Here is a 72,089-nt window from a genome sequence, read left to right as displayed (position 1 = left end):
GGTCAGTCTCACAACAGACTAGTAGGGGTGCAAAAGACAAGAAAGAGCAAAAGCTGCAATAAATAAGATAAACGCTAGCTAAAGCAGGAACAAGCAAGACTAGCAGATCTAACCAAATGTGTTGTAGGGTAAGCAAGGCTCTAGTAAGGCAACCAGCTACGTACAAGAGCAAGAAGGATTATAGTGCTAAATAAGCAACTATAGCAATCTCATAGATATAATAGGTGAAGAGTAACTAACTCTATTCACCAGTCAAGCAAAGCAGTTGCATAAGACAGGTATTCATAACAACACTCGTAATACATATACAAGTACCATAGGATGGCTCAATCCATTGACAAGTGATTTCATTAATCGAGAGGCACAAGCTATTGCATCACAAGCAATTCATAAGCTAAACAGGATAAGCAATCAACTAGTATGAGAAGCTAGTTATTACTAAGCAAAGAACTGCGTAAGCAGTTTAACCAATAAGGGTAACGCCTCGACAGGCGTACCTAGTTCAACGACTAGCATACCGAACTACCGAGCTAGCAAACAAGAAATGCACGTCACAACATGTGTATCTCATGATTATGTGTATAAGTTATATTTTGTCTCATTACTGAGCAGACCATTGTGGGTACGCACAAGGCAAAACGTAGAAACAACCGAGATCGATTCGGGGGTCCATTATGCTATGTATTTTATTATACCCCGAATGACTGTCTGAGTCCGCTTCCTAAGGGGACGGTCTGTGACCAAGAGAGTAAATCCCCAAAGGCAAACAAAGGCCCAATGGATGCGCATCCGTACTTCTGCAGAAGTGGCCCAAAGGATTTCTCCTAACCTCCGATGACTGGGGAAGGTCGGATCTTTGCCCGAGATTGCCACATATGACTGTCCATCAGAGTTTTGTACCATCCATCCTCTCTCTTGATGAACCGTCCCGAATGAGCACGACGGAGGGTTTCTTAACCGCCTTCCCATTCTCATGCTCTGGTCTTTCAACCCAATTGAGCATCTTGCCTGTGAAGGCGCATGATTATTATTTAGGTGAGTTATACGCGCCATTGCGAGTTCGAGGCAAGCACACAATTCACATTTTACTCACCGCAGTACGCATCGTAACTATTCACATATACAATCACGATGAAAGGGGGTCAATCCCCAGTGAGGGTAGAAACATCACTCTTGTGATCTCAAACACATGCCATTGCATGTTTGAGGCAGACATAGACCTCTCATTCTACTCATCGTAGTACGCAACGTACCTGTTCAAAAGTACAACCACGATGAGAGGAGTACGGATCTCTCGCAGGAAATCCCAATGCTTCTACTTTATAGAAGCCCGTAGTGAACTCATTCCAGTTCCAACTGATCGTGCTCGGGTCCTTTAGACAATCGCGAGCAATCTGCCTATTAGGCGAAAACAACATAACAGGATTAGCTCAATGTGTCAATACATGTTTAGAGGTTCTTATAGACCTCTCGTTCTGCTCTCGTAGTCCAAACATATCGTACGTGACTAAGGGTATAACTACAAGAGGAGGAACATAGATCCCTTGTAGTAGATCCAACAATACCTTCCCGAAGGAAGGCGCTGCAAACATGGTTGAACCAGAAAGCCTAGAAACTAGGTGAGGTAACACCGATCTAGAGATGGCGCAAGTACCTCACTAGTATCCCCGCCCCTATTCGTGCACAGGATCCTATATAAGGTTATCTAAGTCGTATCGAATAGGCAAACTAAGGTTGTAACACATCTATCCCAAATACATCAATTTGGGAGGTCCGGCCGCTACCTCTGCTTTACAAGCTATACATCTTGAAAATAGGTTTGCGCCTAAGACGATGTCTTTTGAGAACTGAAGTGCATAAGTGTGTGTCGTGGCTTGTAAGACAAGTGAGACGATATACACTATGCACTCGGAGTTGTACTCAGGGAGTGCAAGCTGACAAGAGGCAAACTCGTGCACATACTAATACAAAGGCAAAACGAGGGACAAGACTCGGTGGGCGGGGCCGCACCGCGAGGGTAGAACGCTAAAGCTCCACACGAGGTATGAGATCATACCTCGATCATCGTAACGCACAAGCAGGCAACTACGCAAGCGACTCGTGAGGTAGGAGACCCTATATTGACCACGCAAGTGTAAAGGCCGACTCACGAGGCATAGGGTTGCACCTCGATAGATCGATAAGCGTAAGCAAGAAAGAAAGCATGCCACAGAGATAAGAATACATGCATGAGCAAGACAACTGCAAGGTAAGGACAAACACAAGAAAAAGGCAAGTGCAAGAGCAAGCACGACAGTACAAGAAAGTAAAGCGAGAAGCAAAGGCCATGGCGCATAAAGCGCGGGGCAAAAAGTAAATGCAAGAAGGTAAAGTGCATGAACATAAAGGAGGACCAAGCATCCTGGAGAATAAGGCAAACATAAGTAAATGCAAGGGCGCAAAGCGCGGGCAACAGAAAAGTAAAGTGCGAAAAAGTAAAGAGGACAAGGATCGCGAAATCGCGTCCTTGAGTTAAAAGACATGGAATGTAAAGGCAGAAATAGAAAGCCTAGGCACATATAGCGCGGCGGCGACAAAAAGGAAAGTGCAGGAAAGTAAAGAGGACAAGGATCGCGAAACCGCGTCCTTGAAGGTAAAGACATACATTAATATATTATACGTATACATATATCGTCCTCTTTTAGTTATCTTTCTTATTTTAGCATTTATCAGTTCATTGTCCTTTCACGCAAGAATCCCCTACCTTAAGGGGTTGCGGGTCCTCGTACGCATGCAGCGTAGGCAAAGAAGAGCTCAATTCACAGAGGGCGAGCTGGATCCACCGTTCAACCTGGAGATCTTAGAACGTTAGTATATACCATATAAGAAAAGAGAAGTAAACACAACAAGGTCTCATGCCTGCAGAAGGCAGAGGCAGGAGCTCTACATCCTGCAGACAAGGGTGCTAGAGGCAGGGGCCTCAACCCTGCTTGGCAACAATAGCAGAGGCAGAGAGCAAGAGCTCCCTGTCTGCTAGCACAAGGAAAGGCAGGGGAGGGAGCAGGGGCTCCCTGCCACACCTGCTACAACAAGGCACGGGGGAAACACCCCCGTCAGAGCATGAGATAGGGGCGCAGCCCCCTGCCGGCAGCAATAACAAGGCAAGGGGGCAAGGCCCCTTGCCAGAGAACAAACACAGAGATGCAGGGGTCAAGCCCTTGCTCGAAAACATAAAAGCAGGGGGGGGGCTTTACACCCTGCTGGCTCAACAAAGAGTGCAGGGGGGGGCTCCGCCCCCTGCCGGCAAACAAAAGAAGGCAGGGGGACGAAGCCCCCTGCCGAGAAGCAACACAAAGGCAGGGGGACCCCGCCCCCTACCGAAAAACAACAGGCGAGCATGGGGGTTCAGCCCCCTGCCGGAATCAACAACATAAGGCAGGGTGCGAAGCCCCCTGCCGACCACAAGAGCAACGACAGGGGGGGCTCGCCCCCTGTCGGGAAAAGAAAGAAGGTAGGGGGGCTTGTCCCCTACCGAAAATGAAACAAAGGCAGATGGAAGGGGACACAGCCCCCTGCCGGCAAGGCAAAATGGCAGGGGGGGCCGAGCCCCCTGCCCGCAAGCAACGACGACAGGGGCAAAGTCCCTCTGTCGACCCATACAAAGAGGAAGGCAGGGGGGGTTAACCCCTACCGACAGGGGCTCAGCCCCCTGTCGAACAGCTCCTCAAAAGGAAAAAGAGGAGGGTCACAGGGCTCGATCGAGCCCTGCCGAAAAACCTGCTAGAGGTAGGGGAGCGGAGCCCCCCTACCAAAAAGCTAAGCCGACACAGGGAGCGAAGCTCCCTGCCGGCGCTAGGAAAGAAAAAAGAGAACGGGAGAAGGGGTTTTACCTCTGAGGACCGAAGCCACGAGACCGTCGGAGGGGTTGCTCGCACGGGGCAACTCCGATGCTAGGTGGAAGAGAGCTCGCGTCGTCAGGGCCGGAAGGACGAGGCCACTGTCGACTGAGGCCACCCAGACGGAGGGTGGTGGCGATGCTCGAAAGTCGCCGGACTGAGAGGGGAGGCCGATGGCCAGGAACCCTCGCTCGAAGGGTGAGAGGCGAAGAGGAGACGACAATGGTGGGGGGGGGGGGGAGGCGACGATCGCCGACGGCTGCAACACCTAGGACAACGGCCGTGGCTGACGGTGAGTCGTCAGCGTCGAGAATGTCGTCGGAGGTTACCACCCTCACAGCAAAAAGAGGGGGAAGAACGTGGTCGTCGGCGGGGGATCGCTGGAGCTTTCGTCGCCAGGAAGCCAGCCGGACAGAGAGGTGGCCGCAGAGAGGATCGCCGATCAGAATCTCTCGCCGACGTCTTCGATCGCCGGTGGGAGCGTGATGGGGGTGGTGTAGATGAGAGAGAAGGGGCGAGGGTTTTGCCCCTCGCCCGAGACGTTGTGTCCTTTTTAGGAGACCGGCTTCTCGAGAATTTGAGATGCCAAAGCACGGGTCGGCTCAAGCTCGGATCCAACCTGGATCCGGGCTCGACACAGGGGTCAGACCCTGACTCGCGTCCGACACGTGTCTGACGCGAGTTGGACACGGTTTTTTTTTTCACGGTCTTTACATCCTACCTCCCTTAAAAAAAAATTCGTCCTCGAAATTTCATAGGAAGGTGATCTGCCTAGACTGCAGCCTAAGGAAACTAGGTAGATTAGGATGCACGAGCGCACATGAACCCCCAAACACATAAGCTTCTGAAGAGATCAGGACAACACATAATGAGTCCCAAGGAGAGGTTCGAAGCCAACAACTTGATCGAACAAAACGTATGTGTGAATTCATTTTAAACTTGTCTTCGAAAGAGTTCACAAGAGTTCATATGGAGAGCCACAAAAGGAGGAGTTTAGCAGAAGGTTATAAGAATGCTCATTCGCTATCTTCAAGGATGAAGAGACACGACGAGTCATCAAAGAAAATGAGTCTAGTAGAAGACCATAGGAAAGGTTAAATCATTAACTTCTACTTGATGCGATAAGGGATGAAGAGACAAAACGAGACATTGCTCTAGTTTACGTTCCTTGAACGGGGTCTCTAAATCATCATCAAGACGTCGTGTGTTACACTTGCAACTTCTAACAAACTCTGCGTCATGAATAAACACAATCTATATTCTCTCAAGGCCTAATGCGGCCAACTGCCACCTATCAAGACTCACTTAAGGCGACATACTTTCTCATAAAAGCTCACCCTTCCAATAGAAGGTCGAAAACAAGATCAAAATCTAAAAATCAATACAGATCTAATTCTCACATCTGAGCTGGGCATATAATCATGCTAAAACAGAAAGCCAAATCTATAGATTCACAACTGGCTATACTCATCAATATCAGAAGATCAATACAGCTCACCATAGCCTTTCATGGAAATCAAAGTCACACAAGTTCCTCGTCGGACCTCCTGATCTGGGAAACATACGACCTCACAAGGGATTACCGCTCTAGATGGTATACCTGATCTTGGACAGTGTATATCCTCACAGAGATTCTACCACTCTAGCCGGGTTACCAGATCTTGGTCATACGAACCCTTACAGAAAACCCTTGGGAACCAAATCCTCAACAAATGCCATAATCAAATAAAATCACTATGATACACGCATCAACACAAATGACCGCTCACTGGGTCGATAACCATTAATATGATTAACAAGATCCACGCCGAATCACCTGGTCTGGGACAATGTACGACCTCACAAGGAATTACCGCCCTAGATGGTATACTTGGTCTTGGACCATACACTTCCTCACAGTTCACCGTCTTTGCGGCTACCCGGTCTTGGACAGTGCACGTCCTCACAGAATTCTACCACTCTAGTGGGTCACCTGATCTTGGTCATACACCCCCCCTCGCAGATAATCCATTGGAGATCAGATCCTCAACAGGCGCCATACACAGTGATGCATGCATCAAAACAATCGACTGATCAAAATAATTGACCACACACAAGGTCAGAAGCCACCAAGATGGGAATAAGCATATATACCAACAATATGCATCGTATCACTTCACATGGCAGAACAAAACACTGAATCACACATTCTTCCAACAAGGTTCCACGAACCATAATCAAATATCGAATATAATTATTCATCGCATGCTCTCAACAATTCTTATCACGTGGCATATCAATCACATCACATAGAAGATTTAAACTACGCAACTCATCAATGCCACAAGAAACATTATATCCTCAAATAGGACCTCCAAGCATGCACAATCAAAGCAAAAATTCTATACACAGAAATACGTAAATAACGTATTATGAATCATCCTAACTTCAACTTACGTAACTCCTACGCAGTTCAATAAATTCACAGGATTCAAGTTGCATGTGCAAATAAGACAATTCAAATCTTTGCACCATCATATGCATCCACAATTCTTACCTCAAAGCACATCACATCCGACCACTTCAGCGTGAAACACACGCACATACCTGCAAGACATCTCTAGTCCAATACCCATGATATTCATCAATCATGCTATACAAGGATGATGTAATCACACAACCAATCATAATGCGAAACCCTGCAACACAGTTACGTAGGCGTAATATATTATAAAAAAAACTAATCATTTATAGTCGTGAGGTGTCATACGCCTAAATGATCTAAACTAATGATTTTGTAGGCGTATAAGTCAAACACCTAAAAGTCAATCATTCATAGGCGTAATGAGTCAACTACCCAAAAACAAATCGGTTGTAGGCGTGACACGTCATTCACCTAATCAGCATCACAATCATTAAAATCACAAAGACACCAAAGTCACACAAAAATTCATTGATAAGCTTTTACTTGACAAAAATGCATAACAAAACACACAAAAACCTTAAACTAAGACTATCAAAGGTGTCTATTTGACGATTACTATGTGTTTTGTTGCTATTGCTGAGGAGGTTTGGGCGTACTGTCCACTTGCCGAAGGTCATCCACCTTCTTTACGCGACAATTACGGATAAAGTGGCCCACTCTGCCACAATAAAAGCAACCACCAGAGAATCGGGGACATGCCTGTCCACGGTGAACATGATCGCATCTCAAACACTTTGGGTTTAACGATCATTGAGGCTCATTTCCTTCACTTAGTTTCTGTCTTTTAGCAGGTCGACGCTTGTTGTCAGCACTATCTTCGGCAAAATTTATAGCGCGACGTTGCTTAAAGTGGCATTCTTCAGCAGAATGCCCCACCTATTCGCAAAAATAACAACCATCGAGGTTTCGAAGGCACATAGGGCCAGACAAAACATGAGGGCTGACATCTCGCTCTAGATTGGTGCTCGTGCAAACCAACCTATCAACCCTATGATCCAGGTTTTGGACCATCGCTTGGAGCTCCTCAACTGCTCCGGTTAATGCGTCTATAGATTTGATCAGTTTATTGAACGACATCTAAGCAAAAACACATTCTTTAATTAAAATAACTACAAAATAATTTAAGAGAAATAGATAATCACAGTGCGATGTAGATGGCAGATGATCAAGGATTACCACTTTCCCAGTTGCTCTGATACCAAAAGCTGTAACGCCCCAAAATCGTGGACTTGAAACCTTTTATGAAAAAGGTAGAAAGCTTTGAAATCAATCATTTATCAGAGTTTAAAACAGAAGTTCAGCGGAAGATCAGGTTCAAAACAACAAGTCCCTAGACCTTGGGCACATTACAACCAAAAGCAGATTTCCCCTTACAAACCGATTTGCAATTCAAATATATATTTTATTGAAATGAAAAGAAGAACCACATTTTGGTAATACAGTTTTAGAAATCCAGAGTTCTAATCAAAAGAGATGATTTCAAAGAAACCTTGTACCAGATCTATCAAAAGAGTCCCCAGAAGTGCAACGTCAGGAAAGGGCATTGCCTTGAGTGCATCGCGTTATCGTACCATCGCAAACTGTCCCAACCTGTTCACCACCTGCCCATGAAAATAGGCCAGTCTCACAACAGACTAGTAGGGGTGCAAAAGACAACAAAGAGCAAAAGCTGCAATAAGTAAGATAAACGCTAGCTAAAGCAGGAACAAGCAAGACTAGCAGATCTAACCAAATGTGTTGTAGAGTAAGCAAGGCTCTAGTAAGGCAACCAGCTACGTACAAGAGCAAGGAGGATTATAGTGATAAATAAGCAACTATAGCAATCTCATAGATATAATAGGTGAAGAGTAACTAACTCTATTCACCAGTCAAGCAAAGCAATTGCATAAGACAAGTATTCATAACAACACTCGTAATACATATACAATTACCATAGGATGACTCAATCCATTGACAAGTGATTTCATTAATCGAGAGGCACAAGCTATTGCATCACAAGCAATTCATAAGCTACATAGGATAAGCAATCAACTAGTATGAGAAGCTAGTTATTACTAAGCAAAGAACTGCGTAAGCAATTTAACCAATAAGGGTAACGCCTCGACAGGCGTACCTAGTTCAACGACTAGCATACCAAACTACCGAGCTAGCAAACAAGTAATGCACGTCACAACATGCATATCTCATGATCATGTGTATAAGTTATATCTTGTCTCATTACTAAGCAGGCCATTGTGGGTACGCACAAAGCAAAACGTAGAAACAACCGAGATCGATTCGGGGGTCCATTATGCTATGTATTTTATTATACCCCGAATGACTGTCTGAGTCCGCTTCCTAAGGGGACGGTCTGTGACCAAGAGAGTAAATCCCCAAAGGCAAACAAAGGCCCAATGGATGCGCATCCGTACTTCTGCAGAAGTGGCCCAAAGGATTTCTCCTAACCTCCGATGACTGGGGAAGGTCAAATCTTTGCCCGAGATTGCCACATATGACTGTCCATCGGAGTTTTGTACCATCCATCCTCTCTCTTGATGAACCGTCCCGAATGAGCACGATAGAGGGTTTCTTAACCGCCGTCCCATTCTCATGCTGTGGTCTTTCAACCCAATCGAGCATCTTGCCTGTGAAGGCGCATGATTATTATTTAGGTGAGTTATACGCGCCATTGCGAGTTCGAGGCAAGCACACAATTCACATCTTACTCACCGCAGTATGCATCATAACTATTCACATATACAATCACGATGAAAGGGGGTCAATCCCCAGTGAGGGTAGAAACATCACTCTTGTGATCTCAAACACATGCCATTGCATGTTCGAGGCAGACATAGACCTCTCATCCTACTCATCGTAGTATGCAACGTACCTATTCAAAAGTACAACCACGATGAGAGGGGTACAAATCTCTCGCAGGAAATCCCAATGCTTCTACTTTATAGAAGCCCGCAGTGAACTCATTCCAGTTCCAACTGATCGTGCTCGGGTCCTTTAGACAATCGTGAGCAATCTGCCTATTAGGCGAAAACAACATAACAGGATTAACTCAATGTGTCAATACATGTTTAGAGGTTCTTATAGACCTCTCATTCTGCTCTCGTAGTCCAAACATATCGTACGTGACTAAGGGTATAACTACAAGAGGAGGAACATGGATCCCTTGTAGTAGATCCAACAATACCTTCCCGAAGGAAGGCGCTGCAAACATGGTTGAACCAGAAAGCCTAGAAACTAGGCGAGGTAACACCGATCTAGAGATGGCGCAAGTACCACGCTAGGATCCCCGCCCCTATTCGTGCACAGGATCCTATATAAGGTTATCTAAGTCGTATCGAATAGGCAAACTAAGGTTGTAACACATCTATCCCAAATACATCAATTTGGGAGGTCCGGCCGCTACCTCTGCTTTACAAGCTTATACATCTTGAAAATAGGTTTGCACCTAAGACGATGTCTTTTGAGAACTGAAGTGCATAAGTGTGTGTCGTGGCTTGTAAGCCAAGTGAGACGATATACACTATGCACTCGGAGTTGTACTCAAGGAGTGCAAGCTGACAAGAGGCAAACTTGTGCACATACTAATACAAAGGCAAAACGAGGGACAAGACTCGGTGGGCGAGGCCGCACTGCGAGGGTAGAACGCTAAAGCTCCACACGAGGTATGAGATCATACCTCGATCATCGTAATGCACAAGCAGGCAACTACGCAAGCGACTCGTGAGGTAGGAGACCCTATATTGACCACGCAAGTGTAAAGGATGACTCACGAGGCATAGGGTTGCACCTCGATAGATCGATAAGCGTAAGCAAGAAAGAAAGCATACGACAGAGATACGAATACATGCATGAGCAAGACAACTGCAAGGTAAGGACAAACACAAGAAAAAGGCAAGTGCAAGAGCAAGCACGACAGTACAAGAAAGTAAAGCGAGAAGCAAAGGCCATGGCACATAAAGCGCGGGGCAACAAGTAAATGCAAGAAGGTAAAGTGCATGAACATAAAGGAGGACCATGCATCCTGGAGAATAAGGCAAACATAAGTAAATGCCAGGGCGCAAAGCGTGGGGCAATAGAAAAGTAAAGTCCGAAAAAGTAAAGAGGACAAGGATCGCGAAACCGCGTCTTTGAGTTAAAAGACATGGAATGTAAAGGCAGAAATAGAAAGCCTAGGCACATATAGCGCGGCGACGACAGAAAAGAAAGTGCAGGAAAGTAAAGAGGACAAGGATCGCGAAACCGCGTCCTTGAAGGTAAAGACATACGTATATATATTATACGTATACATATATCGTCCTCTTTTAGTTATCTTTCTTATTTTAGCATTTATAAGTTCATTGTCCTTTCACGCAAGAATCCCCTACCTTAAGGGGTTGCGGGTCCTCGTACGCATGCAGTGTAGGCAAAGAAGAGCTCGAGCCACAGAGGGCGAGCTGGATCCACCGTTCAACCTGGAGATCTTAGAACGTTAGTATATGCCATATAAAAAAAGAGAAGTAAACACAGCAAGGTCTCATGCCTGCAGAAGGCAGAGGCAGGAGCTCTGCATCCTGCAGACAAGAGTGCCAGAGGCAGGGGCCTCAACCCTGCTTGGCAACAGTAGCAGAGGCAGGGAGCAGGAGCTCCCTGTCTGCTATCACAAGGAAAGGCAGGGGAGGGAGCAGGGGCTCCGTGCCACACTTGCTACAACAAGGCAGGGGGGAAACACCCCCTGTCAGAGCATGAGACAGGGGCGCAGCCCCCTGCTGGCAGCAAGAACAAGGCAAGGGGGCAAGGCCCCTTGCCGGAGAACAAACACAGAGATGCAGGGGGCAAGCCCCTGCTCGAAAACAGAAAAGCAAGGGGGCTTCGCCCGCTGCTGGCACAACGCAGGAGGCAGGGGGCCTCGCCCCCTGCCGGCACAACAAAGAGTGCAGGGGGGGGCTCCGCCCCCTACCAGCAAACAAAATAAGGCAGAGGGACGAAGCCCCCTGCCGAGAAGCAACACAAAGGCAGGGGGACCCCGCCCCCTACCGAAAAACAACAGGCGAGCAGGGGGGTTCATCCCCCTGCCGGAATCAACAAGATAAGGCAGGGTGTGAAGCCCCCTGCCGAACACAAGAGCAACGACAGGGGAGGCTCGCCCCCTGTCGGGAAAAGAAAGAAGGTAGGGGGGCTTGTCTCTTACCGAAAATGAAACAAAGGCAGATGGCAGAGGACAGAGCCCCTTGTCGGCAAGGCGAAATGGCAGGGGGGCCGAGCCCCCTGCCGGCAAGCAACGACGACAGGGGCAAAGTCCCCCTGTCGACCCATACAAAGAGGAAGGCAGGGGGGGTTAACCCCCTTGCCGACAGGGGCTCAGCCCCCTATCGAACAACTCCTCAAAAGGAAAAAGAGGAGGGTCACAGGGCTCGATCGAGCCTTGCCGAAAAACCTGCTAGAGGTAGGGGAGCAGAGCCCCCCTACTGAAAAGCTAAGTCGACACAGGGAGCGAAGCTCCTTGCCGGTGCTAGGAAAGAAAAAAGAGAACGGAAGAAGGGGTTTTACCTCTGAGGACCGAAGCCATGAGACCGTCGGAGGGGTTGCTCGCACGGGGCTACTCCGATGCTGGGTGGAAGAGAGCTCGCGTCGTCAGGGATGGAAGGATGAGGCCACTGTCGGCTGAGGCCACCCGGACGGAGGGTGGTGGCGATGCTCGAAAGTCGCCAGACTGAGAGGGGAGGCCGATGGCCAGAAACCCTCGCTCGAAGGGTGAGAGGCGAAGAGGAGACAGCAAGGGGGGGGGGGGGGGAGGCGACGATCGCCGGCGGCTGCAACACCTAGGACAACGGCCGTGGCTGACGGCGAGTCGTCGGCGTCGAGAAGGTCGTCGGAGGTTACCACCCTCACAGCAAAAAGAGGGGGAAGAACGTGGTCGTCGGCGGGGGATCGCTGGAGCTTTCGTTGCCGGGAAGCCAGACGGACAGAGAGGTGGCCGCAGAGAGGATCGCCGATCGGAATTGCTCGCCGGCGTCTCCGATCGCCGGCGGGAGCGTGATGGGGGCAGTGCAGATGAGAGAGAAGGGGTGAGGGTTTTGCCCTTCGCCCGAGACGTTGTGTCCTTTTAAGGACACCGACTTCTCGAGAATTTGAGAAGCCGGGGCACAGGTCGGCTCAAGCTCGGATCCAGCCTGGATCCGGGCCCGACACAGGGGTCAGACCCTGACTCACATCCGACACGTGTCAGGCATGTGTCTGACGTGAGTCGGACACGTTTTTATTTTTTCACGGTCTTTACAATGTGGGTACACCATAGAGTTTCAGGTGTGCAAGCCCTTCTTACACAACTCAGTTGAGCCCAAAATGAGCACACAAGATCTTAATACAAACCACGAGAATATATCAAAATTTGAGCCAAAACGCACATAGGAATCGTTGAGTTCCTTTATAAAATCAATCCTCTATCCATGTGATCTAGGTCTGTGAACCATGCTTGTGCGTAGATTTATTGTGCTTGCTACTACACTGCTGAGGGTGGTCAAGCGCACGAGGTTGCACTCCTACTATAATGGTGACATGATGTGTCATGATTGACGTGTGCGCCTATGTGTGTTGCATGTGCTGCGGTGAGCAAGGATGCATAGGGTTTGCACTGCAGGGTGTGGCATCTGCTAAGATGTTGTCACGTGCTGCACACAAGGACTATGAGCACACAAGGGTGGTCTCTAACACTCAATGACATTGAAAAAGATTCCATCGGTAGAACCTCGTCCAAAAGGACATATGTTACACACTCTAGATAATCCGATATAGAAGGTTCAGAGTTTGGACTGGCAACAACAAACACATATTGTTGTTGGAGTCTGATGAAAGCGAGCGAGTAGATCGTACTTGCGGTTTCTAGGCCTTATACATGCGGTTGATGTGTCTAAAGTATTGTACCTTGGTTGACACAATATGATAAGGGTATGAGGTCTCTAATGATGATGTATTAAACGATACACAAATCTACAGGATCAGAACCACTAAATCTGGATGGTCAAAACTAGACCTGATACGTGAATCATAAAGGGATTCTAGTCTAGATTTTAAAGGCCATGGTCTATGGTTTTCTAGAGAATCCTATAGAAGATATAATTCTATATTTTGTAGAACTCTATCTTCTATGGGACTCTAGAAGGGATGTCACCCTCTCTCTAGAAGACAAAAAAAATTAAAAGGGTCTAACTCACCCCTCTCTCTAGATTTTGTTTGAGAGAGAGAGAGAGAGAAAAAAAAGGAAGAAAGAAAGGAGAAGGAGAAGGAGAAGGAGAAGGAGAAGGAGAAGGAGAAGGAGAAGGAAAGGAAGATCATTTCCGATCGTCGATATAGTCTTTTTTTTATCTCTTTCGTCTCCAATCGAATGTATGGGTTCCTCTATTGATTCGAACATGGAGAGACTATTTATGTGAGGATTCATATGCAAATTCTTTGATTAGGTTTAATAGGCCTTAAATCTAAATCTTTATTAGTGATGAATGTAAATTAAACCAGATTTTTTTTTTGATTGGGTTTATCAGGCTTTAACTTAATCTACATTTTTTTCCTGATTGTAGTTCAGTTGATTTTATAACTGCATTTTTGGTTTGACATTCAGTTATTTGAATCTGCGTTTTTCTTGGTTGAATGTTCAGTTTAATAAAGATCAGTATGTATGCTTGGTTTTGGAAATCACAAATCTGGGAGTTTAAAAATCTGTATGTATAATAATGTTTATTGTTAAGTGCATGTACAAATTTGATATAGCCTGATGATTCAGATCTTGATTTTTATGTATTCATGCACTGAGTTTTTTCGTTAAGGGTATGTACAAATTTGACTTAGTAGGTTTTATTAATTGCATGATGAACATAATAACATGCTTAGATTGATAAGCTTGTTCAGAGTTTCAATTTTTTTGTGCATTGATTCTTTTATGGATGGTGTATATGTAGTTTGGATTGATTATACATCGATTTTGCTAGTGGTTCAAGTACCGAGTTTTGATCCAATATGCCCTGCGGTTGAGGGTCCGCGTTTGGTTTTCTTGGACTGAAATTCAAATCAGTTTTGAGGGTTCATGACCCACTAAACCTAAGAATCAGATTGGACTGATTTTATTGAGGGGTATGATTTGAACTCTAGGATCTGTCCAAAACCCAGACTCACGTTGGGTTTGGACTGACCCATAACAGAAAGATGTCTTATTTTGGTAGGCTTGGAAAATATATATATATAAAGAACTGTTTCCACCTTGTGTTTAGGAGATTCTTTACTATGGTTAATATTTAAAAATCTCATTTTTTCTTGATTGTTAAATCTGGTTTTAGAGTTAATAAAAAACTAAGTTTTTATTTGATTGTTAAATTTGGCTTTAGAAAAAAAACTTTGAGTTCTACTTAACTGGCCAAATCTGAAATTTGGTTGATATATAAAATCCGTTTTTTTGTCACCATTATGAAACCGATTTTATGGGTTGCCTTAAAAGTGAATGCCTGCTTTTAGGTTTATATTGAACAAGCTTCAAATCGGTAATTTAAAAGTGGGCTTAAATCTGGACAGAATTAATTAAATGTGAGTTTGATCAAGTGAGTTAAGCTTAGTTTAAACATGTGTCTAAGCCTAGAATTTATGTTACTTAGTTCTGGTTTTTTGTTAAATGATTTGTAATCCGGAATGTTAAAGCTAAATTCTTATTAATTATCTAAATTTGGGACCTTGTTTATAAATCTGATTCGATTTTAGTAAACTGTTAAATTTGACTGCCTTTACTATGTTAAGGATATGATTCTTTTGGTTATGTATGAACCTGGGTTTATTCAGAAAGATAGCTTTGTGATTTATCTCATGTAGTCTCATGGGAATATATATATATATATATATATATATATATATATATATATATATATATATATATATATATATATATATATTCATGAATTTTGCTCATGCGAATGGTAACAATGTCTAGTGGTTATGTATGCCCATGCATTTAGATATTATGTTGGCATAGTTGCGCATATCATGAGCACGAAAATTTTGAAGTTATTTTAAGGTTGCATTAACATGATCATGTGCATGTTTGGGCATTATGCATGAGATGAATCATGAAAGAAAAATGCATGTTGCAAGCAATTGTTCATATGTATATACAGTATGGTTTATATGTATATTATTGATTATGTGTAAATGAATATGCATTGTGGACATGTTTTAATAGTTGTGTGTGTGCATGTTCATTGAGGATTTTGCATAAGATGCATCAGTCATATGTGAACCATTGTAGGCCAGGAGCATGTGTAACTCCAAGATTAGTATTATGCATTGCAAAATTCACTTTTGAAGTTATTAGCTTTCTAAATTAATTGCACTGTTAAATTTGTAACGGGCAAGGTTCTATGTTGTGTTTTGCATGTTGATTTGCAAAATAATTTTTTTGTAAAGAATTTGACTTTTGTTAAAAAGATAAAAGAGATAAATAATGTAATTAATACTTTTTTTTCTTAATGTCCCTTTCACAGTGTAAGAATCCTGGATGATAGTTTTGGAAAAACTATGAGGATACTAAAAGTTCATATGCAATTATGCTCCTAAACCCGATATGGTGATTCACCTCCCACCACAGTTTTAGAGAGTTTTAGCCACTTTGCCTGGGGGTGGTGTTGCGACACAACTGTTATTTTTAATATATCAAAAAAGTGACATCAATGAATATTGATTTCCCTGGTGTTTCGGCATTAGATGTTGATTTTTAATGTTTTGATGGATGTTGATTTTTGATATCGGTCGAGAGTTAAGTGTGAAACCCAATAATAAAATATAAATTATGTGTTAAGCTACCACTGAAAACCTAACTTAGACTTCGAGAACTGTTGTGCTCGTTTGAGTATCCACAAGTTTAATGAAAAATGAAACTAAACTTGTGTGCATTTAATAAGGACATGCATGTAAAAGAAAACTTTGATAATAACTTAATAATTTATTCATGCATGTGTATTGAAATCATGCATACTTACTGTTCTGTATTAGTTCATGCATTCTTACTTGTTTTGTTTCATGTGAGATATTGTTATTGCATGATAATTGCTTTTAAATGCTTGAATGATAATTGAATTGTGAAATTGTTGTAGTTATGTTCCTCTCAAAACTTGCATGAATTTGATTTATACTTTTTTCTGTCTGTTTCATGTGAGATATTGTTGTAGTTATGTTCCTCTAAAAACTTGTAGTCAATTCATACAAAGAATATTTGATTCTTACCCAGTACTTCGTATGTTTTTCATAAGACTTGGAGATCAGTGATGAAGATGACTGCATCAGAGAGCCTACGAGATCGTGTGACTTGCTTCTATTATTTTTGGACAGTGTGGCTTTGTGATTTCATACTTTATATTAATAATGTTTTCAGACATTGATTTATGCGCAAGATTCAAAAGAAAGAAATTGCAGAGGCTTTGAAGAAAATGAAATCAAGAAGGGCAGTTGGCCCATATGGTATACCTATCGAGGCTTGGAAATGCTTGGGAGATAAAGGTTTAGAATGGTTGACAAATCTTTTTAACTTGATTTGGTGAACAAATAAGATACCTAATGAGTGGAGAAAGAGTACTTTGGTGCCTTTATATAAGAATAAGGGTGATATACAAGATTGCACAAACTATCGTGGTATAAAACTCATGAGTCATACTATGAAACTTTGGGAGAGGGTGATTGAGTCTAGGTTGAGGAAGGTTGTCATGATATCGGAGAATCAATTTGGTTTTATGCCTGGAAGATCAACTATGGAAGCTATACATCTTCTTAGACAACTTATTCAAAGATATAGAGAGAGGAACAAAGATTTGCATATGGTTTTTATTGATTTAGAGAAGGCATACGATAGAGTACCTAGGAACGTTCACTGGTGGACAATGATGAAGAAAGGTGTTTCTCTCAAGTACATTAGTATAATTAAAGATATGTATGAAGGAGTAGTAACCAATGTCCGCACTTGTGGAGGGGTGACAACCAATTTTCCGATAACGGTTGGGTTACATCAAGGATCTGCTTTCAGCCCTTTCCTATTTGCGATAGTGATGGATGAGCTTACGAGATCAATTCAAGAAAATGTACCGTGGTGTATGTTGTTTGCTGATGATATTGTTTTGATTGATGAGTCTAGAGCTGGGGTTAATGCTAAGTTAGAATTATGGAGACAGACATTGGAAGCTAGAGGTTTTAAGTTGAGTAAGAGTAAGACTGAATATATGGAATGTCGGTTTAGTAAGCAACGAAGTAGTGATGGGAGTGTAGTGAAGCTTGGTGAGCAAGAAATACCGGTGAATGATTATTTCAAATATTTGGGATCCATCATTCAAAAATATAAAGAAATTGATGGAGATGTAAATCATAGGATAAAGGTTGGGTGGATGAAATGGAAAAGTGCAACTGGAGTGCTGTGCGATCGTAGAATGCCATTGCGGTTGAAGGAAAAGTTTTATAGGACGACTATTAGACCCGCTTTACTATATGGTACGGAATGTTGGGCTGCCAAGAGACATCATATTCAAAAAATGAGTGTAGCTGAGATGCGGATGCTTAGATGGATGTGTGGAAATACAATAAAAGATAAGATTCAGAACGAGGAGATACGTAAGAAGGTAGGTGTTGCACCCATTGAAAATAAGATGCGAGAGAATCGTTTACGGTGGTTTGGACATATTCGGTGAAGGCCTAATGATGCTCCAGTTAGAAGGTTGGAGAAATGTGAAAATATATTAGTTAAAAGAGGTCGGGGTAGGCCTAGGAAGACTTGGATGGAGATGATAGGAAAGGATATGAATGCTTTGAACCTCACCGAGGACATGGCATTGGATAGAAATGATTGGAGGAAAAGGATTCATGTGGAAGACCCAAAATGAATTTCTTTTTTGGTTCATATCGCTGACCCCAATTGTTTTGGGATGAAGGCGTAGTTGTTGTTGTTGTTGTTGTTGGTGTAGACATTGATTTATTGATTAATAAAGTTAGCTATTTGATTTGTTGGTTCAATGTAGAGATCTCTTGTGGTTTGGAATGTTGTTAAGTTTGTGAGGCCTCAAATCCTTGGGTTTTGATTTTCGTAATTGTTTAAAAAAAATACACTTTTCATCAGAGATGAGTTGAGGTCGTTCTACAAAGAGATCAGGTTGGGTCATTGGAGAGGCTGATGATGTTAAAAGGGCAAAATTACACGTTATGTAAAATTAGTAGGGTGCAATTTCAAGTCCCAGAGATAGGTAGGGTCTTGGTTAAGGTTGAGATTCGTTTCAAGTGTTAGGTGACAATGCTAGAAAATTCTGAAAGGGATATGCACAATCAAGTAGGGTCAAGTAAGGTGTGGAGGGTTAGAGAAGGCTAAACAACCCACAAAACGGGACTACAATGATTTTACGAATGTGGTCTTAGTCTAGACAGTTTAGACGACTTTAAGAAAGATTAAGGACTGATCTTAAGGTATGATAAATGTATAGATAGTGGTATAAATACCTGAGACACGTTTGTAAGAAAGGCGAACAACAGAACCACGACTGAGAGTGCTTCTACATTGATTTTCAAGGTAGGGATCACTCCACAATGAAGATACAGGTATTAGAAGGCCTTGAACCCTTGAAAGAGATGAAGGACCAGCCTAGACATGCCCAGGTCTCCACGCGGAATAAAGAAGAGAGAGAGAGATATGATAAAAGAGAGAGAGTAGAGAGAGAAGAAGAAGTATAGAGAGAACATCAGAGGAATGTGATGCTTGAGAGAGAGATGGCTAGAGAGAGAGAGCCTTGAAAATCAAATCTTCATTCATTCAATAATTAAAAGAAGTTCTCCAGACCTCTATTTATAACATAAAGGTTTAGAGTAAAGTCCTAATCCAACAATGAATTCAACTAATCTATAAGCAACAAAAGAGTCATATTGTGAAATAAGAACTAGACTAAAGAGATGATTCTAGAGTCCTACCATTGTCACGACTCCTAATCTAATTAAAAGTCTTAATAAATTAATAAAAAAACCTAATTGCTTAAATTGATTATAAGTTACATGCTCAGGCATTTAAAAGTAAGTGTCAATAAGAAAGATAAAAGTTACCTCATACATTATGCATTGGTTTATGTATCTTATGTGATAGCAAACATTTTTGAATTATTTTATATACCTTAACATTTTTTAAATTTTATGTTTGTTAGATTTATGCTTTATGCCATATTGTTGGATTATGTAAAATTTTGTACAAGAACCATGGTTCTCACCTATTGTTTTATATTTTTAGGTAGTGAAACTCAGACATAGCTGAACAACGTGATGGCAGAACTAGTGTTGAAGAGGACAAATCTATGGATTATTGGGTGTGTTTTTTCTAAACAGGATGAGTTGGATGAAAATTGTGAACTTAAGTTGAAGTTTGTTAAATTTTCTTTATTAGTTTGAACTATTTCATTTCATTAATGGTTTGGAATAAATGGTTGGTTTGATGGTAAAACGTGGGTTTCAAATCTGTGATGTGCCTCAAAGCCGTGGGATGTATTTATGTTTTTATATAATTTTTTTTTCTAAATTTTGTAAAAGAATTAAAAAAAAATCATGATATTTAGGGTGTTTTGGGACTGTTACAACTGAAAACAATAAAAGTCCATAAAAAGGAGTGTCACTATCACTATTTAGCGATAATAACATTGTGCCCCTACATATCGATTTTGCACAAAAAAAGAGAAATAGCGATGGTCATGACTGTCGCTAGTTCTTTAGGCGAACAAATGGCAATTAGTGACGGTCGTGACTGCTCATGTTTAAATAAAAAAGGTCTGTCTGCATGTGAGCAACAACAAACCTTTGTCTAATAACAATGAACAATTTGCTCACACACACACACACACACACACACACACATATATATATATATATATATATATATATATATATATATATATATATATATATATATATATATATATATATATTCGTGCCTCGTACGTCATGTACATTTGTGGCATAGCTTCCAAAAGAGTTGTATTTTTGATATATGGTGTCATTGCTGAAAAAAAAACATTGCTTAAATAATCTGTCGTTGATGGTGTCATTGCCTCATAAACAAGAGTTTTCAAGGCTTTAAAATCAATGGACCATAATCTTTATAAATATACTCAACCATCTGAAAATTGTTTTTTTCATAAAAAATATACAACCCAACAGTTGATTCCTAGCAAATTCATCATGTCGAACACAACTACATGGTTGGATTTGCAAAAAATGTGTTGGAAATGCCCATTTCACCCCGTAATTATCATATTCTAGTAAGTATATATATATATATATATATATATATATATATATATATATATATATATATATATATATATGCAGAAAGTGGTAGTTGCCTACCCACTTTCTGGCTAGACGTTGATGGGTGTGCGTTGACCATCCATCGTGCATGTGATAGATGCTCAATGTGCATCTTGTATATAAAGGGCCTTTAGTGGTGCTTCAAAAGTATCACTGAAGGTCAAAACCCTTTTGTGATGCTTGTAAAGCGCCACTAAAGCATTTAGCGATGCTTCAAAAGTGTGCTAAAGGCCATTTGCATTTTAGTCTATATGAGATGCACATGGTCATCCATCGCACACGCGATGGATGACACACGTAAGGTCCACTGACATCTTCCTAGGTGAGTGGTAGGACAACTACCACTCACTATATATATATATATATATATAGGACAACTCATATGTTCGAATGGGTTTTCCTTTGAACTGGGTCAAACATGCAACATAATACTGCATGATATTTTTTTTCTTTGAAAAAATGAGAATTAGCAACAATTTTAAACTGCCACTAATTCTTTGTTTTTTGCCTAGAGATTTAGCAGCGCTCAAGACTGCCTCTAAAACTCATGTGCACGCAAAAAAGAAAAATGATGAAGCATCACCATTTGACTGCACATGATCAACAACGATGCTTCGTCTGACATATAATCAAACACTTGATATATATATATATATATATATATATATATATATATATATATATATAGAGAGAGAGAGAGAGAGAGAGAGAGAGAGAGAGAGAGAGAGAGAGAGAGAGAGTAATGCGATCCTTAGGCCCCCTTTTTCGTTAGCCCTCTTCAAAAATCATAGTTTAAATATTTTTTTACCACGTCTAACACCGTAGATGTGGTCTATAGGTTTTGTTTAGTGGGAACCAACTATTAGATTGCCGGATCTGACCTGTATACAGGTTTTTCTGGTGATCCAAAATCAATGGATATGAATGTACCAATTTTTCTCTGCTCATAAAATGATGTTATGTTGAAAAACATGATTCAAGAGTCTATTCCCACTAAATCAATCATGCTAAACACATCTAAGGATTCAAATCTATCATAAAACACTTAAAACCTATAGGGCAAAATGGGGCAGAACGAGAAATGTGGCCTAATATGTTCAATTCTCTCTCTCTCTCTCTCTCTCTATATATATATATATATATATATATATATATATATTAAATCTCTGGGAGGTGCACTCACTCCAAGGTTATCAAAGACTATGAAATTAAGAACGAGAATAAAATGAAATGCAACTTTTCTAGCTGTAGTTTTGAATAAGCTTTGGTAATAAAATAGAGTGGCTTGCTCTAACCAATACTCTAGTTTTTTCTCCATCCATAGAGTGTATGAATTTCCTAGAATGTATATAGACCAAAAAAGTGAATGAAGGGATATGAATATGACTTATAGTACTATTATACGAAGGGGCACCTATGGAAACATCTCCACCAACAAACCATTTCAATAGTACCCAATGAGCCTCACTCTAAGGAACATCTCATCGGAGGAAGATAATGAGCCTCACTTTTGCGTATTTACTTTTCGAAGAAAGCCAATGGGCTTCACTTTCAGGTGTTCACTTTCTACAGAAAGCCAATGGGCTTCATTTTTGTGTGTTCACTTTTTGAAGGAAGCCAATGGGCCTCACTTTAAGGTGTTCACTTTCTGGAGGAAGCCAATGGACCTTGCTTTTGGGTGTTCACTTTCCAGAGGAAGCTAATAGGCTCCACTTTAAGGTGTTCACTTTTTAAAGGAAGCCAATGAGCGTCACTTTTTGGGTGTTTGCTTTTTGGAGGAAGCCAATAGGCCCCACTTTTTGGTCTCCACTTTCTAAAGGAGCTATGGGGTCCCACTTTCCATCTACTCTTCTAAGAAGACAATGGGTGGTATCTACTTTTGAGTGTCACTTTTCGGAGGAAGCTAATGGGCATCACTTTCGAGTGCTCACTTTTTGAACAAAGCCAATAAGGCCCACTTTCAGGTCTTCACTTTTTAGAAAAGTCAAGGGGTCCCATTTGTTATCCACTCTCTAGAATAGCCAATGGGCCTTACTTTCATATACTCACTTTTAAGAGGAAGCCAATGAGCCCTACTTTTGGGTGTTCACTTTCTGGATGAAGTTAATGGACGCCACTTTTAGGTCTTTACTTTCTAGAAAAGTCAAGGGGTCTCACTTTTTAAGCATTTTCGGAAGTAGCCAATGGGTCTCATTTTTCAGTCTTCACTTACTAAGTCATAAAATAAGTTGCAAGTCTCAAACTCACATTTTCTACTGGTTTTAACTCTATTTTCTACCTCACTTTTTATTTTTTTGTATATATAGAAAGTGAAAATGAAAGTTATTTGCACTTTCAAGCTAAGTACTTCCTACTTCCCCCAAAATAGGAGAATATGGGACGGCTGGAGGTGCTACCAAGAAATATTCACCATTCTTTCTTCACGTTCAAAGTTGAAGATAAAAGGGGAGAGAAATCACCATTAGTAAGTTTTGGTACCTTAGAAAGCTTATAAATAACTTTGGAATTTGTGCCAAAAAAGGGACAACAAATCGTAGGAGGGAATGAGTGCTAGAGCAAAGTCCATCCAATTTTCTCTTCTTGTTCTTTTTAGTGTCCATTCTTTTGAATGTAGATCATCAATTGATCAAGGATCATTGTAAAGTTTGCGGTTCTTAAATCAAATTCAAGTTCTCTTCTACTCTCATTCTTTTGAGTGTTACATAGATATAAATTAATCCAAAGAAGTTTGGCATGTCCGATGAAAACCCTGCTAGGCTTTCATCCCTTTGAGAAGTTTTCAGTAAGTTTTCAAGCACCAACAATAGTTAAAAGTAACAAGAATCCAAAGGAGAATGTGGTTTCGGCAAGCCAACTCGTTGGCACCATGACTCTCCCACCATAGCGTGTGAGGGACCCTTCACTCGTAGTAAGGAAAAGGCTCACAAATCATGGGCATCATGGGTTTCATAATCATCTTCATCCTCTTTGAAAAGTTTGATAGAGGTGTCACATCTTGCTGCAGAAAGACACTGTCCTCTGCTAGCATGAGTTTCTACTTCTGACAAGAGATTGGGCAGCTCTAAGACCTTGGTCAAGGATACTAAGGTCAAATAGCATGACATTTCCCTTTCAGAAAGTAGATAGATTATGGTCATTCCCAAAAAAGAAGACTTTAAAACAGTACAATGATAAGAGGGTAAGTGGAAAGTACCATAAGATCACTCCTATGACCCACTTAATCCTAAGAGAAAGACATCTTTCCTTCTCCATCTCTAACAAAGGGGATCACTTGGTATCAAAATCTGACATGCAGGAATCAACTGGAAAGTCGGCACTGAAACACATAAAGTGGAAACTTCAATTGTTTTTTGCAAATCTGACCTTGCAGGTGTGTTCATCATGGTTGATTTGCTAGAAAATGACACTTGAATTATGTTTTTTCGATAAAAAAGCATGATTTTTTAAGTATTGAGTATTTTAAAAAATTATAAACCATCGACTTTCAAATCTTATAAAAACCTTCCGGTGTATCAGAATCAAACAATCCAAGAGCTATTCTTATAAAATCAAGCATGTAGACCATATCAATATGGTCAGACTTTTGAAAAAGTAGAAAAAACCCTTCCAAACTCTGATAGGCTATCAGTAGGCAGCTACCACCTACTATATATACACACTAAAACCCATAACAGTGGATGGGTCTATCGTTGAGTGTGCCTTGCATATTGATTTTGTGCAAAAAAGAAAATTAGCAGCACTCTTTGACCACCACTAATTCTCTGGGCAGAAAATCACAAAAAAATGATGAATAATTGCCTTTTGTTCGCGTGCGATCAACAACGATGTTTCGTCCAACAGATGCGGGTTACTCTCTATATGTATATATATTTTGGAAAGAGATGATGACCAAGATGGGGTTGCTGACCCCTTTTGGCCATGGAGAGAGAGAGGGGGTGGGTTCGTTTTCAAGCTGATGGATGGCCAAAACGGGTAAATGAACAATACATTGGAAAAAAAAAAGCTAAAAATTTTCCACCATCCATTGACTATAAAATGGCCAGGCTAATATCATTAGGCATGAGCGATAACAGCTTGGCCACTTTTCAGCCAATGGGTAGCTGAAAATTGGTCGCAGTACTTGAAAAAAAAAAGTAGGCCTTAGCCATTGTCGAATCAATAGTCGAAAAATGGCCGAACTGGTACCACTCATGTCCAATGGCATCAGTCTAACCATTTGTGGCAATAAATGGTCAGAAATGGTTGATGGTGGAAGGCTGGAAGATGATGGTCACGGGGGAAAGAGTAGGGGTAGAGGGTGGCCGTGGGACAGGGAGTTAAAGCCCGATAAACCCAATTTTATAAAGAAAAACAGTAGTTTGCAGAACTGGTTTAAAGCCTAATTTTGCAAAGCCAGGTATTAACTAAATTTGATTGATGGCATCTAAACAAGATACTAAACGTGCTTTTTTATGTAAAACGTTGTTTTTAATCAAGTTTTAGGCATTATCCAAACGGAGACTAAATGGGCTCAAGAGTGTAGTAGGTCAGTATGTTATGTAAAGCCAAAATTGGCTTTAAAATAAGTTATCCAGGCTGGGATTTGCAAACTGTTTTTTGTTTTTGAGAAAGGCAAGCTGGAGTTAGGACTAGTTATACAACGACACCATTGGGATTCGAACTTGCAACGTCCCAACACAAGGTGACGTGCACTAGCTGCTCCTACCATATAAGCTGAGCTCCTTTTGGTTGGGACTTGCAACTTACACAAAGAAAAGCTTTTCGGCTTAAAAAGAAATGCCCAGCTTTATAAGAAATTGCTCAAATTCCCAAGTTATTTGTTCATCTTACTCTATTTAATTCTTAGAGAATGACAAGTTTAACTGTTTTTTTTATTTAATCACTCCACTTTTATTAGTTTATAACTCTCCACTTTTGTAGCTAAATTGAAGGATAAATAAGTCCATTTCAAGAGTTAGAAAAACTTCGCCCGTTAAGAGCAATTTCTGAAAAGAGAGGCATTTTCTTTCAATATTTGAAGCCTAAGGCGCCAAACATAAATTCGGCATACTTTGAGCGCTTGTTTGTAAATTACCGAAAAGCAACACCGGTGGGATGCAACTTAAAAAACAAAAACATTTATAAACGTCAATCGACTCCACTGGGGATCGAACCCAGAATCTCTGGTTCCGTAGACCAGCGCCTTATCCATTGGGCCATGGAGTCATTATTGTTCCGTAGTGCAACCATATTGTTCTATCTTTCTCTCTTGAAAACAGAACATGCATTTTTTTTGACAAATACGGTTGCTCATCTGACGGGAGGTTTGGGATCAGATGGTGACGAAGCTTAAATGCAGGTAGGGATGTCAAACAACTCGGATTTTGATCAGATATTGGACCAAATCCGAGTGCTTCTATTCTGACTCGGTAGAAGAAATGCCTCCAATTACTGATCAGATTCAGATTCTGTTCAGCGTATTACATCTGAATCCGGCATATCTGGATTCAATTACATGTAAATGGGGAATTCTTAGCCTATTGGATCTGGATTTAGTAACAGCCGTTACCATCCAAATCCAAGCCTACTACAAGTACGATTAGGTGGGGAATTCAGGATAACGATATCTGAACCAAATTTGACCTGCTTACCCGTATAGGATCCAACAAACTTGACACTTTGGCATCAAGACTAGGAAATTGTAGCCTATTAATCCAATCGTCCGGAAGCCACGGGTCAACCAACCGATACAATTCATTGATGAAAAAACAAAAGATGTTTGGATCCTTCACTTGCATGTCCAAAGTACAAAAGGAAAACAAAAACGATAACACCCTTTATATAAACAAAAATCACCATATTGTCCTTGCAAAATGGTGAGCTTTCTGAAATACCCAGTAATTTGATAAAATTTTCGGCATATCCAAAATTTTGATTCTCAACTTTTTTAGGACGTTTTTACTGCAAATATAGTATGACCTTAGCAACTCTTATTTGTGAATGTCTCCAAAATGTGCCAAACCTCAATAAAAAATATAAGGCACAAAGGAAGAGGACATTCTCAACCATGAGTTGTGAAGGTCATATTATATTTGTCAATGTCCTCCAGTCTTTTGATGTTTTAATTTCTTTTATGATAGTTAGTTGTTTTTGTTTTCCTTTTGTAGTTCCTTCTATCAGTTGTTATGACAATTTGGTGCCATTAAACACATCAAATCCTCATCCTCATGATGCCCAAAACTTATGTGGAAGAAGATCTTTACAACAGCTCATGATGCATTTACAACTTTACAATACAAAGTATTATGGGCCATTGATTTTTATTGCTTTCAAAAACACATCTACACATCAAAAATTCATAATCCAAAACATGTCACTCACTAAATGAATGATAAAACTTCAATATATAAAGTCTGATCGATGAAAAACTCAATCATTAGAGAAGGAACGTCATCAATTTTCATTGCTTGTAGATTTTGTACCTTCCTTTGGTTGGATGGTCTTCCTTCTCTCTCTCTCTCTCTCTCTCTCTCTCTCTATATATATATATATATATATATATATATATGTTTTGATGAATATGTGCTTCGATTATGTGGGTCTAGCTTTAGTCCAATTTTTTGATGGTTTGGACAAAGTAAATCTACAAGTTATTTTTTTTATCTAAATATATATGTTGTTGGATCCATTTGATTTTGGATCGTAAGAATACAAATTTGAGCTATAGTCGAATCCTATTGACCCATGGATATGAATGAACTTGATATATAATTAGTTCAAACTCATAATATTGCATAGATTCAAATGAATTAGATATTTAAGTGTAAATTCATAATAGCATAATGAGATCAAAGAAGATCTTAATGGGTATGCTTTATGGATGATCCATGTTTTGGATTTAGTGGATTAAATTTGGTACAAAATTATATGATGGTCTGAATAGTTGGGTATTGGATATATTTGGATCCACATGAATAACAAATTTGGACTATAATAAAATCTCATATGATCCATAGTTTTGATTGAGGTATATCTAAACTTAACTTGATGAAAACATCTCAAGTGAATCTTATATATGCACCCATATGAACCACGATTGAATGAATGGGCAAGTTGAATATCTAAGAAGTAAATAATTAATTAATTTATTAATAACTAAAGAGAAACGTTAGCCTTATTGAACCAAAAAAGATTAAAATAATAAAAAAAACATAGAGACTAAAAAAATGTTATTAAGTTTATGCGATTATTCTAAGTTATTTCTAATTAAACTAATTCCTAAATTAAACTAATTAAAAAAAACAACAAATAATGTAAGTCAAAATCAGAAATTAACTAAACCTGCGATTATCTACTTACATGCAATCCAAGAAAAATAATTATTTTATTATTTCCTATTTTTTTTCCAAAATGATAAACAATGGATATATGATATGCTGAAATTAAATCATGGAATGTGCCATGAAAATAATGAAAATCTAAGTACATTGCATGCTATGAAACTAAACTATAAAGAAAGGGGAAGAAGAAGAAATTGGTTTTTTACCTGTGCAACCAAACGAACTCTTCTCCCTCTCTGACAGAGGGGATGCGAGGAACCAGCGATGACAAGGTTTAGAAGGAGTAAAAAGCATAAGCAAGAAAATGGAGGTAGGCAACCAGTCAATCGAACAAGGGGGAGAAAGAAAGAAAGGGAGGTAGATAAGAGAGAGAGAGGGGGGCGCAAGCTACAATGAGAAAAACATTTTCTCTGGTCCTCAAAGGTTCTATTTATAGTTTCTAATTAGGTTTCGAGAAATTATTTTAAAAAGAGTCCAATAATTTTTTAATGTTTCCAAAAAGCCTCTCTTTTAAAAAGTAATTTCTAAAAACTTAATTATTCTCCCCTAATTACTCCAACAAGGCTCAAAATTGCTCAAATTCCATTTTTTGATAAAAATGTGAAAACCTTCGCAAACAAACATTTTTAATCAATTATCGCACATGATCATGCATGAAAAATGTATGAATTTATGCATAAGAATTATGCATGATCATCTTAGATCTCTATATATATATTTATTTATTTATGTGATAACTTGCATGACTTGAATGCAAATAGATTATGCTTTATTATGTGAGTTAAGGTTCAATAAAATATTAAGTGATGGAATAATTTTAAATGCTTTATATTCGAATGCTTGAAATTAATGACTCATAGGACGTTGTTCTCTTGTCTATCACCTGACAATTGAAAAATAATATATCTTGTCTTTACCTTTAAATGCTTGATATATTTTCTTTAAGTTTGAGTTTGGGTTGCTTTACCAGACTTTAGCGAGTCTGACCTCATTTTATGGTGGATAAGTAAAATATGATGAGTAGTTAGAGCAAAGGACTGATCGAGCTGCATCCTCGAGGGTCCACTCTTACCTTGCGTATGACATTATATCACATATGACTTGGATGATAATCATATAGATTTAGGCTATTTGATTAATGAACTAGCAAAAGTCCGCCTAACCTCAGCTTGCCTATCCAAAAAATGCTAATCACATAGATTTAGACAATAGTCAAATTTTGTATAATCTATGGTTGTATTTTAAAATAAATTTGATGTTTATTAAGTCTAGGTCCAATGGTTGATAAAGGCACATATTTTGATGGTTTAATTTAGATCCTTTTAAGGGTTTTTTTTGGCTTGATGAGAGTATCTCAATTAGGATTCAAATATGAATTGATTTAAATCCAATGAACTTGCACATATATTTGGATATGAATATAAACTAAAGTTTTAAAGAATCATGTTTATTTGATTATTGATGTGTCAAGAGCCTTAAAAATGAGTTTATAGATTTTGACATAATAAAATGTGGCAGGATAGAAAAGAAAAACAACCATTGTATTTTGAATCTATTTCATATCACATTGATTTTGATAAGGGGACTTGGGTTTTGTCCTAAGACATACTATGTTTTTGATATATGATGCTATGTGCATATATTGATAAATTGTTATACATGAGAAAAGTGAGAGCTAAATTTAGTTTTGCTTTGGCATGTGAGTAGTTATCTAAAAATAATGATAAATAATCAACATGAATTATACTCTTCAAATGGTTTGTTTTAAGGCTTTATACATTGTGTAAAATGTGCATAAAATTATGATTTAGATATACAATTCATGGTGATTTGAATCTAAATATATCGATCCAAAATGATCAAGTAGTGCCCATTAGAGCATATTATTTCATATATATAATAATTAAAATGTGCATGATAACTTGATGGTTGATCCTAGGTGGGGGTGTCAATGGATCGCGTTTGGTTCAGACCCAAGTGAAACTAGACCCAAACCTGATTTGAGATGATGGTACCGGGTTTGAACCCGGGTCTAATTAGACTCATCGTATAAGCAACCATATCTGGATTCTATAAGAATTACATGAACCAAACCTAATAAAATAATATTTTTTATCATTTTTATATTAACAAATTAAAAATCTTATGGAACTCGGGTCGAGCCTTGGTCTAGTATGAAATTTCATAAACCATACTCAGTTGCATATATTAATTGAACCCTTCAGGTCTGACCTAGATTCTAATCGAGACTTCTTATTTATCACCAAACACTGACCCTATAAGGTTTGGTATGGGTTGGGTCTAGGTCAAACACGACCCATTGACAACCCTAATTCTAGGTACCCAGACATGTTTGAAAATGCATACAATGTTGATTTCTTTTGATATTTTGAATGGTGCACTATGTATAATGGGAGTTTGGATTACTAGTAAATATTTTAGAATTTGTCATGGATCCATGAATTGATGGAACTTTAGTTTTATAATTGTTATCTGTCAGAATGGGTTATGCTTCTGACTTGGTTTTTGAAAAAGATATAAAGACAATTTCAATATCTATCATGAGTATAGAATATGCAATATTGGCACAAGATGTTCTAAAGTTATGGAAGAGTCATAAGAGACCCTAGTTGATTAATTTATACATGTGAGATTTATAAAAAAAATAATTATATGAGGTAAGACAACATTATCGATATGTGATGAATGAGTAAAAGCATGATGAAATTGTCACATCCTCTGAAATTTGTAATGTATATGGTTTGAAAGAAGGAACAAAATGTAGGTCTGGATTTGCGATGGGAGAGTATTGTAGTTGAAGCACGACGGGCTCGAGTGGATCACACCTATGATTTCTTTGTTCTTGGACCTATGAGTCTTATGTCTCGGGTGTAGAATCTCGATTGACATGGTGGGAGAGAGGTATGAAGTTTCTCGTGGTTGCGGTTGAGGTGAAACAATGAGAAACAGTGTCAAACGTCTAATCAGGTAGGTGCAGTTTAGACTCGATAAGTGGTTCAACTAGGATTTTTGATCCATAATTAATAAGACCTAGTTCAGGGGTTTTAGATCTAAAACTTTAGTTGAACTGCTTATCAAGCCCAAACTGCACCTACCTGATTAGTCATTTGACCTTGTTCTCAATATTTCACCATAATCACAATCATGAGAAACCTAAAACCTCTCCCCACTTTATCAATTAGGGTTCTACACCCCAGACATGAGACCCGCAAGTCCCATGACCAAGAAATCACAGGTTTGGTCCACTCGAGTCCATTATGCTCAAACTACAATACTCGTCCATTGCAAATCCGGTCTTACCTTCCGTTCCTTTTTCTAAACCATCTACATTATAAATTTTAGAGGGTGTAATAGGTTGGTATTAGAGCAAACTTGATCAAATGGAGCATCCAAAACCTTCACACATTGACAAAACTGATGAAATTTACAAGCATGTTGAGCAAGCCCAAGCGATTGTTGAACAAATGCAAGCCAAATTTTTTTTGCAACATCAAGCAAATATGGAGAAAGGCAATTGCTTGGAGCACATTGAATGGGCTATAGTAGACCTTGTGGATCGCATGGAGGTCATCTCGCTCAACACTCCAAGGCACTGTAAACACCCCAAATTTTTCAAATTTTAAAAAACTCTCTTTCTGCCCCTAGCACCCACTTTCCGAGCAATTGGATCAATTTCTGATCATGTCTCGGATCCACTCCTTTGTTAAAAGACCTGAAACCCAGTTTCATTCTCTGTGCTTGATCCAACCTCGAATCCAGATCAGATATCTGAATCCAAATCTGAGCCCGATTCTCCTATTTTCAATTCAAAATCTAAAAATACAAAATGGCTCAGACATTTCATTTAGATCCAATATCCATTTGGATCCACTCATTTTATTTCCTAAATTTCGAGATCCAAACTCGAATGCTTACTCAAAATCACGGATTCAGACCCGTTTTGAAACTCAATTTTTTAAAATTAATTCTATTATTTCAAAATCTCTCTTTTCTAAAAATCCTCAAAATTTCAAATTCAATATTTCCTCAAATTCTTCAAAAACCTCATATGGATCCCATCTTTCGAGCTTCTCATATTTCCCTCGCATCCTTGAGTTTTCTTTCAAAACATAAAAGAAGAAATTTCAGAAAGTGGTTCTACCCACCTTTTTGAAAACTTTTTGTTTAAAAAGACCTTTCTGAAAATTTTTGAAAATAGAGGGGACCCCTTTTGAAAAAAATGTAACGGCTCCCCCCTATATAACAAACGTCGTGGGGAGGCTCTCGATCATCCACCAAGCCCATTTATTCCTCTCGTTGGCCTTCACTCCTCGCACCTCTCTTCTTCTTCCTCCTTCCTTTCTCCCTTCCCCTCTTCTTCTTTTCCTCTGTTTTTCCTTCTCACCGAGTGAAGGGGCGTGAATCCACAACAAGTGGCCACGGTAAGTAACCATTCCCTTTCCCTCTTTGCTTTTCTATAAAATTTTCATTTACAACACTTCTTTGTTTTGATTTTGTCTTTCTTTGTTTTTTGTTCTTTATCGTTCATCATGAAGCATAATTTGTAGGATCGATCTGCATATAGCAGCATCGACCTACCTGTTGCTACATCATCGGAATGCTTGCGTTCCAATATTTTCTCTCTTCTTTATTTACAATTCATTACTGAATCTCATTGGTTTTATATATATTTGAATTAAATCAATGCTCCCATCATCGTCCTGTGTATCACAATTCCAATCCATATCTTGTTTTATTTTGATTTCCTTTTCTTATTTCAATTTCCTGTTTGCATCTTATTTCTTGTTCCATTTTGATAATCGGCTTGCATTTTGATTTCTCTTTTGGTTTTCGATTTTCTGTTTGCATTTTGATTATCCTTTGATTTTCGATCTCCTATTTTTGTTTTGATTATCTGTTGATCTTGATTGTCTGTCATGTCTCGATTTCCTGCTTGTATCCAATTTCCTGCTTCATGGTGTTCACGACATTTTGTTTATCATTCATGTGTACACTTTCATACAACCCCCATACAACATCATCGGTTGTTTTGTGTTAGCATCCAGTATCACACCCCAGCATCTGCAATACATCTGTGTTTGTTGTGTCTTGGGCATTCATTTTTATTCATAGTTCGTTGCATATTATAGTTTCACTATATTTCATCGTCCATATAAATTGATCTGAGCATACCCTGCTCAAGATCACCCTACATCTCTATTCCATCATTTGTATCATTTGTCCACCACCAAACTATTTTTTAGCTCCGCTAATTGGCCTGATAAACGATGTTATACCTCCTTTAAATAGCAAGCCAAGAACAAGGTCTGTGAGTGATGCTTCTAACGCTCCTTGACTTACTGCTCCTAATAAGACTCATTCAGCAGTACAGTCTATGTCAATAAATGTGTTAGAAAATCAGAAAGCATTTTATCAAATCCAGAATCCAGGGATTTATTCATGACTTGTTTTGGAAACACCAGCAATTGAGATGTCTTTCCTGTCAGTGACTGCATCTCAAAGAGTGTCTGCTCTTGTTCAGGTTGTTGTTCATGTTCAACCTATGTTGACCTAGTCTAATTTAGGAGTCCAAATAGTGCCTAATGTTGTTGGGCAAGGTATAGATCTACCCACATCCCTTTCAGGTGGAAATACAGATTCCATGAGCACTAGCAGATCCACTCCATATCTGGAAGCAATTTGACCATTTTTTTTTCAAGAACTGGTCACACAAGCCAATCATTGTCTTGCTTGATGATTCAAGCTTGTGGGCTATTATTAGCTCAACTCCCACCAAATTTTCATATATAACTCTATGTGGATGCTTCTTGTGTAATCAAAGAGTGTTGGTGGCTCACAGACGCAACAAAGTCATCGAGGGAGTTAGATTCTGCTGTTGGATATTGCATTGTGAGATCCAACCTGGGCTGCTCAAGACAACACCTCAACAACAATTGTCATGCTATTGATTGTGTGTCGGTTGATAGGAAATGATGCTGATGACGGATTGTTTGCAACATATTCATCATCTCTTGCATCCATTCCCTACACATCACAGCACCTGTCGCATTTGCTTTCTCATGCCTCACTATATCTGCATGATCTAGTCTGGAAAGGTAGTTCATGATTTGGCATTTGCTATTTCGAAATCCCTTGTTTGAACATATTACATTTTAGTTTTCTTGTTTGAGGCTGATTCATAATTTGGTTGTTATCTTCCCACTTGTTATTTTTATTTTCCGTTACCTATCATTTCGCCTTTACCTTTTATTTGCTGCATTTAATATCTTTCATGTGTATTTGATTTTCACATTTTCATTAGCATTTACAATTTGCATATTTTCGCATTTAGCTTCTACATGTGCGATTATTATCATATCACCTGCATCCATTCCATCCCCTGCATATATGCACATTATCCACATCTCACCCAAACATATGCTTGTGCTCTCAGTTTTCTGTAGAACACACGTTAACAGTCTGTTTTCATTGTATGTTTGCCTATGCCTTAGGTATTTCTCACTATATATCATTCACATAGCATATCTTTTGATACATTTCACTGTTAGCATCTAGGTAATATGTATATATCTAGACATCAATTCCCCCCATAAAGAGATCACCACGATGCTTTTCCCTTTGCTGTGGGTTCTTCCTAAGGCATGGAGGTTGAATTTGAGGGCCTTGGAGTTGGCTAAAGAGGTGCATTGGCCATTATATAAACATCTGTTAGACACTAATTATTTTGAGTCTACAAAGGATAGAAAGACATTTGGAATGATTCTTCTATCTTCTGTCAATAAGGAGACTATTAATGCTTTGTCCCAGAAATTTGCAAAACATCCTAGGAATTATATTCCTTGGTTGGTTGAGTATTGTAGGGTTTCTGAGCTGTCAAAGCCATTTGTTCTCTTGATTATGCTGAAATCTTTTATAATGAAAAAGGAAGCTACAAAAACTGGCAATTTCATGAGTCTATTTGAGACCTATTTTTTTTCTGTTCTGAAATCTGAGTGGCTTGGCATGGAGTGCAAAGGTGTTACGCTTGCTAAAGAGTTCAAGCTGGAAGAGCCGGACAATGTTTCCTCTGACTTCAATATTTATAGGCAAATTGAATCTGAAGCAGTAAATGCAAATCTTACCTTTTCTATCTGTTAGGTTCTTTGGGACATAATCTTCAGGAGGGTTGACTAACAATTGTGTGCTCGCATGTTTGCGGACCTTTTTGTTTAGTTTGCTACATCTGCATCCAAGCATTTGTTTAGGAAACATCTGCATTTGCTCGTGATTAGTTTCTATTTGCAGTCATGCTGCTTGACATGCTGAAGACAATTGCTTAGGCAAAACTCATTTATATTTGTCCAGTATGGTGGAATTTGCAGTCACGACATGACATTCAAATCTTTTACTGTTTAAGCATTTAGGCGACATAGAGTTTTGCATCTAGGTGTTAGTCATCTACTGTTGTTCATTTGGTTCGTTAAATTCATTTGCATCATCTCTGCATTACATTAATTTTAAATCATATACATCATTTCATTATCCTTCTTTCGCTAGTTTGCATTTAAGGTATATCATCTGCATGTTAGTCTCTATTTCTATTGCATTTTCATATCATACTATCTATAAACATCTCCTAGAATGTTGTAATTTCTCAGACCTTCACAGCATTCAGTGAATTCACAGCATTCAGTGAACTGCTGTAATTTCTTAGGCATTCACAACAACCCATGAGCTGTTGTAGCCTCACAGCAGCCCATGAGCTATTGTAGCCTCACAGCAGCTCGTGAGCTGCTGTATCTCCATCTCACATACCTTTTCTCATTAGCATAATGCATTGCATGTGCATTTTCATATATATGTTCTCATTAATGCATTGCATATGCCTTTTCTCATATATCTTCCCATTAGCATAATGCATAGCATATACATTTTCACATATATTTTCTCCTTAATGCATTGCATATGCATTCTCGCATACATTTTCTCATTAGCATAATGTATTGCATATGCATTCTCCTATATACCTTCTCATTAACATAATGCATTGTATATGCATTCTCATACACATCTTTTATTAGAATATGCATTTGCACTTACGCATTGCATATGCATTCCTTCACTAGCATAGACATTGCACTTAGGCAAATGCATATGCATTCCATTCATGCATTAGACATTACATCTTCATTAATATATGCATTTTCATTATAGCCTAGGCATAATCATCTGCATATTAGTTTTAATGTGGTATTTTAAATTTCTTTTCTGTATTTTGCATTTCTTCTGCTTATGCTAACACATGTTTGCAGGGAAGCTTAAAATATGCCTATTTCCTCTCCTAGATTAGGAATTGTGATATTTCAATTTCAATTTAAGACTGTAATAATTTGATATTAATGAGAATTTCTACTTTTCTTCTTAGAATAGAATGTATGAGCATATAGTTCTCATAATTGATTATGACATCTCATTTTATCTTTATTTTTATTTCAAAAAAATTCACAATGGTGAAACACGAATGGCACGTGCACCTTTCTAATAAGAGGTAAATAACCCTAAGTAAATGATTCACATTTATGGCCATAGTCAAAATATGAACAATACTTAGAATTTTTATCTTTTATGGAATAACATTTGACCTCCACTTAGGTCTCTTTTGAAAATCATCATATTTAAATGAAAACATTCTTTTTCTTCCTCTATCAGAATTTAAGATAAAAATTAACTTGAGATATATTTGTGGCCATAGTCATGGATATATTAAAAGTTAATTTTATTTTAAATCCTATAAAGGCACAAAAATTTATTTTATTCCTTATTAGAATTTAAATATAGATTAGATTATAATATGTTTATGACCATAGTCATGAATGTATTATGATTTAATCTTATTTCAATTCTATTAAAGAATAAAATTTGCTTTTAAATTTCAATCTTTAAATAAATTTTAAAGCATTCATCATTCATGATAGAATTGCATTCATTCTTAAATTATTTCAAGTCATTTTCAAAATTCTCAAGTAATTTTTTTTAAATAAATCTTCAAAAACATAGTTTTCACTTCTAAAATTCAAAATCATTTTAAACTTCTATTTATAAATTCAGATTTATCTTTTCATTCTCAAATCCATTCAGTTTTAAATTTTATTTCCAATTTTCAATCCTCATTTCTGAACTTCACATTTTAACTTCAAATTTCATTTTCAAATTCAAATATTAAAATTCAAAATTCTTTATTTTTAAAATTTCAAATTATATTTTTATTATAAATTCAATTTTAAAATATTGAATTTCAAATTCAAACTCAACTTTTACTTTTAATTTCCATTTATTATATTAAAGTCCAAATTTTCGAATTCCATTCAAATTCTGAGTTTTCAATTCAATTCCGAATCAAAGTTTTGAAATTCACTTTGAAATTCCAAATCAAATTTTTAGATTTACTTTTTTGATCTCAAATACCAACTCAAATTTAAAAATCAATTTAATATTCCAATTTCAAAGTTCAATTCAATTTTCAAATTCCATTCTGATTTCAAATTTCAAGTCCAATTTCAAATCCTAACTTCAATTTCGAAATCCAATTTCAAAGTTTTATTTCAAAATTCCAAATTTCCAATTTCTAAATTCATTCTTTAAATTCCTATTTTAATTTCAATTTTAATTTCAATTTTAATTTCAAAATTTCAATTTCCAAATTCATTTCCAATTTCATAGTTAAACTTCAATTCCAAAACCAATTCAAAATTCCAATTTCCAATTCTATTTCCAAGTTTAAATTCTGATTTCAAGATCAATTCCAAGTCTCAAATTCAAATTCTGATTCAATTTCATAATTCTAGAAATAAACTTAATTTTCAAATTCCTTATTTTCCAATTTCCCTATGTTCCAATTACATTTTCGATTTTTCATTTTTCAAATTCAAAAACTCTTAAAATTTCAATTGTATTTCGACCTTTGATTTCAATTGCAATTTCGACTTCCAAATTTCAAATTTCCTTTTCAAATCTCCAATTCATTTCAGATTCAAGTTTGGATTTAAAATTTCAAAACTTCCAAATCAAGTTCAATTTCTGAACCACTTCTTCAAGGATATTTTCAAATTTGTTTCAAAATCACTTGAAAAATCAAAATTTCTGAAATATTCCAAAAAACATGCATCATAGTTCAAATCATCATTTTCAAAGTTCATTATAGCACAAGCATGATCACTACAACAAATCAGTGGATTAGCGACGACTTAATTTCGTCGCTAAGCCGTCGCTAACCGGTTTAATGATGAATTAGCGACAGATATCTTCTATCACGAATTTTTTGATGCTAATAAGCGACGACGTATATCCGTCGCCAATTCCGTCGCTAAGTTGAGATGGAATAACGAACGGTAACGTCCGTCGCAAAGTCATCGTTACTAAATGGTGACCTCAATTTGGCGACGGCTTTACAGTCGTTGCTAATCCGTCGCTAACTTACACATCTAGCGACGGATATATCCGTCGCTAATCCGTCGCAAACAAGAAAAAAATAAAAAAATTTATTTGAAAATTAAATATTGAGAAAAAATTTCTCGCGCTACAATTTATATTTTTAGTACAATTTATATTTCCTGTGAATAAAAAACAAAGTACACATAAAATTACATATAAAAGGAAACTAAAACAATTAATCGTTCCACTTTAAAATTCACAAGTTTTAATTATTTATAATTCAACAATTACATTTTCGAAACAAAAAAAAAGTAGAACAAATTCAACACATTAATCTAATCATCGCCAAGATTTTGTGCGTCTTCTTGTTTATTGCCTTGATCTATCCCTTCATTTCTGCTACGCTGATTATCGCCAACAACCTACATAAGAAAAGAAAGGTTAGTATTGATAAACAAAATATATTGAAATAAAAAAAACTCTATATGTGATTCTATCATGAATGATGTGTTCTAAGGCAGTCAAAAAACTAAATATGTGATTATAGCATGCTCATATGTGTTCTAAGGCAGTAAAAAAAAACTCTATATGTGATTCTACCATGCTCATATGTGCTCTAAGGCAGGCAAAAAGCTGTATATGTGATTGTATCATGCTCATATGTGTTCTAAGGCAGTCAAAAAACTGAATATGTGATTATAGCATGCTCATATGTGTTCTAAAACAGTCAAAAAAACTCTATATGTGATTCTATCATGCTCATATGTGCTCTAAGGCAGGCAAAAAACTTTATATGTGATTCTATCATGCTCATATGTGTTCTAAGGCAGTCAGAAAAACTCTATATGTGATTCTATCATGCTCATATGTGCTCTAAGGCAGGCAAAAAACTTTATATGTGATTCTATCATGCTCATATGTGTTCTAAGGCAGTCAGAAAAATTCTATATGTGATTCTACCATGCTCATATGTGCTCTAAAGCAGGCAAAAAACTTTATATGTGATTTTATCATGCTCATATGTGTTCTAAGGAAGTCAGAAAAACTGAATATGTGATTATATATAGCAGGCTCATATGTGTTCTAAGGCAGTCAAAAAACTGAATATGTGATTATAGCATGCTCATATGTGTTCTAAAGTAGTAAAAAAAACTCTATATGTGATTCTATCATGCTTATATGTGCTCTAAGGCAGGCAAAAAACTTTATATGTGATTCTATCATGCTCATATGTGTTCAAAGGCAGTCAGAAAAACTCTATATGTGATTCTACCATGCTCATATGTGTTCTAAGGCAGTCAGAAAAACTCTATGTGTGATTCTATCATGCTCATATGTGTTCTAAGGCAGTCAAAAAACTGAATATGTGATTATAGCATGCTCATATGTGTTCTAAGGCAGTAAAAAAAAATGTATATGTGATTCTATCATGCTCATATGTGCTCTAAGGCAGGTAAAAAACTCTATATGTGATTCTATCATGAATGATATGTGCTCTAAGGCAGGCAAAAAACTCTATATGTGATTCTATCATGAATGATATGTGTTCTAAGGCAGTAAAAAAACTCTATATGTGATTATATCATGCTCATATGTGTTCTAAGGCAGTCAAAAAAACTCTATATGTGATTCTACCATCCTCATATGTGCTCTAAGGCAGGCAAAAAGCTGTATATGTGATTCTATCATGCTCATATGTGTTCTAAGGCAGTAAAAATATTATACTGAAATATTATATAAAAGGTCAGTACTGATAAACAAAATATACTGAAATAAATTATACCTAATGCACCTAAGTTAAGGCAATCAAAGTTACATGAAATCTAACGACATGCAATATATTGCATGAAACTTTCATACCTGAGAGGCACCTGCAATCGAAGTTCCCCTGTTCAGCAAAAAACTGTTGAACTCAGATCGAAGAACGTCGGCGATGGTTTCATGGAAGTAGTTACGCATTATATCCTTAACGATCTGGCGTACATCATCACTGAAAAAAATAGGATGCTGCTTGGAGCTTATGTCGACGGAAGAAGTCTGTGAGCCGTGACTGGAGGAAGCAATGGCAGATGAGGTGTTCATATTACTCCAAAACCCGAACACACGACCTTTTTTGAGTTCACCTGCTGCAGTCACCTATGCTGCAGGATCAAATGATGGATGCTGAGTAGAATCATCACCATATCGCTCTACCATCTGTTGCTCATATGCCTCCTACAAAATAATGTTTATAGTATGCATTAATAATTAAGAATTACAAAGAAAATGGTAACTTATATATTGCAATGATTATTAATAGAATAAATACATACCGTTGTCGTTCTCGCCTTCTCTGATACGAAGTCTCCCGTAGTCTTCCGTTTATATGTTTCAACAAACACATCCTTATATGGTACAATGCCTCCTTTTTCTGCTTCCTGCGAAGTTAAATGATAAAAAATTTAGTTAACAGGTTTGCAACAATACTTATAAAATTGATATTATATATTGATGAGTTACCATTTTCTTCAGGTGGCTCCCAAAAGTCTTAGATCCATCTGTGTGTAGATGGGCTTCGGGCATTTTTGCTCGATTTTGTGCAGCCTTCGTAGAGCGATTTCAAAATGCATCCCCCTCCCACTTGTCGCACATTCCCTCCCAATAATTTCTCCTGATAGTAATAGGGTCATGACCCTTCCACTGTAGTGGATCATCTATTCCGCCAGATGCTTTTTTTGCTGCAATCTTCATATTGTGCAGCATGTCTGCAAATCGATTGACAACCACCTTCTGCCACACCTTCCTTGCATCATGTTCCTCCACCGTAGTCGCGAAGCAATTTGAAGCCTATATATATTTTCAAAAAGTTAGTAGACACGACTATAAAAAAAATTAAATATGAAACACATTAACTATGACAAACAACTGTATACCATGAATGAGGACCACATTCTGTCTATCACCTCTTTTGGATACTCTTTTCATTGAGCGACCGGTCCTGGTAGATGTTGAAGAAGTGAATTTCTAATCTCGCATACTACTTCTTGTGGCTCAAACCTCGTACTGCACATGAATTGGTACACAGTAAATATCAATATAAAATATTTATAAGATATGCAATAAGTGAAAATGAAATACTTACAGTCGATTATCGATATACACAATTCAAATGAGTCTTCTTGTGCCATACTGAGAAGACCCTGCATCCTGTGTTGGCTCCTGACTTGTGTGATCAACTGGTGTAGATGGGTCATGTACAGGCGAAACATCATCTGTAAAAAAATATGTTAGAAATTCTCAGAATGCGCATTTCAACTAATCAAGCATCCAATTAGTTAAATGATATACCTATCACAGGAGCCCGTGAAGATGAAGGCTAAGCCTGGCTACTACTGGATGAACGACCACTGTAAGCTCCACGAACCATATTCTAACAAATAAAAACTGGCATACAATACATTCAAATAATTCGCATCAAGTATTACAATACATTCAAATAATTCAAATCATTCACATCAAGTATTGCAATACATTCAAATCATTCACATCAAGTATTACAATACATTCAAATCATTCGCATCAAGTATTGCAATACATTCAAATGATTTGCATCAAGTATTACAATATATTCAAATAATTCAAATCATTCACATCAAGTATTGCAATACATTCAAATCATTCGCATCAAGTATTACAATACATTCAAATCATTTGCATCAAGTATTGCAATACATTTAAATGATTCACATCAAGTATTACAATACATTCAAATAATTCAAATCATTCACATCAAGTATTGCAATACATTTAAATAATTTGCATCAAGTATTACAATATATTCAAATAATTCAAATCATTCACAACAAGTATTGCAATATATTCAAATCATTCGCATCAAGTATTACAATAGATTCAAATAATTTAAATCATTCACAACAAGTATTGTAATACATTCAAATAGAGGTTTGTATTACAAGATTTTGCTCACTAGCTTGAGAATTCTTTCTCATCACTTGTTTGACTTTCATATTCTTCTTCTTCTTATTCCTCTTCTTCTTCTTCTTCTTCATTGTTTGCCCATCCACTAGGTATATCATTTGGATCACATTCTTCTATGAATGTTTCATCGGCCAATGGAGATATAACATGCATATTATGTGCAACATCGTGACCATAAGAGAAGTCATAGATATCATCTGATTGATAGTAATCACTGTCTTCAACTAACTTGTCTTCCTGTAACTGATCATACTCAGAGTATAGTTTGGACTTCACCTTGCAAACTGCCCACCATTCATTTCTATCGTTCTTTTTTATACTCGGATATGAAGTATAATAAACTTGTTGAGCTTGCGAGGCTAATATGAATGGTTCATATGCTGCAAACCTTGATTTATGATTCACCTCCACAATGCCTGAGGATTTGTCGAGTCTTGTTGCAGTTGGATCAAACCAATGACACTTGAATAAAGTTACCATATTATTTATGCCTAAGTAAGTCAACTCCATTATTTCCTCTATAACATCGTAGTAATCATGTTCATTTTCACCGTAGCCGCTACCCTTGACACACACACCACTATTCATCGTTGATTTATTTATACCGTAATCTTTTGTATGGAATCGATAACCATTTACGATGTACCCGTTGTAACATTGCACAACTTTGGTCGGACCATTTTCTAAATCACATATTCCTTGATCTTTAACATCACTATGGCGGACCTACGCGCAAACATAAACAATGATTGTGATCATGACCAATTAAGTAACTTAATGTTGTTTACAAGTACATAATTTATGTTAGCGTCCTTACCAACTGTTTCAACTACTCCACAAACTTAGTTTCACGTTCTTTTTGTACTTCAGCATCAGTGAGATGTGAAACTTCTCTTCGCAACTCCAGATCAAATCGTCTGCAAACCATAAATACTTATATTACCGGATGGGTGTAAGACTGCGGGCATCTGTTAATACATCTGGAAAGTATCGCAATCTTCTTAGAATCTCTATGCCAGACAATCTTGTGGATGAACCTTCCATTTCAGTTGTGCCTGCTCTAAATGCATTTCTTTGTTGTCGTAACGGATGGTCGCTGGGTAGAAATCGACTATGGCACTCAAACCAGTAAGGCTTCCTTTCATGCGTCGATCTAAAAGCTTTGGTATCCACCATGTAGTACAGACATGCCAACCTCCCATGTGTGCTGCAACCATATAACATATCATATGTAGGGAAGTCACTGATTATCCATAGAACAACGACCTTCATATTGAAATTTTGTTTTTTGTGGGCATCATATGTGGTAACACCGCCATCCCACAGTACTTTTAGTTCATCAATCAATGGCCTTAAATATACATCAAGATTTTGGCCAGATGAGGTCGGACCAGGGATCAACAAAGACAAGAAAAGATTTGAACGCTTCATACACAAGCTTGGTGGAAGGTTGTATGGAGTTACAAATACTGGCCAGCATGAGTATGGAGTTGATCTACCCCCAAATGGATTAAATCCATATGTACATAGATCGAGTCTAACATTTCTCACTTCCATTGCAAAGTTCTGATGAGTACGATCAAAGTGCTTCCAAGCTTCAACGTCAACAGGATGTGTGATCTTGTCTTCATCGTGTCAAACTTTATTTGCATGCCATCTCATGTGTTTAGCTGTCCTTGAAGACATATACAATCGTTGCAATCTAGGAGTGATAAGAAAATAGCGGAGCGACTTGTATGAAACTTCCTTTGATCTCGTGCTACCATTGCCTCTTGTCTTTGGCTTGAACCGAGGATGCCCACATGACAGGCATGATATATTGTTTTTCTGATCCTTGAAATACAACATGCAGTGATTTGGACAAGCATCAATCTTTTTATACCCCATACCTAGAGCGTTGACCATAACTTTCGCACGATAGAAATTTTGTGACAATTTCTTATCTTTGGGCAACATACTCTTCACAATCATGCACAAACGGTCAAAACATGATTGACTCAAATTATACTCGAACTTCAAATTCATTAGTTGAAGAACTGCAAACAAGATAGTGTGACTATCGCAACCGTTTCAAAGTGGCTCATTAGCATCTCTAAGTAAATCATAAAATCTACTAGCTGCATCCTTTGGTGATTCTTCATCTACTGCAGTTCTTACATCACTAGGACTCATAACAGAACTCAGTTCTGTTCCTACGACATCAAATATCAAATTCATATATGGATTATCGTGCACCATATTCACCCGTGCTTCAAAATTGTTTCTAAATTCTTCTCCATGAAACGTCCAATTCTGATAATCACTCACAAAACCCTTCCTGTATAGGTGATGTCTAACGCCATGAGGTTCTACAAATCGATTATTCTTACAAATCCTACAGGGACACCTAATCCGACCTGTGGGATCCACTATACTGACACTTGCCGTTGCAAATTCAATAAAACTTTCAACACCATCTATATATTCATGTGATAACTCATTGTCCACTATCCTACAGTACATTCATTCACAGTTTGCAGTCATTTTTTTGTATGATGTTACGAATAGTATCCTAACCAGTTAAAAGAGAACCATCAGAATGCTATGATGAAGAAAATATCAAATTTATCATGCAATATATGATGTTATACAATCACAAGAATTATGATGCATGCATTGATAACTTAATATTTTCATATGCAAACTATTCATGACACGATACATTCATTTGAAGCATGCTTTCATTATACAATTTCACATGAAAGCCATAATCAAATTGAAAGTAACTACATGCAAGCATGGATACAATCACATCAAACATTGCAATACATCGAAATAATTCATATCAAACAAATGTCAAACATGTACCTACAACAAATACACTTCAATATCCCGCTAACTACTACCATGCCTAGCATGAAATCCGTACTCAAAAAATAAGAACACTTCTATTCTCATACATTAAAATCATGCTCAGCATGATCTCCGAACTCCAACAAAGCAGTCCTAGATATCAACAACTAAGTGAGTGTGTGAACAATAAAGTGTTACATTCAATAAATTAAATAACATGTGATGCGCTTGCATCACTTACTCACCACGAGTATTTACCCGATTTGCATTATTTTTGTCACTTGCTTACCACGGGTGGCGGGGCACAAGCGAGTTCCGTTGAGAAATCTGCAAAAAATACTGTGTTAAAATGAAGTCACCACCTGCCAAAAAAAAACTGAGGTAAATGAAAAAATCTTGCATAGGCCTTTTATCTAAAAAATGTGGCCCTTCCAGAAGCCGGGCTTTGGTGCACGTATTAGCTCTAACTTTACTAGAGTTATCCAAGTAGCAGGAACCATCAAACAAACTATAACTGATTTAATGAGTCATTCGCAGTTTCACAGAACGATGCAGTTTCACAGAACGCAGGGGGCGACCCCCCTGCCGGAAACGCAGGGGGGGTGATCCCCTGCTTGCCGAAAATGCAGGGGGGTCGACCCTCTGCTTGCCGGAAATGCAGGGGGGTCGACCCCCTGTGCCCTGCTGCCGAAAATGCAGGGGGTCGACCCCCTACCAGAAACGTAGGGGGGCGACCCCTTGCTGCCAGAAATGCAGGGGGGTGTGATCATCGCAAAATTTTTCCTCTTGGTTTCTCTCTCTTCCTTCTCTTTTCCTTTCTAGCCTCTATTTCCCTTTTTGAAGGAGAAAATAAAAGGCAGAAAAGAAGAGAGAAGAGAAAAGAAAAAGAAGAGAGAGCGGAATTCTTTTGTGAAGGTCTCACTTGACCTTAATTTCGAAAAGATTTAAAAGATTACTCGCCTCTGTTTTGAAATGCTTGCGGAAAAATTAGGAGATGGGGCTCGCTCGTCGGTACGAGGTTCAACCGATCCTGGCGCCTTTACCAGAGGTAATCGAACAAATGATCAAATTTATGCCTTTTGCTTTGCCTTAATATTATCTAAGAATTTATTCTAGGTCTAAGGATGCACAAAGAATCCTGCTTGTGTAAATGCAAAAGATGTATGCTCTTTTGGAAAAAAAAAATTGGAGATTTTATCCAAGTGATTTTGAAATTATGAAGAATATGATAAAGAAATGGTTTTTGAAAGTTGAAGACGGACTTGGAGAAGTTAGATTTTCTAACTTAAGATTTAGAATAGATCTTGAGTTTTAAAATAATCAAAGCTGAGATGAACCTGAATTTGAAGAAGGGAGTTTAGGAAATAAGAATTGAAAGTTGAATATGAACTTCAAAATGGATCTAGAATTGAGAGTTAAGCTGGAATTTTGAAAATAGAGTGGAACTCTAGGTTTAAAATTTGAAATCAGAGTGAAAGATGGAAGAAATCTAGATGGGATTTGGAATTTAGAATTCGGTTTTAGATCTGGATTTCAAGATAGATTTGAATCCGAAATCTGGAATCCTAAATGGCATTGGATCCGAAGTCTGAAATCCAAGATGGAGTTGAATCTGGAATCCTAAATGGAATTGGATCTGAAGTCTGAAATCCAAGATAGAGTTGAATCCAGAATCTGGAATCCTAAATGGAATTAGATCCGAAGTCTGGAATCTAAGATGGAGTTAAATCCTAAATTGGGAATCCTAAATGGAGTTGGATCCAAATTATGGATTTTGAACATATATTTGGATTTCAAGATCTAAATTGGATTTTGATTGAGATCTTTAAAATATCCAAGTTGAAAAAAATGGAAAATCAGATTTTGAGAAATCCGAAATTGAATTTGAGAATCCATATTGAATCTGAAATAGATTTGAGAAGTTCCTATGAAATTTGAAGATAGGATTGGATTTCGGAAATCCAGATGAAATTTGGAATTGGATCTGAGAGATCTAAATTGACTTTTGAAATTTGAAAGGAAGGACAGAGAATGAAACTTGAATCAGGACATGAATCTGAAAATTGCAAAGTTAAATTGAACTTTGAATTTTGATCTGAAATGTTGAATTGATTTTGAATTTAAATTATGAAAATGAATTTGGAATTTCAAAGTTTGAATTGAACTTTGAAATTCGATTTGAATGGAGAATTGAATTTTTGAATGAAAAAAATGAATTTGAAATTTCAAAGTCAATTTGGACTTTGAAATTGAAATTTGAATTTTAAAATGAGATAGAATTGAGAAAAGAATTTGAATTTATAAATGAGAATTGATTTAAGAAATGAAGAAGGTATTTGAAGAATTATCTCAAAATCACTTGGATTTTGAAAAAAGAATTTTGAAAATATGATGTAATTCTATCCTAAATGATGAAATGAATTAAAAAATTTTGAAATTGAATTTTAAAAAATATTTCATTCTTTAAGTGAATTAAAATAAGATTAAAGATATAATACATCATCGACTATGGTCATTGAATGCATTATATAGTAATCATATTAAAATTCAAGTGAAGAATAAAACACATTTTTGTGCCTTTATAGAGCTTAAAATGAAATTAACTCTCAATATATCCTGACTATGGCCATTGATATATATCTTGAGTTAATTTTAAGTTAAACTCTAATAAAGGAAGAAAATATTTGAAATATGATGATTTTTGAAAAAGATCCAGTGTGGATCCAGTGTTATTTCATAAAAGATGAAAATCCTAAGCTTTGTTTACACCCTAACTATGGCCATTGATGCAAATCATCAACTTAGAATTTAATCACCTTTTATAAAATGGTACACATGCCATTCGTGTTCTCATTTGTGAAATTTTTGCCATAAAAGAGGAGAATGAAAATGGATAATTCGTGATATTTACATGCTCATTCATTCTAATCTAGTGCTTAAATATAAAATTCTCATTAAAATCTAGCTATTACATTGTTTGAAATGAAGTTTTGAGATTCAAATTCCTAAACTAAGAAGGAGAATAACCCTTCTCGTCCAATCCTTGCAAAATTCAAGTCAACATAGGATAAAAGATGACTATAGAAAGAAATATTATGTCTAATATTTAAGATGCTAGTGGGGGAATGCTCATTTCCGTGCTATGAGCTAAATGAAATTTTAATGCATAATATACATTTGGGAGAGATAATGAATGTAAAAAATGTATATTATGGAAAAGATGAATAACGAAGATAACCTACACTAAACTAAAAGAAAAAATATCATTATTGAAAGTAAAGGCATGGGCTGTAGCAGATAGAATGCATAAAGATACGGAAAGTGAGGTGCTAGTGTAAAAGATGACATATACAATGGTGACTTATTTGCAAGTGGCCAAGCAACAAGTAAGAGAAGTGTAATGAGGGATATAGAAAAGATAGACAATAGGTATACCATGGCAGTTTGGGGAGTGAAGGGCTAAGTAGTAGAACGCATGTGCAATAGGCGTGGGATGGAAGGTGAAAGTCATATGATAGGTGAGTGATGGCAGTAGGATGCTGGAAGGTTAGTAAAGATGGTATAATGGAGATGGAATGGCTAGGGATTAGGTGTTTTGCAGGAAATCAACATAGCTGCTAGGTGTTAGCACGAGGTGGGTGCTGCAGGTAAATAGGTGTTGAGGATGAGATGGTTATATCATAAGAGATGGATAAAACACATACAGGTTGGTGGAGTGGATAAGTGATATGTGCTGAAAAAGTGGTAGTGTAAGTGATGGTATCGAAAATGGTTGTAGAAAAATGATATTAGAGGTATAGATGTGGCAAGTGATGATGAACGAAGTGCTATCTATGAGTGCAGGTGAATGAGCAAAAGGGGTAATAGTGGTGCTTGATCTAATAACACTGTGTCCATCAACAGAAATTTTACGAAATTCAGCTATTTGAACTCACTGGATGGGTAACAGAGTAGGTGATGACAGTAAAGAAGGGAATATGAAGATGCTAAATATAGGTGCTAAGGTGGAAGTGGTAATATGCTGCATCATGAACCGCAAAGGGTACTGTTACGATGAACAATACCATTTGCAGAAAATGCAGATGGATGACGTGGGTTGGGTAGTATAGTTGTAGCAAAGTAAGGCAATTTACAGCAAGGTGTTGTAGGTATAGTGTTGGGGAACGGTGATGTGGTGGAAGGGGCTGTGGAGTGCCAGCCCATGGTAGTAACAAGTGAGTAGATCAGTATGATGCACAGGGGCAGTTGGTGCATTGTGGCAAAAACATGTAATATGTGGTTGGAAGGGGTGGTAATATGCACAATAGGCTAAAAAGAAGAAAGGTGCACACAGGGTGTGACAGCGTGGCTGTAGTGTGAGTGAGTGCAGGTATTAAGGTGTCGAGGATGAGATGCATAACATACCTTCACACAACAATCAATCATAAAACGATCATTAGTATAATGCACGGTACCTAATTAGCAAAATTCTCAGCAGCACCATTTGAGGTTGCCAGAAGGATCACCAACTTACAACAAATAACATGGATTTCTAATCGATGACACAAAAACTCAGAAAATGAATGTGTTGTAAATGCAGCAGAGAATATCTTCCATAACCAATGATTTGCAACAATGGACTCTCGAACTTGCTTTTGTCTCTCTCTCGCAGGGTAGGGGTGTGTTACTAGGACAGCCAATATGAACATTCAATTGTTCACCCTTCCTTGCCCTGTGGCCGCAAGAGTGGAACAAACAAAGCCAGTTGCAATATAAGTGAAATTATTGAGAACAACTTCCATATTCTGTATATGGACAAGCATTTACAGTGAGTTTCTTGCCACGATCATCATCACCCAGGGAATTATATCTCGCATGTGTATTGCTCTTCCCTTGGTAACCAAGGTAATTAACCCTTGAAATTCATCCAGCCATAACCTTTTGGATCATGGGTAGATACCTGTAGCTGCAGTGTATGAATGGTAACACAACAAAATGCCACGCACGATGAATGTTTATAGAGATAAACTAACCACCAAGAATGTGAAACAACCAATAAAATGTGGTTTTGGTAATTCCAGCCATCAACAAATCTTTTCCAGCAGCCATATACTGATCTTTTATGCATTGATTTCTGCAATTGTGAACCAATTTCTGCAGAGAGTGATATAAATGATGAACAACTAAGGACAGGGGTCTAAGTCGATCCCCATTCAGCAATTCCCTGTTCGATCCAACAATGATGTTTTCTGATAATACAAGGAGAACATCTAAATGGCGGAGATATGGTGTTGTATCAAACCAACACTATCGAACTGAATCAGCACTGTTGAGGGCCTGAACTTCTGTTATGTCCAGACCAAAAGGGGATCTGAGGAAGGAGGTTTAGATATTGTCATTCTTGAGCTTTGAACAAACAAGGATCCGATGTTGGTTGGATGAGTGCAAGGTAATGTAATCATATCAGAAAAGGGGAAAATAGGAGATTAAGTAGAAATTGAAAACCTATATTGGCATAGGAAATCGAGAATGTAAATGAAAGATTACCTGCAATAGACAATCAAACTAAAAAACAGGAAATCGACATAGATAGGTAAACAAAAGGAAATGAAAAACAAGCTAATCAGATGAGGCAGTGAATCCAGGAATGAATAAAACGAAACGATGAACAAAAACAACATGATATAATAATGAAGCTAAAACAAAAAAAAATGAAAATGTACAAATGTGATGAAGAAACAGTACCAAAGAAAATATTTACGGTATATGAAAATCGGAAAAAATAAAAAAAAAGGAAAACCAAATGTAGGAACACGAGGATTCCATCAATGTAGCAATACGTAGGTCGATATTACTAGAGGTAAATCGACACTACGAATGATGCTCCTTGGTAAACAATAAACAGAGAACGTAAAAGAAGCAGAGATACAGCTGGTGCCAAATTACAACAGAGAGGCGTAGATGAAGAAATTTTACAAAGAAAGAGGAAAAAGAAATGGTTACTTACCGTAGCCTTATCTTTGCATGATCGACTCCTTTCAGTTGATGGAGAAGGGAACCAGGGGGATGGTGCTTGTGGGAAAAGAATGCTTTATAATGTGCAATAATGGAATATGACCATACCCTCACACCGTGATGCTGTGGAACAATAATTACAGAAGTTGTTTTTGGATGATGCGCTTTGTAGAGAGATCGTTCTTCTGTTCTTACAGGGGAGATCTCCGAGAAAGAGAAAAGAGAGGTGGAGGAGAGGGATCGAGAGGGAAAAGGAAGAAGAGAAGGGGAGAAGAATGATCGTGAAGAAGAAGGGACGATGGCAGAGTGGAAACGAATCAGTGCAAGAGGGGTGCTGGGGTGGAGAAGCGGTGCCCGATCCCTTCCCTTGTTCCTTTTTTTATTATAGAGGGGGAAGAAGCTTCAGGAAGGTGGAAACCGTTGGTGATCGACGGAGAAGGAGGAAGAAGGAAGGCAGATGGACGGATGGCCCTCGAGCGAGAGAGAGAAAGAGAGACCGATTGAGCTCGTGAAGGAGGAAGGAGAACGCGTGTGAAGCCGTTGAGGAGGGCCGTTGCAAATTTTTTGATTTTTCAAAAAGGGGGTTCTAAAAAAAAGTGATTTTTCGTGAAAACGGTTTTCAAAAGAGGCTTTTAGCAAAACAAGCTTATTTTTCGCATGTTTTTCCGATTTTTTTGAAATTTTGTTGTTTTCTTTGGCATTTTCTGTATTTTTTGTATTTTCAAAATAAAACTCTAAAATTTATGAGAAAACAAAGGATTTTTGGCATATTTTTGTGAAATTTAAAAATATTCACAAAAGAAGGGTTTTTCAAGAATTCAAGGCTATTCTCTGAAAAATTCTTCAGAAAACGGGTTTGGATCCAAGGTTTTTGATAGAGCTTTAAAATTTGGATTTTGGATTGGGTTAGATATAAAGATTGAGTCAGTGAATCCGAGAAATGAATGGAAATTTGATCAGAAATTGACTCGATTTATTCAGAGAACGGACCTAGGGGAAAAAGGGGGATTTTTTTGGAATTTTTGGAAAATTTGGGGTGTTCACAGGGGTCGACCCCCTACCGGAAACGCAGGGGGGGGGGGGGGGACCCCCTGCCTGCTGGAAACGTAGGGGGTCGACCCCCTGCCGGAAACACAGGGGGGTCGACCCCCTACTGCCGGAAACGCAGAGGGTCGACGCCCTGCTGCCGGAAACGCAGAGGGTCGACCCTCTGCCAGAAACGCAGGGGGGTCGACCCCCTGCTGCCAGAAACGCAGGAGGCGACCCCCTGCTGGAAACACAGGGGGTCGACCCCCAACCGAAAACGCTGGGGGTCGACCCCCTGCCGAAAACGCAGGGGGGTCGACCCCTGCCGCCGAAAACGTAGGGGGGTCGACCCCTTGCCGGAAACGCAGGGGGGTCAACCCCCTGCCGACTGAAACGCAGGGGGGGCGACTCCCTACCAGAATTGCAGGGGGGTCGACCCCCTGCCGACGAAAAGGTTTACCTGCACGTTGCCGAGCGGAGGCGGGAGGCTGACGGGGAGCGACGACCGGCGAGCGGTGGACGGTGGGGGCCAGAGAGAGGCCGACAGGCAACGGGAGGAAGAGGGCAGCGGGAGGGAGAGGGCGGCGGGCGGGAGCAGTGGAAGAGGCAGCGAAACAGGAAAAGAAAAAGAGGGCTATGATTAGGGATTTACACGATATTTAGCGATGGAATTATTCCATCGCTAAACCGTCGTAAATCAAAAATACAAAAATAGCGACGAAATCTATTCCGTCGCCAAATCTGTCGCTGAATGGCGAGACTATTACTGCAAAATACAAAAATAGCAACAGAATATATTTCGTCGCTATTTAGCGACGACTTTTGCAATGGAACCTATGCGGTCGCTATTTTTGTAAATAGTATTCATTTTAGCGACAGATTTGTTTCTCTCGTTAATTCGTCGCTAAATAGCGACAAAATAATTCCGTCGCTAATGTCCGTCGCTAATTCCATATTTTCTTGTAATGGATTCAATGTGCATTTAGGATTTCAGAGTAATCACTTAGACAAATTTAGGCAGAGCAAAAGGCATTGATTCGATCATTGGTTCAATTACTCTTGGTAAAGGCGCTAAGAACGGTTGAACCTCGTACCGAGAGGTGAATCCCGTCTCTCCATCTTTCTCGCAAAATTTCAAAACGGAGGTGAGTAATTTTTCAAAATTCATTTTTAAATAGGTCAAGTGAGACCCTGCAAAATAGTTTTTTCTTCCTTCTTTCTTTCTCTCTCTCTTCTTTCTTTTTCCCCTTAAAAGGAAAAAATGCTGAAAGGAAAAGAAGGAAAGAGGAAAAGGGAAATTTTTTTGCAACGATCACAGACACACAACTAACTAGGGCTTCACTTTCGTTGGTGGGTGCATGAAGGACATGAATGACTCAATTATTGGAGAGCTGTTGTTCGAGCACGCATGAGGTATGAGTAAGAAACCTCATTTTTATGTTCCTCCCTACATGTGAGTGTATATTCAAACTCAAGTACTTCTTCACCTACCATAATGTACCACAGTTGTCGGAGTGATCGCCTGCCTTGAGGGTGGAGCCCTAAAAAAGGTATAAATGGTTGGACAACATACATATGAAGCCATCTTGGGATGATTTTGTTGAGCATATTATAAAGAGAATCGAACCCACGGTGGTAATCAATCACCATGTGGAGCTCAAAAATCTCAAGCAAAGAGCAACTTGGATGAGTACCAAGTAGAGTTTGAGAATCTGTACACACTTTTGTCCCAAGTTAACGAAGAGACCTTACTCAAGTCATACATTGGTGGGTTGCATGAGGACCTTCATATAGAGGTCCTAGTTGCTGCTATAAGAAGTTCGAAAGAGGCTTATAAGGTGACCAAACTTCATGACTAGAAGCAAAAGAGGCTCCAAGCAATGCATAAGTCAAATCAGCCTATTGATAGTCATGATCGATCTTCGGGTGGCTAATCTAAGCCTGATTCTTTCAAGGGGGTGACCCCCTAAAGTGGAGTCATCTCATGTGCATAGTGTGATGAGCGTATAAAAAAGGGTTTGTTCTTTGACTGCAATAAGAAGTGGTTTAAGAGCCACACATGTAAGTGCTACCAAATCTTTTAGAATCAGATTTCGAAGAAAATGAGTCATCAGACAACCAACGGTCGGATAAGGAAAAATGTGAAGAGAATCTTTGCCATGATATCTCCTATTGTGCACTCTTGAATGTCTCTATGCCCAACTCCATGCAGATCCATGGCCTCCTAAGCACATGAGTGGTAACCATCTGACACATTCTTAGGCTCATGTGATTGGTCTTAGGTCAAGCCTAGGTTAGGCGAGTCTAGGTAAATAGAAAACAAGTTTTGTTTTCATACTGTTTTGACAAAGTTCAGGAGAAAGATCGTTTCTTTTAAATGGATGCATAAAAAAATCTGAAATTTTGGACTAGGTTTGGAGTGTGATTTGGGTTTGAAAAGTTTCACTAAAAAAATAAAATCTTCTGATTGGTATGGAGATTAAATATGATTTTTGGAGGGTAGGTTAGGGACACATTAGAGAAGCTACGGTTAAAATGTCAAACCTAAACTCGTTTTGGATAGGGAGATATGATGTCTGTAAATAAAACTAGTTTCTGCAGTTCACAACAACAGAAATATAGGTCAGACTGGGTTTACACAAGCTAGGTGAGTTCAAGAAAGGGCCTGAGCTTAAGATAAAGATTTGTTTGACTTACTAGGATGTAGATAGGCTAGGTCCATGGCTTGGGCAGGATTGAGGGTTTGCATGGCATCAGGATTCACTAGGTGAGTTCGTTAGCTTAGCCACTAGTCACCGAGTTGACCACCATTGTCACTTGGATTGGGCTGCAACCTAGTCCTCGAGTTTCATGACCTAGGGAAGGTCAGGTTCTCAACTACCAGAGAACAAGAACAAAGAGAGAGACGGGAGAAGGCCTAGGGGCTAGTAGAGAGAGAAAGAGAGTGACTTAGAGAGAGATGAGTTTTGAGAGATGGACTGAGAGTAACTCAATTCTATTTCATTGTTTATTTTTTAACTATAAAATAAGCCTATATATAGGCACAAGAGAAGCTATTAACACCTCTTCACAAGTTACAAGATTTTCATAAATAAAAGCTAAAATGAGATAACCTAAGTAACTCTTTGGATTCTCAATACAACTAAGAGGTAACATCTATCTTAGCCAAGATAACACCAAAGCATCACATTAACACTCCCATTCACATCCATCAAGGCCTTAAAGAGAGGATGTTGACCTCCCTCTGTAGGCCTTATAAAGACCAGTTGACCTTGAGGTGGATTTAGGTTCAAATCAGCCCACCTCCTTGGATCTAAATTTGGATTGGTCCACCTCATTGGATCCAGGTCTGAACTGGTCCTTATCATCCCCTCCTTAAAATTTGCCTAGTTTGCATCATCTCCTCCTTGAAATTTGCCGTACCAAAGATATACCAGAGGCTAAAAGCTCTCTTTTATTGGCTGAGCATAAAGGCTTGTATTCACGAATGTGTTTCAATGTGTGGTTTGCCAAGCCAATAAATATGAGATGATAAAACCACCCTGGTCGTTACGACCTTTCTTGATCCTCGAGTAAGCATGACAAGATATCTCTATGAAAGCCTTGCCCTCATGTGAGTGAAAAGATGTTATCATCACATTATCCGATCGTCACAAGAGTATTCCGCCAAGTTGGTGACTAAACAGTTTGTGAGCCATGTAGAGAAACTCCACGGGATGCTAAGGAGCATTGTGAGTGATCAAGACTTGATTTTCTTGAGTCAATTTTGAATCACATACTTCAAGCTAAGTGGGACAAATTTGAACTATAGCACCACTCATTACCCTCAAACAAATGAATAAATGAAGATTGTGAATAAGGTAGTAGTGACCTACCTTCGTTGCTTTGTAAGAGATCACCCAAACAAGTGGCACAACTTTTTGCCATAGGTAGAGTATGTCTATAATATAAGTCATCACTCCTCAATAGGGATGACTCCATTCAAGGAATTATACGGGTACCCTCCCCATCAGTGGTCGTATATGATTATGTGAGTGTTGCATCCCTCAAAATAGATCATAATCCAAAGACCCGAGATGAGATTCTCACTACGTTGAGGCAGAACATTGCGAAGCCCAACAATGCATGAAATATATCTATGATAAGGGTAAATTTGATCGGGCATTCGAGGTAGGAGACTAAGTGTGGCTGAAATGTAGGCTTAGAGGACAAAAAGCTCTTTTGGGCCAAGATTACCACAAGATCTGGACAAAATACTACGGACCATACCAAGTTGAGAAAAAGATGAGAAAACTGACCTTCTGTTTGACACTCCATGAAGAGGTGAATATCCACCTTGCCTTTCACATATCTTGCCTCAAACCATTTTATGGTGATCCACCAATAATTGTGAATGTGCCCCATAATAAATATCATGTGCCCTAGCCCACTACCGTCTTAAAGATGAAGAGATCATCGAAGTATGATTGGATGATACAAAAACACCTCATCGAGTGTGATCATGGAGAAAATGATTCAACTACATGGGAATGAGAATTCGACTTGAAAAATGGGTTTTGAATCTTGAGGGCAAGGTGATTCAGAGCGCAGTGGAGTTCTTACGGTCTTAGATCCAAAGAATTTGCCACATCCATTGCTCTAGGATCCTCACACCACATCAACAAGGAAAGAAGGTTTTCCAAGTCCAAGTGGGGCCTCATAGAGGTGACATGGCTGCTAATATGACTCCTTCCCATGAAGGAAAACCATATGACATGTGTCAATTCCAGAGTTAAGAAGATTACCCCAATAGGCCTCGCACGGGGTGCCAATTTGGAGAAAGAGGGTGAGACATCCTCACCTCTATAGAGACTTCTCTCTCCTTTCAGGGAGGAGAGGTTACATAAAGTCCATTCATGTCTTCTTTAGTTGTTTTTTATTTTTAGGGAACTAAGCTTGTAAAGAGTCCATTTAGGATGAAACTCTAGTCTCCTATTCTAATTTAGTTTTGGTTGTCATATAGAATTTATTTTTGGGTGACTAGAGAGTATTGAGTTTATGAGTTAGTTTAATTTTATGCAACAAATATGAAATCTACTCCAAACCTTTAAGTTATATAAAGAGGTTTGGAAACCCTTCTTAGAATGAATATTGAAATTTGAAACCTATTAAGTCTCTCTCTAGTTATCCCCCCTCCCTCTCTTTCCCTTTCTAGACTTTCTCTCTATCTCTCTCTCACTTTTTCTTCTGATTCATATGAAGTCCAAGGCCTTCCTAGGCTGGTTACCATCCTCTTTGAAGAGCAAGAGCGCTTCCCACACTAAAATGTGTGTTGTTTTGTAATCCCGACAACCTGACCAAAGTTATCTTGCCGTGGATCATGTGCTCATTTCTCAGAACATGTGGGGCATTACTCAAACCTGATACAGACTTAAAAATATAGCCTAGGTACCAATCTCAGCCTTTGTTAAGACCCTACCAATTTTTCAGAGTCATAAAACTAAAATTGCACCCTGTCGATTTAGGAAAAACACATATTTTGGCTCATTCGACTACATCAGCCCCTTCCACAACCTATCCTGATATCTCTGACCCCTAGAACACATATCAAATCCTTACACACGTCCCTAGGTCACTTTAGAACCCCTGAACTTGCTTACTGATTCCAAACCGTACCTACCAGATTAGTCGTTTGACATTGTTTCTCACAGGTTTAACTTAATCACAATCATAATAAACTTCAAACCTCTTTTCCACTGTGTTAATCAAGGTTCTACACCCTAGACATGAGATCTGCAGGTACTACGATTCAGAAATCGTAAGTTCAATTCTCTCGAGTTCATCGAGCTCAAACTATAATACTCATCCATAGCAAATCCTTACCTACCTTCTGGTTCTTCTTCCGAACCATCTACGTCAAAATTTTTGAAGGAAGTAACAAAAATTCACCATGGTAGTACTTTTGTTAAGAGTATATACTTGTTTGCTCTATTAAAATCTTGAATGCATAAATTTGATGCATTATTTGCACTAAGGGTTATGATAAAAAGAAGTTGAAAATTCTATATATCTACGTAAGTTATATATGACATAAATCATGAACAAAAAAACTTTCAACATGCCTCATGATGTCATAAAAATTTATAGTATATTTGAACAAATTTCAATCATGAATGAACACGAAAATTCATAAATCTTGATCATATACATATTCAAGATGCTATGAAAAATTGTTTTAAGCATGAGATGATATACTTTTGATTAGAACAAAATTTCACATGGTTATGAGAGATACATTAAGGATGATATGCATAGATAATTTAGTAGTATGTGAGAAAGATCCCATAATTAGATTATTAACCTTTTTGTGTTAAATACAATACGAAAATGAAAAATCAGATAGCAACGGTTTATTTGCCTCCATGTGAAATGAAAGTTGATTATATAATATTTTTTTTCAAACATGCAAGTCAATTGTGATTCAAATATTTATGAATAAAAGTCTTGCAAAGTACATACAAAAAATCTATAGAATATATGACTAGTTGTTATCCTTGCAAAATTTTACTTTTGCAAGTCAAACTGACCTTTGAATTTTTTTTGAAAATAACTCGCCTCCGTTTTGAAAAATTTATGGGAAAGAGACTCGCCTGTCGGTACGAGGTTCAACCGTTCCTGGCACCATAACCAAGGGTAATCAAACCAAGAATCAATCATGTGCTTTACTTTACTCAACTGTCTAAATCAATATTCTATTCTTAAATACATAAAGAATCAGGCATGCGCTATGAACTTTGAAAAATGCAGGTTGAAAACATGATGTATGCTTTGAATATTTAAAAATTCTTGGAAAAAGGGATGATTTGAAATCATTTTTCACACTTGGAAAAACACTTTTGAAGAAAAGGAAAAACTTGGAAAATCGTGAATTAGACTTAGAAAAATATTTGGAACAGGGAAAACCTTGAAAATCGATTTTTGAAGAAACCCCAGGTAACTTTGAGAAATTTGATTTTTCTGAGATGGAATTATGAAATAAATCAAAAGGATGGGCGTGTGGCCCTATGAACTTTTTCATGATGCAATCTAAACCTAGATGATGCATGGATGCAGTTTGTGAAAATATTTTCTGAAGAATTTGAGATCTTTTGTAAAAGGGTTTCTGTGCTTTATAAAATTTAGATGAAATAAATTCGCTATATATCCCTAACTATGACTACAAATATATATTGAATATATTCCATTTGATTCTAAAAAAGAAAATACTTAGAAAAACTTTAAAAATATGCAATGTTTTTTGAAGATAGCCTAAGAGTGTAGGTTGTTTGTGGCTTAAAAGAAGATGATAAATCTGAGTATCGTTCGTATTTTGACTATAGCCACAAATATGAAACCCACTGAGTTTATCAACTCCTTAGAAGTGAGTGCACGTGCCATTCATGTTGACCATTGTAGATTTGAAATACGTGCATAAATGACAAGCATGGAAGTTATATATTATAAAATAAACTATATATAAATGCATCCTAAACTAAGTAGGAAAATAAACTTTCTTATTCCAAAATTATAATTTACATCAATAATAAACTGAAGAAAAGAAAAGAAAAATAAATAAAATACAATCATGAGTGAAATTGCAAAATTATCAAACTTGTTAGTAGACAAATGTCGGCTTTTCTGGATTTATCCAATAATATCTAGAATTGATGGATTTATCCGGATATAAGTCCTTTCCATGCTCTCCTAAAATAAAACTCATTAAATAACATAATGGATGTTGCATAATTAAACAAATAATAAAAATAAACAACTTTAAAATTTAGAATTTTGAGAAAAATGACTAAATACTCTTTAAAATTGATATTTATTGCAAAACAGGGTTAAAAACAAGTTTTTTCAGAAAAGATTTTTGTAATACGCTTAATTCGGGGACCAAACAGATTCAAAACAATGTCAAACCTGGTGGAGGGAACCCTAATATGATTATAAAGATGATCAAACCTTAAAATTATGAAAATAATGGATGAAAATAATGAAATATATAAAAAAAAGAAATTTGCCTGTGTTCCAGTTAAATCGGAACTCCGCAGGCATCCTATTTTTATGATATAACCAAATAACATATCAAATGAATTCTAAAAATCATAAAAATTGACATGGATACTTATAATAACCCTAAAAATAAGATTCAATCAAAAAATATATTTTTGGGATTATTTTGAATATAAATATTGAATAAAAAGATAAAATGAAGACATGGATTTTTACGGATCATCGATACAATCTCTGGTTAGGGCGGCAAGTTGGCTTTGCCTATGACTTGCGACTGACAGTTGCAGAAATATAAACCCAGATTTTTAACTAAAATAAAATAGAAATCTATCATATAAATTTATGAAAACCACACAAAATAAACTAGAGATTCAAACAAAAATAACTCTTTTTACGGATCCGAGAGATCATCTCCGGTTAGGGAGATATCGCTCCGGCAATATAACCTAAGGTTTAAACATGCTTACCGGTTTCAGGGAAACATGTTCTGGTTTTGGTTTAAAGAAAAATAAAAATCAACCATAGAAATTTATGAAAGTTTTACAAAATAAACTAGACATGCTGACGAGCATGCTTCTTTTTACGGATCAGAAAAGTGATCTTCGATGAGAGAGATATGCCTCCGACAAGATGACCCTGGATTTACACAACGTTTTCCCGGTTCAGAAATAGGCATCAGTTTGGATTTTTGAAAATAGGGTTACAGACCTAAAAAAAATCTGATTTTTTTTATGAAAAACCGTAGACATATGCATAATTCTACCATAAAAAATTTAGATTTAAATAATGAATATAAATAAGTAAAATAACATTATTATCAGACAACTAGAATGCATATCTCAAAAGTAAAACACTAATCATGCTATATTCTGATTTATACATGTAAAAATCATAAAAATATGAGATCAAGGGCTTTTGATCATGCTTGAACATGTATATGATGAAGAACATAAACACAACATGAAAAAACAAAAAAAATCACTGAAGCATAGATTTGCATTGATCTAGCCATTAAAAGAAGGATTTAACCTATAGAAAGGTCGAATCTTGATCTTTTTTGGGCATTTAACAAAATAAACATGATCTAAGCATTTCCAATGGATCAAAAACGTAAAGAACACCTTAGATGATCAATGGATCATCTTTTTGAACTGTGTATTAGGGGTTCTTGAATGAAAAAAAAATCTAACAAGAAGGGGCAGCAATGGTAGAAACATTAAAGAAAATGAAAAAAATAAAAAAAAGGAAGAAGAAGAGGGTGCTTACCTTGCTGCAATGGAGGCTGCTGGATTTGAGCTTGAGGAGGAAGAAGAAGATGAGAGAGTGATGCCTTGGTCGACCCTCCTATGGGTCCCTTTTATAATAAAAAATAGGTTTAATTTTAGAGAGTTTTGATTTTATCGGAACTCTCTTAATTGCTTAAGAGATAAGTCAAAGGGGGGGGGGGGGGAGATTTTCCTTGGGGTGTTCTAACCTAACCAAACACTAACTAATTAACCTAATCGAGTTCTAATTAAACTCTAAAATCTCAAATGTGGCGCCACCTAACCTAATGTGGGCCACATTTGATTTTAAAAAACGATTTCAAAACTTAAAAATAAAGGATTAAAATAAAGGTTTTTAAAAGCAATTTAAAATGAAAGATGAAATCAAAGTTCTAAATCAACTAAAGTCCTACATGAGTTGAAAATTTTATCAAATGTGGCACCACCTATGTGGGCCCCATTTGGTTTTCCAAGAAAAATGATTTTAAAAGCTGGAAAATAAAGGTTTTTTTAAAACAAGATTTTTCAAGAGGCTTTGAAAGACACGAAGACTTACTAATTTTTTTTTATATATTTGAAATAAACAAAACATGAAAATAAGATGAAATTGAATAAAGATGAAAAAATTAGGGTTTGGTGCCCCCTGCAGGGTGGGCCCCACTTAAAGAAAGTTGTAACAATTAGAATTTGAGTTGAAAATTAGGTTTAAAATGAATCTAGATTGTTTTCTTGAAGAAAATATTTTTGAAATAAGAAATGTAAAGCCCTGAGGGTTGGTCAAATGAAAAATATTGATCTAAAACCCAGGTTTTTGAAATTGATTTTGAAAGAAAGGTTTTAAAATCGAATCTAGATTTGATATTTTGAAAACAAGAGTGCTGGATCTCAAAAATGGCATGCAATGCGGTAAAATACAATAAAATGATATGACATAACATAAAATGATATGAAATAACTACAAAATGATATGCGAAGTATGAACCTTGGATGAGAGATATGAAATCCTTGACCCCTGGTAGAGACAACGAATTGAAAATTCCTATTCAGGATGAGAATTGATAATTAAACATCAGATCCGATATGGAATCTGATCCAAATGTGAGTTGGGCCTCGGATGTAACTAAAATTTTCAGGAAAGGAATTGATCCGAGCCCAAATTAGCAGTTGTACCAACTTGAGAAATGATAAAATTGATTTTTGGATAAAATGACCGAGAAATGATTTTGCCCCTGCAGGGCATGGAGTGACACTGAAGAATAAGGTTTGAACTGGGTTTTAGGGTTTCTGAACTTAGGTGAACTAAAAAGACACTGACTCACCTGAACTCCTAGACTGAATGATTGAGAAATGACCCAATTCTCAGAGAAATGAACACTGGATTGAAGTGGATCACGAAAATGCACTGAGTTTGAGTTGGAATGAAGGTAAGTAATACTGAGATGAACTAAATTTGAAGCTCAAACACTAGCTCAATTGACTGAATTTAGCTCAATTTTGATTGAAATGGGCTAAAATGGACTCTGACACTATGAAAAATGGATTTGAACTGAAACTCGAATACTTGAACTCTCGGTGAGCTCAGGTTAGACTCAGGAAAATAGGGTCGACTAGAATCAACTGACTCAGGAACAATTGACTGGGATTTGAGCTAGAAATGAACTCATTTCTCAAGAAATGAATTAATTTTAGCTTAAATGGTAAGAAATGAATAGGATTCGCTCATTGTGAGCTCAAAAAAACTAGAAACGACAGACATTCTAACTCTTTTAAACTCAAAAATGAGTTTGGTTGACTCTGACTGACAAAGATGTAAGGTGTCTTAGGGGTAAAATAAGATTTACTGACAAAAAAGGCGAAATAACACCCAAACGAGGATAGACTTAGGGTTAGACTCTAAAGGGGATTGACATCTGCTGAAGGGGATGTCTGAGGATGAATGAGAAAAATTTGGGGTGTTTACACTAACATACAAGCAACTTTAATGTATAAAAATAAGCTCATAAATAAAAGAAACTTTGTTACACTAGTAGCTCATTATAGCCAAGTGAGGGATGCAAAGATGTGGCCATAAGTCGTGATCTTTGGTGAAAGGTTATGAACTTTTAATATATCTCCCTATAAGAGAAACCTACTTAAAGGGTGTAACCTATCATGTGAAGGGTTGCTTCTCTGCGGGACATGTTCCTATTCTAGTCCTCTTCACTATCTATATAATGATTTCATTTGTAGTGATTGGTATATGAAGAAAAACACAACATTGAAGAGTTAGAAGCTACGATTAATCAGGGTCCCTGGTGATTGTCGTTGCTTAACTGCGTACTCCCCTTCCATCCCTCCAAGTAGTTCCAACACTAGCTCCTTGCCACTACCAATCTCATCCTCTACCTTGCCATGGAGCCTCTATCTTTTGTACAACCACTGAGTTGATATCAAAAAGATGAGAAGAAACTAGACAAAAATTGTCATTTTATACCTCAGGTGTCTGTGTGAAATGCATTTTAACAAAGTAGGCGATCGATTATATGTAGTGACTCAAATGTCAATCGGTGGATTTTAAATAGCTTATTTTATGAGGGCTTTTTGTAAATTGCTGAAACCAAAACTAAACATGTAAAATAGGTCTCCACGATTTTATTTTAACTTTCATTCCTGCCTCCATCCTCGGTCCAAACGGGCCCAGGCCTGTTTATCCTATGTTCACTGTCGTTCTTAAAGAAGGATCGGGGACGGGAAGGGGCGGGGCGGGGTGAGGCAAGGCGGGGATTGGAGACGGGGTGAGACGGAAAAATGTGTAAGTCCATCCCTGCATGAGTTTTTGATTTTAACCTCCATCCCCACCTTCATCCCTGTTTCATGTCCTTCATCCCCGGTTCAAATGGGACAAGGTGGGGTGGAGCCCTGTTTTTTCCCGGTCCACTGCCATCCCTAACAAGTATGCAAACAGATTGTATATGGGACCAATGAATACATTGGGGAGTTGGATTGGATTGGGAAGGACCAATATTTGCAAAAGTTCCTTCTTGATCCGATCCGTTTGCAACCCTAATGGTAACCCTTTATACAGTAGAAAAGAAAAGTTGAGTCTTAATCAGACGTTGATCTGGTTTACATACACTTACCCAAGATCAGATACACTGATTACACAATAACACGTCCATATATACTGAAACTAATTTGATCATTGGATCTACTTTTGTGAGTCTCAGTCCAGTTATCGTTGAGAGAGAGAGAAATATACGGCCGCTTTGTTTGGTGAACGTGACACGTACCCCACGCGCCTGCACGAACATAACTTCTTTCCTCCTTAAGAATAAGTCAATGGTGGGACGCCTAATATCGTAATCGCAAACTGGGGGTTCGTCTGCAGACCCCAACAAGCGATCTCGCTCTGGTTTGGAATTGAGAATCAGAAAGACTGAAGATGTCGACTGTCATCGTTCCCCCGAGTGTACCTTCACCAGTCGAAGATTGCGAGCAATTGAGAAATGCTCTTGCTGGTAACATCTTTTTTTTTATACCATTTTCAGGAAATGTGGAATCTCATCTAATTTAGCCACACAAATCCGGAAATCCGACCATTTTAGCTCAAGATCTGTTGTTGGTGTCGCCCTTTTCTTTGTTTATGTAATAATCCTCAAGTTTTCCCAACATTTGATTGACTCGATTGTTGTGTCTTGGTGAAATTCCTCATGTCACCATCACTATGGCCTTGTCCCACCTTCATATGGTCGAATGGGAATCAGGCCCTACATATCATAGATAAACATCATCACCCACTAGTTTTGTTCTTTTCTGCAATGAAAAACTTCTTACGATTTGCCAACTTTGTGAAACAACTCGCATTAGTTTGGCTGGAGTCTTTTCTCTGCTAGCTGATTAACTCATTCATGTTTTACAGTCTCTTAAACCTTTTGAAAATTGATGGGTTTTGCTTTCTTTTCCCTGACACCTATATATGTGAATCAGAGTATTTTTTTTATGACGGAATCAGAGTTTACTTTTATCCCTGAAGTTTGTAAGTATTGTTTTTGGACTGGTTGATTAGATTACTGTTAAATTTGGATTATGGCATAGAGACAACGCAGGACATAATTGTAGAAGAGTGAGTAACCATATTGTAGCAAAAAAGCCAATCACCAAACCATCCCTCTTGCAACAACAACAACAACGCCTTCATCCCAAAAAAATTGGGGTCGGCGATATGAACCAAAAAGAAAATAATTCTGGGTCTTCCACATGAATCCTTCTCCTCCAATCATTTCTATCCAATGCCATGTCCTCGGTGAGGTTCAAAGCATTCATATCCTTTCCTATCATCTCCATCCATGTCTTCCTAGGCCCACACCGACCTCTTTTAACTAATATATTTTCCCATTTCTCCATCCTTCTAACCGGAGCATCATTAGGCCTTCGCCGAATATGTCCAAACCACCGTAAACGATTATCTCTCATCTTATTTTCAATGAGTGCAACACCTACCTTCTTACGTATCTCCTACCCTCTTGCGAAAGTATAATGAGAAAAATTATACTCAAGTGTAGATTATGGTGGTTTGCAGATATCTTTGGATGCGAAGATGCTGGTGAATGTGGGGGCTATTTTGTGACGTTGCTCTAGCTAGCAACATAAGTCGAACTTGGATTGGTCTAGAAAACAGTTAGTATGGGCTAATTGCCCACTTAGGCTCCAAAGAACTGCGGAGTCTATGCAAGACTTGGCTGCAAGTTTAGCCAAGTTTGGGAGTTATGTGGGGATGCATGGTCTGTATGTCATGGCAACACTGTTGTCATGCATGTGGCTGTGGGTGCCGAGCTACTGATTGAACATGGAGTGGAGAACTCAATCTGGCCACCAAAATAAAGTATGAGCTGCTTTTGATCTCGAGCATATTGGATCCAAGTTGTAGCCATGTTTCATGTCCGTGAGAGGTGTTTTAAGCAAGGAAGCGAAAAACAATTGAGACATTTTAAAATTTATAGAAAGCGAGAAACAAAGTATCAATTTGAAAGCGAAACAGGAATAAAAGAGGAAGAAATATGAGAACTGAATAGGAATCGAACAAGAAGTAAATAAAAACTAAAATAAAATTGATTATTCGTATATTTCATGATTTTTCAGTAAATGAATTAATTTTTTGTTAAAATCTAACAATAATGGTTACCAATTTAGAGAAAGCACATGAGAAGTGAGTGGAAGCGTGAGAGAAATCACATGAAAAGAAACGTGAGAAAAGCATATGAGAAGCATGGACAATGCATGTGGGAAACATAGAAGAAGCATGGGGGAATCGAGATTCCCATGAAATTTCGGAAGCGAGGAGTATGCGCTTCCGAAGCGAGTTTCTGGGACCGCACTTCCCACCTACCTAAGAAGCTTCCGGTAACTCTGGCTTTGAGTTTTAGCTAAGAGTTGGAATGCTGAAATCCTTTGGACATGCTTGGTCTGAGCTGCTTTAAGAGTCACAAAGGTTTAGGCGACCCAACTGACTTGGTTGATCCAAACTACTCTTGTGTTACTTGACTCTAGAATTCAATGAGGACACATACCCCAGTATCTCTATGACTTGTTCAGAGTCTGCCTTCAGGTCATAGATTTTCAGATTTAACTTTATTTGGACTTTTCAAGCTGGGAAGTGAATGCGGCTTCCTTGATTAAGGCATAAAAGCGCTCTTTGTTATTTTTTGATATGTTGAAGTGCATGTCTACAGGTTGGGGAACAAATGAGAAGTTGATCATATCCATACTGGGGCATAGAAATGCCAACCAACGTAACTCAATTCGGAAGACTTATTCTGAGCTTTTTGAAGAGGATCTCCTCAAGGCTTTACATAAAGAGCTTACAAGCAACTTTGAGGTTAAGTTCTAAGGCTAATGATAATCTAGTTGTACTTTCTGATGCACTGGAAAAGATATAAGTTTAGCTTCTATGCTTGCTTTTCTGTCAAATTGTCTAAAATCAGTTGAATAAAAGATCCAAGTTTGATCATGTTGGAAAAATATTGTTAAACCAGAGAGCTGTGCTTCTGTGGACCATGGACCCAGCTGAACGTGATGCATTGTTGGTCAATGAAGCTATTAAGAGGTGGAATCCTAAAGATCATGTCCTCATAGAAATAGCATGTGCAAGGTCCCCAAAAGAACTTTTAGTGGTTCGAGAGGCATATCATTCTCGTTTTAAGCGATCGATTGAAGAGGATATTGCACCACATACTACTAGTGGCTTCCGTAAGGTATACATATTCTTGTCTCATGGGATTTAGTTTTTGATAGATTTTAAACTACTTTAATGTAATTTATGGTCATGGTATTATTTTTATTTCTTTCCATGTTTGTGAATCTGCATTTGTTGTGTAATTGTGTTTGCTGCCCCATTATTTTAGTCATATTAATTGCTTTTCTAGTCAGTCACACTACTAAAGAAATTGATTCTTACTTTTATTCTGATCTACCAAGAATAGTTGGTGAATGGCAGAATTGATAATTATCTATATATATTAGTCAGACCGTACAAATTCAATATAATGTTTTCCATTGTAACCTTCAGGATGTGATTATCCTGTAGGCAGTTTTTCTACTCCACTGAAGAGTAATGACCTTTATCAACAATTCTTTAATTCAGTTTGCTATAGTCTTTTCTGCAACTGCAAGACAACTTGACTGCCATAGCAATGAAGTTTATAGATGCTTGATGAATTAAGAATGAGGTGTACATGTTTTAAGGATTCCAGTAGTAAATTATTTAAACATTTCACAATCCATGCCTCTGTTTTGTGCTTGTTTTATCACTCTCTTCCAAATTCACCAAAAATTTCATGTTTGTGTCTCAATTCTTAAACTGATTGAATTCAAATTTTCCATGCCAGCTTTTGGTGGGCCTCGTTACTTCATATCGTTATGGAGGAGTAGAGGTTGATGTAGATCTTGCAAAGTCAGAAGCCCAGATACTGCATGATAAGATCAAGGGCAATGCTGTGAATCATGAAGAGGTCATCAGGATACTGACTACACGAAGCAAAGCACAGCTGAATGCAACATTTAACCATTACAAAGATGCATTTGGGAATTATATAACCAAGGTAGTGATCTGTTGAGCTGCTCTCAGTATTTATTAGTGTAGAAGACAGTTTGTCATGTTGAGAAAAATAATGCATCTTCTCTTCAGGATCTCAAGGCCGACCCCAAGGATGAATTCCTCTCTGCTTTGAGAGCAATTATAAAATGTCTAGTAGTCCCAGAGAAGTACTTTGAGAAAGTTCTTCGGATGGCAATCAACAAAACTGGGACAGAGGAAGGGGCATTGACTAGGGTGGTGGTGATGCGAGCTGAAGTAGACATGAAGCAGATCAAAGAGGAATACCTCAGAAAGAACAACGTTGGATTGGACAAAGCCATTGCCAAAGATACGTCAGGTGACTACGAGGACTTACTTCTCACCTTGATAGGTCATGGTGATGCTTGATGCCTCCTCAATAATGTTGGTTTAGCATTTATCATTCAGACAAAAATGACTTTAGTTTCTCACTTGGTTGTAGTTTGAGAGTTGCATATCAGGATGTTCTGTACTACGAAACTGAAAATTTTCTTGTATTTTCATATTTCCTTCACAAACTTTCATCAATGCTATTTTTTCAGAGTTGACTGATGTTTACACTAATTTCTTCAAGAAACAAAGAATTATTAAAGTACTCCATAACTGAAATTTAAACACAAATAAAGAACCATATCCTCATAAGTTCTGAGCTAAATGATGGGGAATTCTAAATGATTAACTAATACTGTAAGTACTGTAGAGGCATTTAGTCCAAGCTGCCCAAGTTTTCAAAGCCAGTGGTGTCGCTTGACTACCAAGTTGTTCAGTAAGTAAAGTAGGTCAGTGTGGTTGAATCAAGAAAAAAAACTCTAATTAGCTCGCCAATCTTAGTTTCAACCCTATTGCTCATGAAGTGTGTGCAACAAGATGTTTCAACCAAAAGAGTTGCATAAAAAATCATTAGAATATTTTTCAAGAAAGTACAAATACAATCTCTATTTCTTGCCTACTATGGAACAACGAGATTGATTGCCTATGCTTAGATTACTAAGTGTCCTCCACCCAAGCCTGAAAAGCTAGGAAAAATCGGCTAAAGATAATTTTGTGATTGTAAGATACTTTTCACAATAAAGTAACGAAGATAGAGAAGCATAGAAAGGAAAAATAAGAAATTAAGGAAAATAAATTTTGTGATAACAGGACAAATGATGTCTATAGGATATCATATTCATTGTATTTGATATCATTATCTTGAAATGTCAATATGCATATTCCTTGAAAATCTTTATATGCTCTTATAAAATTGGGTTAGTTAAAGAAAAATGTCCTTGCATGTATTGAAGATTGTTGAAGTTGGCATATCCTTTGATTTCTTTCTAGGCTCTCTGGATCTTCATCTTATTTAGACTGGAAAACAGCCACTTAAATCTATGATAGAAATGGTTCTTGATTTAAATTAAGATAAATGAGACTTAGTTTGTGAACATTTATCTTGGCCTAGATGCCAACCGGATTATTCTCTGTTCAAAAGTTGAGCAAAGTTTAGTCTAGAAAAAGGTGAAGGTGCATTTATATGGATTTGGTAGGGGAAAGATCTGAATGAAAATCCAAGCAAAAATACTGAAAAACTAGAAAACGTTATCGACACCTCCAGGTTTGCATGCATAATGGCAAAATTCAAAAACTTCAGATTATTGACTGAAATTCTATAGAGATCTTGGAATTTTCTATCCAACTCATCCTGGAGTTGGAGATTGGGGACTGGACTGGTTTGATTTCAAACCAGTTAAATCTAATACTCTAGCTTCCAAACACCCTTACCATCCTGAATGGACCATTCATTGGTTCAGAATTGGTTCCACCACATGGTTAACCATCCTAACCTAGACTTAGACCAAGTTTTACTCCAAAACACACTTGTCTCAACCCAATTTAATCTAATCTGTACTTGAGCCCTCCAGATCAGAACTAGACCCAAATTTTTAGTCTTAATCCATAGTACCTGTACTATACTGGGCCTAAGCAGAACTGGACGAAGCTCTGGTTGCATTATAGACTGGGGTCTTGTTTAGACCTACTGTCTTTATGGTTATGAATCGGGCTCACACCAGACCTGCCTGTAAAATCTGATAAAAAATCATTCTTACCCGAACCGATAGTCTACCTACCCACTTCAAACCAACCCATGATCCATATCAGACCCAAGGCAGCTCTCTATGTGTATTTTCATCTGGAACTTATCCCAAAACTAGTTCAATATCCAGATCTAATTGAGGCATTTTGGGATCCAATGCCTATTGACAGTTTTAAACATTACTGGACCTAAGACCTTTTCACGTTGTCCTTAGCTAGCAAGAGCTTGATTACATATGTGGATCCATTTGAAGTCCTTTTGTGTCAACATGACTGGCTCTCTATGTGTACTACTCGGCAACAAGGCACACATACTTTTCATGCTCCACGCATTGTGCCTTGGATCTAACTTTGCTATAATACATATCCAATTAGCTAATTGGATTTGGATTCAGTACGACTCCAGATCTAAGATCTGTCAAATTTAGTAGTGCATAGATCTAGTGTTACAAATAAGTCCTTCCACTTTAGATCCCTACTAGTAGACCTCCCTTTTTTTCAGCTATCCTAATCTGAAAAAAAGGACAACTAATTTTGCATAAATATCATCATAAAGTCAAACAAGAATACGAGAATTCCCAAAAAAATGGAATGAGTCTGTCCGAGTTACCCAAACAATGAAAATATAGACTGAGAATCTCTTTCTTGTTTTCTTTGGGTTAAAAGGTCACTTTTCTATGAGGATTCAAAGTGTCCAAACACACCCTTAATTCATTATGCGTGTTTTGTGTTACCTATGTCTGCCTATGCAAGGTTGGACTCAGGTCAAGACCCACACAGGTCTAGCATAGACCCAAACCCATAGACATCCCTACTTGTAGGACACATGATCATATTTTTTGAAGAATAGGAAGCATATGTGATTACATAAGATAGATAAGTCGTGATAAGCCAACATCTCCAGATGAATGAACCACCCTTCTTCGAGTTTGTAACCAAAGCGGGTCCCAAGAGCAGTTCCCGTGCCCAAGATTGTTGTTGGAGGTTGATGCTGACATCCAACCATGAAAAGCCAAACACTTCTTGTATAACCGGGCATTCCCAAAACAAGTGGAAAGTGGACTCCTCTTGAAGTCCACAAAAATAGCACCGGCTAGGTAAATGTAGACTTGGACCCTATCGAGGAGTGCAAGCCAGGCGAAAATCTTAGATCCGGGTTAAGGTCCAGCGCCCCAGAAGCACCTTGGAGGAAAAATCTCGACTCCTGTGATTGTAAGAGAGAAATAAGAGGAAGCTGAGAAACCCCCATTCGCAGTGCAGTTCCACAACAGCCCAGTTGTAGTGCTATTTGGAGCTGAGATTCTCTCTTTGAAGAGCTCCCAAGACTTTATCCACGACTTCCAAACAGAGGAATTTGAGTGCGACCCTCTTGGTGGGTTTCATTGA

At 37.9% G+C, this 72,089-nt stretch overlaps 1 protein-coding gene and 1 non-coding gene across 2 annotated transcripts; one reads left to right on the top strand and one right to left on the bottom strand.

The window, feature by feature from the left end:
- Positions 1-25,796: 25,796 nt before the first annotated feature.
- TRNAR-ACG (transfer RNA arginine (anticodon ACG)) lies at positions 25,797-25,869 on the bottom strand. Its single transcript has one exon. It is a non-coding gene; the product is annotated as a tRNA-Arg (tRNA).
- Positions 25,870-64,759: 38,890 nt separating this feature from the next.
- LOC149811993 (annexin Gh1-like) lies at positions 64,760-69,191 on the top strand. The gene is made up of 5 exons (XM_089993907.1): positions 64,760-65,037; positions 67,249-67,394; positions 67,552-67,770; positions 68,404-68,616; positions 68,703-69,191. Exons 1-5 carry the CDS (start codon positions 64,962-64,964, stop codon positions 68,997-68,999), a joined length of 951 nt encoding a protein of 316 aa, XP_089850033.1. The 5' UTR covers positions 64,760-64,961; the 3' UTR covers positions 69,000-69,191.
- The last annotated feature ends 2,898 nt before the right edge of the window (positions 69,192-72,089 follow it).

This window comes from Nuphar pumila, chromosome 17, assembly GCF_984573655.1.
Source record: "Nuphar pumila chromosome 17, dmNupPumi1.hap1.1, whole genome shotgun sequence".
In the NCBI taxonomy this organism is placed as follows: Eukaryota; Viridiplantae; Streptophyta; class Magnoliopsida; order Nymphaeales; family Nymphaeaceae; genus Nuphar; species Nuphar pumila.
This window is presented reverse-complemented; position numbering and strand designations above follow the sequence as displayed.

What these genes read in the sequence shown, in the direction of transcription:
- LOC149811993 (XM_089993907.1), top strand. Translation starts at nt 64,962, where the DNA reads ATGTCGACTGTCATCGTTCCCCCGAGTGTACCTTCACCAGTCGAAGAT. An exon ending in CTACTAGTGGCTTCCGTAAG is followed by an intron (nt 67,771 to 68,403) that starts GTATACATATTC and finishes TTTCCATGCCAG; the next exon opens with CTTTTGGTGGGCCTCGTTAC. An exon ending in TTGGGAATTATATAACCAAG is followed by an intron (nt 68,617 to 68,702) that starts GTAGTGATCTGT and finishes TCTTCTCTTCAG; the next exon opens with GATCTCAAGGCCGACCCCAA.